General features: G+C 50.2%; 1 protein-coding gene across 1 annotated transcript; it reads right to left on the minus strand.

The window, feature by feature from the left end:
* Window positions 1–19765: 19765 nt before the first annotated feature.
* On the minus strand, window positions 19766–53116 carry Muc5ac (mucin 5AC, oligomeric mucus/gel-forming). Its single transcript, XM_035441603.1, has 50 exons — window positions 53044–53116; window positions 52286–52360; window positions 51404–51463; window positions 50850–51111; window positions 50548–50662; window positions 50110–50200; window positions 49064–49173; window positions 48731–48944; window positions 48508–48633; window positions 48203–48317; window positions 47870–48008; window positions 46688–46798; window positions 46117–46186; window positions 45897–46034; window positions 45653–45817; window positions 44098–44192; window positions 43416–43542; window positions 42890–43145; window positions 42690–42742; window positions 42191–42291; window positions 41717–41868; window positions 41350–41488; window positions 41147–41260; window positions 40859–41038; window positions 39337–39576; window positions 38845–39001; window positions 38081–38209; window positions 37654–37819; window positions 36304–36347; window positions 36020–36205; window positions 33611–35302; window positions 27797–33310; window positions 27374–27573; window positions 26746–26920; window positions 26175–26425; window positions 25857–26040; window positions 25398–25596; window positions 24723–24901; window positions 24279–24369; window positions 24051–24151; window positions 23877–23908; window positions 23263–23425; window positions 22789–22893; window positions 22527–22564; window positions 21723–21845; window positions 21545–21643; window positions 21029–21148; window positions 20786–20843; window positions 20576–20684; window positions 19766–20048 (listed from the first exon to the last, which is right to left on the minus strand). Exons 1-50 carry the CDS (start codon window positions 53114–53116, stop codon window positions 19766–19768), a joined length of 13719 nt encoding a protein of 4572 aa, XP_035297494.1.
* Window positions 53117–67992: the final 14876 nt, after the last annotated feature.

Raw genomic sequence — 67992 nt, forward strand, 5'->3', positions numbered from 1 at the left:
TTTATCATATATAGGAATTCCCCGGTAGAATTTTGGGGGTTACTTATGTATACAATCACATCATTTGCAAATAGTGATTCTTTGACTTCTTCCTTTCCAATTTGTATCCCCTTTATCTCATTTTGTTGTCACATTGCACTAGCTAAAAGTTCAAGTACTATATTAAATAGATATAGAGAGAATAGACCACCCTGTCTTGTTCCTGATTTTAGTGGAATTTTCTCCATTTAATTTGATGTTGGCTTGCTGTATATTGCCTTTATTATGTTTAGATATGTTCCTATATTCCTGATCTCTCAAAACTTTTATCATGAAAAGGTGTTGGATTTTGTCAAAAGCTTTTTCTGCTTCTAACAAGATGATCATGTGGTTTTTTTTTTTTCTTTCAGTTTGTTTTTTATGGTAGATTACATTGACAGATTTTCTTACGTTGAAGCAGCCCTGCATCTCTGGGATAAAGCCTACTTGATCATGGTAGATGATCTTTTTTGATGTGTTCTTAGATTCAGTTTGTGAGTATTTTATTGAGGATTTTTGCATTAAAGTTCATAAAGGAAACTGGCCTCTAATTCTCTTTGTTGCATCTTTGTGTGACTTGGGTATCAGGATAAGTGTGGCCTCATTAAATGAATTTGGCAATGTTTCTTCTGTTTCTATTTTGTGGAGTAATTTGAGGAGTGTTTGAACTAGCTCTTCTTTGAATATCTGCACTAAAACCATGTGGCCCTGAGCTTTTTTTTTTTTTTTTTTTTTTTTTTTTTTTTTTTTTTTTGAGACAGGGTTTCTCTGTGTAGCTTTGGAGCCTGTCCTGGCACTCGCTCTAGAGACCAGACTGGCCTTGAACTCACAGAGATCCGCCTGCCTGTGCCTCCCGAGTGCTGGGATTAAAGGTGTGCACCACCAACCGCCCAGCGGCCCCGAGCTTTTTTTGAGGGTTAGGGTACTTTTAATGACTGCTTCTATTTCCTTAGGGTTATTAAAGATCTTTCTTAGTTTGGTTTCTATTGCAGTGACAAAACACCAGACCATAAATCAGGTTGGGAGGAAAGGGTTTCCTTGGCTTACACTTCAGCATCACTGAAGGAAGTCAGGACAGGAACTCAGGGCAAGATCCCAGAAACAGGAGCTAATGCAGAGACCATGGGGAGGAGCTCCTCACTGGTTTGCTTCCCATGGCTTGTTCAATCCACCTTCTTATAGAATGAACCCAAGAGTAGCAGCCCATGGGCTGGGCCCTCCCACATTGATCACTAAATGAGAAAAATGCCTCACAGCTGGATCTTAAGGAAGTATTTCCTCCACTGAGGTTCCTTCCTCTCTGATGACTCTAGCTTGTGTCAAGTAGACACACAAAACCACCCAGTACAAGGTCTTTTAAGTTGTTTATCTGGTCTCTATTTAAATTTGGTAAGTGTTATCTATTGAGAAAATTGCCCATTTCTTTTAGATTTTCCAATTTTATGGAGGTTTTTAAAATGTGTCCTAATGATTCTTTGGATTTCATTGTCTTTTGTTGTGGCCCCCTTTCAATTCTGTTTTTGTTAATTTGAACATTCTTGCTCTACCTTTTAGTTAGTTCATATAAAGGTTTGTCTATCTTGCTGATTTTCACAAAGAACCAACTCTTTGTTTCATTGATTCTTTTTGTTGTTCTCTTTGTTTCTATTTTATTGATTTTAACCCTCAGTTTGTTTATTTCTTGCCTCTATTCCTCTTGGATGAGCTTCTTCTTTTTGTTTTAGAGCTTTCAGTTATGCTGTTAGGTTAATAGTATGAGATCTTTCTAGTTTCCTTATGAAGGCACTTAGTGCTATGAACTTTCCTCTTAGTACCACTTTCATTGTGTCCCATAAGTTTGGGTATGTTGTGCATTCATTTTTATTGAATTATAGGATGTCTTTAATTTCTTTATTTCTTCCTCGACACACTGTTGATTCTGTGGTGAGTTGTTCAGTTTTCATGAGTTTGTAGGTTTTCTGTTATTTCTGTTGTTGAAATCCAGCTTTAATCCATGGTGGTCTGATAAAGAACAGGGGTTTGTTTCAATTTCCTTGTATCTGTTGAGACTTGCTTTGTGACCAAGTATGTGGTCACAAGTATTTTGGAGAATGTTTCATGAGGTGCTGAGAAGAAGGTATATTCTTTTGTGTTTGGGTGAAAAGTTCTGTAGATATGTTATGTCCATTTGCGTCATAATGTCTGTTAGCTCCATTATTTCTCTGTTTAGTTTTTGTCTGGATGAGCTGTCTATTGGTGAGAATGGGGTATTGAAATCTACTATAATTAATGTGTGAGGCTCAATTTATGATTTAAGCTTTAGCAATGTTTTTTGTTTTTTCAAATGTGAGTGTTCTTGCAGTTGGGGCATAGATGTTAAGAATTGCAATATCCTCCTGGTAGATTTTTCCTTTGATGAGTGTGAAACGTTCTTCTCCACCTCTTTTGATTAATTTTAGTTGGAAGTCTATTTTGTTAGATTTTAGAATGGCTATACCAGCTTGATTCTTAGGTTTATTTGCTTGAAAAACATTTTTCCTACCTTTTACTCTGATGTAATGTCTGTATTTGGTATTGAGGTGTGTTTCTTATATGCACCAGAAGGATGGATCATGTTTTCATAGCTGTTCTGTTGTCCTGTGTCTTTTTATTGGGAAATTGAGTCCATTGGTGTTGAGAGATATTAATGAGCAATGATTGTTAGTTCCTGTTATTTTGGTGGTGGTAGTAATGGTAGTGTGTGTGTGTGTGTGTGTGTGTGTGTGTGTGTGTGTGTGTGTGTGTGGACTCGAGCGAGCATGTACGTGTATTTCCCTTCTTTGGATTTTGTTGGTGTTGGTCCTTGGGTTGGAGTTTTCCTTCTAATTAACCTTCTGTAAGACTAGGCTTATGGTTAGATATTGTTTAAATTTGACTTTGTCATGAAATATCTTCTTTTCTCCATCTATAGTGATTGAAAGTTTTGCTGAATATAGTAGTCTAGGCTGGCATCTGTGGTCTCTAAGAGTCTGCAAGACATCAGTCCAGGCCATTCTGGCTTTTAGAGTCTCCATTGAGAAGTCAGGTGTAATTCCAAATTCTAAGTCTGTCTTTATGTGTTACTTGGCCCTTTTCTTTTGAAGCTTTTAATATTCTTTCTTTGTTCTGTATGCTTAGTGTTTTGATTATTATGTAATATGAAAATAAAAATTTTGAATCTGGGTAAATAAATAAACTTCTGGTGTCCACCCAGCTCCCAGTGCTGACAGGCCTAGGCTCCTCAGAAATGTGGTCAGAGAGAAACTTGTCTTAGGAGTTTTATTGCTGTGAAGAGACACCATGACCATAGCAACTATTATAAATGAAAACATTTAATTTAGGTGACTTGTTTACAGTTTCAGAGATTCAGTCCATTATCGCCATGTGCTTGTATCAGTCCCACGCTACAGAGGCTATCTATTCTGGACTGATGTCTTTGGGGTTGCAATCAGAGCCAGCCAAATGACTCCAGCTCCATCCCTGAGTCAGGGGATGCTGAAGTGTGAAACTCCTAGCTACCAAACGGCTGTCGCGTCCACCGTTGACCAGCAAGAACGACGCAACACCGAGGAATCTTCTTCTCACAGTTTATTCGGGAACCTTGATTTACAGGGAGTGGCCCTGAACCCAGGAAGGCGGGCTTAATATATCCAGCAACTACCAGGTGGCACGCTAGGATATGTTGTCACCAAGCAGATTTAGAAGGTGTAATTCCAAATTCTAAGTCTGTCTTTATGTGTTACTTGGCTCTTTTCTTTTGAAGCTTTTAATATTCTTTCTTTGTTCTGTATGCTTAGTGTTTTGATTATTATGTAGTATGAAAATAAAAATTTTGAATCTGGGTAAATAAATAAACTTTTATTTATTTATTTATTTATTTATTTATTTATTTATTTATTATTAGGCCTCTCTCCTAATAAGGAGTTGTTTACCACTGAGAGCACTCGCCGTTGGGCTGGCGGAAGTCGGAAACCGGCGCCATCTTGTAGGCGCGGTACTCTGCAGCTCCCAACAGTTCCCCCTTTTTGTTTTAATATTATAGGAGTAGCAGTATCTATCTGTTGTCAGATTTCAGTCATCTCTGTCTTAGGTTCAACCCCAGTGTCCCTATCTTACCTGTCAAAGAGTCACTGTGTCACCCTCACAGGCTCATGTCTTAGGTCGAAGGGAACACATGTATGCTTATTCGCTCAGCAAAAGGGTAGGTGCCCGTCATTGAGCATGACTGATTCAGATATGCATCACTCACTCAGCAAGGGCGAGACAGACACCTATTTGTCTGCCAGCATGGATAACCATGCTTGAGGGGATTGTCCTGCTTACACAGCAGCAAACGCCTGTACCAACATGGCAGCTTGGGATTTTTGCGACTTCCTGATCCTGCATAGACACCACAGGCAAACAAAAATGGCTAACAACATCATGGAAAGCATAACCCCCACCCCAGCCCATTCCTTAAGATAACCAAAGGCTTGCTTAAAAGTAGTTAAGAGGTTATTGACAGTGGGCAGGCTCAGGCGAGTAGCATTCACGGCAACAATTTGTTGTGTTAAGGTATCTGTCAGGTTCTCGAACTGTTGACTCCAATTTCCCTGAAGGTAGGCACTCAGCTGCCAACTTAGGTTGCTGTTCTCCGTGAAATTGTTGGCTATCCTGGAGGTGATACATAAAGAAGAAAAGGAATGAATGCATCCTATGGAAGTTAAGGTTACCAAATCATCCACTTGCTCCTGCAACAGGTCCACTCTTTGGTTCACAGTTAGAATGCCAGCTTTTAAGTGGCCATCAATAGATCTTAAGGTAGTTAATGTTGTGGCCGTTTTTTCAACAATGTCATTGACTGTCTCAGCTATTTGGACCTGAGCAGCCATGGCAATGGCAGCAGTCGTAGCCGCTGCTGCAGAAAGGGTTATGACAGTAACCAATGCTGCAGTTATGCCAAAATCCCGTTTGGTTCTGATGATTTCCGTAATGGGAAATGTTCCTGTATCCACTTTAACCGGAATAGGAACATACGTAGGAACCCTCATCACTACTGCTGTATTAGCAGAACCATTCCAACATTGACTAGCAATACAGGAGATGCTAGTCGAATTACACAAGATCACTTCTTTGTTAGCATTAGTAGCATTAGAGAGCAGAAAGAAAAAGGGAGCTTTTAAACATACTGGGCTAGCTGGAACAGTGAAATTATCCAAAGTTTTATGTATTGATAGATTCTTAAGAGAAGGTCCCTTCTCATCCCTAGTACCAGAAACATTAAGAAGTCTTATGGTGAGATTCTGGAGAACCGCAAAAGGTTCAAGGGAAGTAAATGCTCCACGCTCGTTGGAGAGTACCCATTGAAACCATGGCCAGGTATTTTTATTGCCTGTTCTTTGGGAACCTCCCTGAGTTAGGTTATACTGATACCTGTCAAGAGGGGGAGTAAATTCAAAACCAGGAGCTATCTGTTTAAGTTGGTGGTCCGGACTCTGACAGGGTGTCCAATGAGGAGGATACTCTTGATTGGGTGCACAATAAGGCAAGACTTGTCAAGCGGTGGAGTTCTCTTGACTAAAGTGTGAATTTGAGGGTCGGAGCCCCTCCATCAGCATCAGAAGTGTAGTGATATTTACATCCGTGGTCCCATTTGTACCAGTGCCGGAGCCAGAACTAGCGCCTGTACTAACCCGGGTCAGGGCTTCGGTGAGCATAGCGCTCGAGATCTTGTTATGAGTAAGGGGGTCAAGCCAATTGCCAACAGAACCGTTTTTCATCAAAATGCATGGGTTAGAACTATTAATGAGGGAGAAGCCATAATGCTCCCTGAGGCGACACATTAGTGGCTGAATACGGGGCAGTATCAGGGTCTAAATTCACACAAGGCAAGGCCAAATCACAGCTAGTAGAAAAGAAAACAGGCAAAACTTTAGATGTGCTATGAACAGGCAATGGAATTGGCCACGCTTTCGCTATGGCCCACAGGATTTGTTCCCTGGCCTGCATCAGCCACGGTGTTGTCAAGGTCAGCAGCAGGATCAATATCGGAGGCTTCATCTTGTTTGTTGCACCGCCTCGTTAGTCTCTCTGGAATCCACACCGGGTCTTGCTGATCCTGGGGAAAAACACACACAGAACCTCTCGCCCATGCTAACACCGGGTCCTGTCCATGCCATAGACCCATAGGATATCTTTCCATCTTACGTAGCCCTTCTGAGCAGGGGCCTGAGTCTGGTGCCTATCGGCAGCAGAAAGGCCTTGAGAATCCAAATTCAAAAAATTCAGAGTAAAGAGAGCCAAGGATAGTTGTTCCTTTGGTGTTCTACCATGGCCTATTCCCCCTTTTTGTTTTAATAAACATTCTTTCAATGTGCGATGAGCTCTTTCAACTATTCCTTGTCCTTGGGGATTATAAGGTAGGCCATGGTTTAATTGGACCTCCATCTGCTTATAGAAGGAGGTAAAAGAGTGAGCTATGTAAGCAGAGCCATTGTCAGTTTTTAATTGCTGAGGTTTTCCCCAGGCAGCCCATGCTTCAAAGCAATGACCAATGACATTTCGAGCCTTTTCCCCACTCATAGGGGTGGCATGGATGATGCCTGAACAGGTATCCACAGACACGTGGATATATTTGAGAGTTCCAAATCCTGAAAAATGGGTTACATCCATTTGCCAAATTTTCAGGGGCAATAGCCCTCTGGGGTTGACCCCCACGCTAGGGGGGTGCAAAAAGGTTATACACTGTTGACAATTCAATACTATCTGTCTAGCCTCCGCTCGGGATAGCTGAAACTTTTGCTGCAAAGTTTTTGCAGATACATGGAATTATTTGTGAAATTGCTACGCCCGCTCCACAGGGGAAGCAAAAAAATACATATTCCCCTCTAGTACAGTGATCTACGATCTCATTGCATTTTGATAGAGGTCCAGGCAAGTTGGTATGAGCCCTAATATGTTGTATAAAAAATTTCTGATCGCGATGCCAGATCAACTTTTGCAACTCCTGTAAGAGTTTGCAAACTGTACTATTAGGTTTGAAAGGTCCTGCAACATCCAGGGCCTTAACAGCATTCACAACATATGCCGAATCAGAAATTAGATTAAAGGGGAGCGGGCAATTTCTAAACACTTCAAGGACAATTTTACATTCAATAATCTGAGGGGAGCCAGGCTGATATTGAAATTGCACTGGATCCTGATGCTCTATCATATAGGCTCCACAGCCAGTCTTGGATCCATCAGTGAAAATGTTTGGGGCTCCAGCAATAGGAGCAGCTGCAGTCATTTTAGGAAAAATGACCGGATGTTCCTTAAAAAATGACATTAGAGGGTGTTTTGGATAATGATTATCTATTTCTCCTGAAAACCCACAGCGCAGAATGGCCCAATCATCCACAGTTCCACAAAGGATCTTAACTTGTTGAGCAGTGTATGGGATTATGATCTTATTTGGTAGTCTCCCAAAATATTGAAGGCATTGCTGTATCCCATTTTGAGCCAAGTCAGCAACCACTGCATGATAGTATTCAATAGTTTTTCCTGGGGAGGATTTAGAATAAATCCATAGTAACGGACCATCTTGCCACAGCAAAGCTGTAGGCTGGGAGAATGTTGGGAGAACACACAAAAGAATATCCATGTTTTCTATTAGGCGTTTAAGGCTGGCATTTTATAATTCTGTCTCCACTTTCTTTAAAGCTTCTCTGGCTTCAGCGGTTAACTGCCTAGGTGAATCTAACGCTGAATCACCATTGAGAATATTATATAATGGTTTCAACTCATAATTAGGTAATTTTAAGTAACACCTTATCCAATTTATATCTCCCAACAACTTCTGAAAATCATTAAGGGTCTTTAAATTATCTTTTCTAATCTCCATCTTCTGTGGAATAACTGTGTGAGGGAGAATCTTAGCCCCTAGATAGTTAATAACAGTGTCCTTTTGTACCTTTTCTGAGGCTATGACTAAATTACGCATCTCAAGCAATTTTACCAATTTTATATACACCTTATTGAGCGTTTTATCATCCTTGGCAGCCAATAAAATATCATCCATGTAATGAACACATCTAATCTTTGGAAAGTCCACTCTCAAAGGAGCAATAGCTTCTGCAACAAATAACTGACACATAGTAGGACTATTGGCCATCCCCTGTGGCAACACTATGCATTCATACCTTAGATCAGGCTGTTCATGATTACAAGAGGGCAGCGTAAATGCAAAACTCCCTGAATCCTTGGCACACAAAGGTTTGGAAAAGAAACAGTCTTTAATATCTATAGAGATGATAGGCCATGATGCAGGTAAAGAGGTTAAAAGTGGAAGACCACGTTGCACAGGGCCCATAATTTGCATCTGCTGATTAATAGCTCTAAGATCATGAAGCAATCTCCATTTACCAGATTTTTTCTTAATGACAAAAATAGGAGTATTCCATGGAGACACAGAGGATTTAAATGCCCCAGATCCAGCTGCTCCTGTACTAGAGTCCTAGTAGCCTCCAGTTTTTCAGAGGAAAGTGGCCACTGAGGAACCCATACTGGCTCCTCTGTTTTCCAGGTAATAGGAATACCTTCCCCAGTGGCTCCTAGGAAAAACCCAGACCTAGATTCTTTGGTCTCGGTTGTGGAATAATAGGACTAGTTCGACCCTGCAGATGTTTTCCGAGCCCCCGACCTGGTACATATCCCATTTGTCTCATGATATCTTGAGATGTTTCCGAGTATTCATTTGTGAGTTTAAAACCCATATCCTTTAACAAATCTCTTCCCCATAGTGAAATTGGTAAGTCTAACATAAGGCTGCATGGTCCCTGAATGCCCTTCCTGATCTTTCCAAGGCAATTGTCTAGCACTCATATCAGAGGACTTAGCATAGCCCAAACCTTGTAAAATTTGGGAAGAGACCTGTATAGGCCAGCCAGAGGGCCAGTCTTTGGTGGCTATGATGCTCTTATCAGCTCCAGAATCTAGTAAGCCTAGGATTTTCTTACCATCCACTATTAACTCAAGGGTCGGACGTTGATCGAGGTCTAAAGCTAGGAAGGTTACATTCGAACCAGTGGAACCAAAGCCTCCCTCTCCTCTCTCTCTGGTTTGAGCTGGAAACTTGTGTAAACTTGGCAAAAGCAGTAGCTGTGTTATCCTGTCTCCAGGAGAAATGGCTGTAATCCCTCTAGGAGATTCTCCCATGATCTTTACTACACCCATGTAATCAGGATCTATTACTCCAGGATGTACCTGTAGACCTTTCAAGGCCGCAGATGATCTTCCTATAAGCAGGCCTACTGTTCCAGTCTCAAGGGGTCCCTTAAAATCAGTGTCAACGAGCTGGACCCCCATTCTGGGAGTTAATACGAGTCTGGTGGTGGAGCATAAGTCCAGCCTCGCGGAGCCTGTAGTGGCTCTCCTCCGTCTCTCAGATGTCGAAGAGAGGGCCAGGTTCCGGGACTCTGCTCCTGGTTCTGATCCTCCATGGCCCCATATATTTGTGGGCCCTGGGGTCGTGGGCCCCGTTGTCCATTTTTTGGACGAGCTCCTCCATACCCCTGAACAAGAGGCTGTCCATTGATGTCTTTTACTGATCTACAATCCTTAGCCCAATGGTTTCCTTTTCTACATCTAGGGCATAAGCCAGGTTGCTTAGGGCGCGGGGTAGAATAATTGACTGTAGTATTTCCTCCTTCTGGGTCATTGCCTTTTCAAATGCCCTTTCTTGCTGCATTTAAAGCAAGCTCCTGAACTTCCGCCTTTCTTAGTTAATTGCATCACAGCAGCTGCTAGGCCAGCATTTGTCAGTGGGCCCCCTAACTCCCTTCATCCACACTTCAAGGCCTTTACCTTTATATGGAGTTATTGCAGCCCTATACTCCTTTGTACATTGTTCATAAACCAGCTGTTTGATCAATGGCATAGCAGCATCTTGATCCCCAAACACTCATCCTGCAGCTTCTACCATTCTTGCCACAAAGTCTGAAAAGGTTTCCATAGGACCTTGTAATATCTTTGTAAGATTTCCACTGACCTCACCTCTGTTGGGCAGAGACCTCCAAGCCCTAATGGCTATTTGGTTAATCTGATCATACACTTGAGGGGGGTATCCTGTTTGTTGCTGTGCAAAACATCCTTGACTAAGAAGGGTGTCCACATCCCAGGCTGGATTACCAGCCACACGGTTAGCCGCACCTTGATCATTGGCAAATTCAATTTGGAAAGCTCTCCAATCCAAATATTGTCCTGGCGATAAACAAGCTCTTACCAAATTCATCCAGTCGCCAAGTGTCATACAGAAGCGATTGAGTGCTTCTACCTGAGCAACTGTAAAAGCTGCCATCACCCCATAGGTGAGCACCGACTCTGCCAGAGCCTTGACTATTTTAAAGTCGAGTGGCTCATGATGTCTCTGTTGGTTACCATCCATGAAAACTGGATAAGCCAGTGGTCGAGCAATCCGAAACTCAGTGCGAACAGTACACCACACTTCTGGACAGAAGGTGGAGCAACCAGGAACTCTTACTTCCTCTTGTGAACTGTAGGGGTAGGGAGCAGTAGGGCGGTGCCCTTGCTTTACAGCCGCCATTTTAGGGCGCTGTTTTTCTGGTACTTTTAAGGAATGTTTTTCCATGAGCTCAATAATCTCCCCCTCCTCATCCTCCGTGAGGTCCTCATCCTCACATATATCCTGCTCTGATTCTGAATCCTCTCCTGGTTCTTTTAACTCCTTCCTCAACTCTCCCAGAGAAGGATAGACTCACTTCTTATTACCTTTCCATTTTTCCTTTCCAGCCTCACTTTCTGACTGTTCTGATCTTTCTTCTTGAAGCATTTCAAGGGCAGCTGTCCATTCGCTATAGCTTTCTTATTTCCCTCTTTATCCTCTAGACAGCTTCGTATTAGTCGCCATACCGGCCGAACACATGGCTTCAATGTTCCTTGTTCCCAGGCAAATCCAGATCTTTCCCTAACTTATCCCAACTAGCCACCGAGAGATTGCCCGAAACCGAGAACCAGGGTGCAATGGCGTCCCATTCATTCAGGAACCTCTGCAACGTGGCTTTAGTTAACTTTAATTTTTTAGAATGAAGCAGCTCTTGAAGAGCCAGAAAAATTGGATGTGACTGTGACGATCCCATTGTGCTTTTGTTTTAGTTTGTGCGCTCCGGAGGTGTGCAAGTTGGATAACACCACCAAAAAACAAAAGCCCACACTGCAATGTTAAAGAGCAGCCAAATCACCACTATAATAGCAGGGTCCATTCACTTTACTCTCACTCTGCAAGTTAAAGCAGGAGCGAGGCCTTTTACCTTTACTTACAGGCACCACCCCGACTGTGAGAAGTTCTGAGTTCCCCGTACGGGCCACCACTTGTCGCGTCCACCCTTGACCAGCAAGAACGACGCAACACCAAGGAATCTTCTTCTCAGTTTATTCGGGAACCTTGATTTACAGGGAGTGGCCCCAAACCCAGGAAGGCGGGGCTTAATATATCCAGCAACTACCAATCATCTACGCCCAGGTGGCACGCTAGGATAGGTTGTCACCAAGCAGATTTAGAAGGATACGTGGCTTCTCTCCTAATAAGGAGTTGTTTACCACTAAGAGCACTCGCCGTTGGGCTGGCGGAAGGCAGAAACCGGCACCATCTTTTAGGCGCGGTACTCTGCAGCTCCCAACAAACGGCGATAAAGATGAGAATTTTGTCATTTCAGGAGGGCTCACAGTCCATGCTGGAGTCTGGAGTCTCCGGTTTATTCAAGCATCCTCATAAATAGCTTTCCAACAGTGGGGGTGACAGCAGAAGACATCTACTATCATGTACAAAGCTGATATCCAAAAATTCTTTTATCCCTAGCTGCACCCCCAAACAGTCCCTAGGCACATAAGCATAACCCTCAGAACAGGTTCAGGCACACCCACAGCCTAGGTCTGTTGTTATGCAAACTAGGAGACATTCTCCATTGAGGCCAAGCTAGTAATTTAGCCGGCATCTGAAAGTCGATGAGAGATTCAGGCTCCTGGAAATACAGCTGAGGCTTGGACCCCAAAACTTTATAATCCATATTTTTGGGGCCCGGACAATCATGGTGGGGAGCATGGCAGCATGCTGGTGACGTGGTGGCATACAGGTCCTGGAGAGGTAGCTGAGAGTCCTACATCTTGCAAGCAGCAGGAAAGTGACCGAGACACTGGTCGGTATCCTGAGCATAGGAAACCTCAGAGCCTGCCCCGACAGTGACACACTTCCTCCAACAAGGCCATACTCACTCCAACACAACCACACCTCCTAAGAGTGTCACTCCCTATGAGAGTATGGAAGCCATTTACATTCAAACTCTTCTGCTTTTGCTTTTACAGCAGACAGCAGCCAACAGAGAGATGTCTCATTGGTCACAGTGCCGAGGACCAGAGACTGAGTGCTCAGCCCTGAACAGGACTTCTAATATCACCACCCACGACTAAGGCTCAGGGAAGGTTGTGGAAGAGGAGAAGGGAAAATATTAGCACCAAAGGAACGGAAGGAGTGCTGCGAAACGCCATCTTCTGACACAATATGGCTACCATACCCATGAACTCACAGTGGCTATGGTTATTGGCACTAGACCATGGCAGCCAAAATTCTGGCATAGATGGGGAAGGGGCTCTCTCGGCCTTACCCCTTAGCGAAGAGCTATGGGCAGTTGATGGCACCTGAGGAAGGGAGACTCCTTCTTCTTTAAGGGTGTGGCCACTGGTTAGCTTTCCAAGATCCAGTGGATGCCCCACACCCATGCAGGCATGAACAGCATTAACTGGATTTAGTAGGTAGTCATTAAAAAAAAAGAGATGAGACTGTGGACATGATAAAGGGAGTAGAGGGGAAATCAGCAGTAGATATGATTATATTTCATTGTTTATATGTATGAAATTCTTAAAAATACAAAATGAATAAATGGAATGAAAGAAAAACTCTTTACTGCAGAAGAACGCCAATAAGAAAAGGGGAAGGGATCAGAAAATCCTGGCGGGTGCTACTCAGGCAGAGCTAGAAAGGACATCTATGTCCCCACATATCCCCACATGGCACTTACAAATCCCAGGGGAGCAACTTCTCCGTAAGGAAACTCTGAGCCAAATGTCCCTGTGACAGTCCAGCTGGGGTAGGGGCATCCTTGAGTATAAGGGGAGAGAGGGGCAGGCTGAACTCATGTGCCCTAATGTGGAGAGCCAGATCTTGGGATGCTATGCAAAAACCTGCACCCCTCAAAAGATCAAGGTCAAGAAACACAGAAGCAGAGCTGGAGAGGTGGCTCGGTGGTTAGGATCACCTGCTGTTCCTGCTGAGGCCCTGAGTTTAGTTTCACCCATGTAGAGAAGCTCACAGCCACCTATAATCCTAGCTGTGGGGAATCCAATGCCTCTGGCCTTGAACAAAATGAAAGAAGAAACCAAGTAGCACTGAACACACATGCACGCACACACGAATGCACACATGCACGCAGTTACTTCTGTGACTCTGGTCATGAGTCAATAGCTGTGACAAATGTAGCCACAATGGCTGGGGGTTGGGGTGGGGCTTTGTAGTGGCCCAAGCATGGATGAGCAGGTTGGAGTGTGGGGTACAGAAGACAAGATGAGAGGGTCAATATGGAAGTGAACAGCTGTAACAACAAATGGAGCCACAGTAGAAGTCAAACAGGTCTCAATGGTGGCATTGTGACCAAGTGAACTCCTCTGGTGTGACCACCTTCCCCCCCCCACCCCCCGCCCTATTTCCAGGGAAACACACCCATGTCCACAAGGTGAAGGGGCACACTTCTTAAACTCTGGTGGTTCAGAAAGAAGGAATATGTACATACAGAGTGCGTATGTAAGCAAAAGGTGACGCACGTAACAGAGCACACATGGGTGAACCCAGGGAGGGAGCCTGTGGGAGCTCTTGGTTCTATTTTTGCAACTTACCTGGAAACTCAAAATCTTATCAAGATTAAAAAGTCCCTCAGAATGCCCTGTGCTTGCTGTGATTTGAAGTATAGGTGGGTAGAAGGGCAGAGAAGAGCAGCCACAAACCTCACCTGGCCATGGATGTCTAGGTGAAGTATAGACAAGGGCCAGGGAGAAAGCAGGGTTTCAGATGAGTAGGGGGTTTATGTCTCCTGGCTGAAATCCAGGAGTGGGTGGCACAGGAGGCTGAGACAGCTAATAGATGGGGCAGGTATTTCAGGTATCCCAGCCATGGCCTAGGGCCCCTTCCCATTTCCAGCATACCTACCTAGGGCCAAGGCCTTGTGGTAGCCCTCAGCAATTGTGCAACCTAGCCCTGGCACAGATGGGCAGATTGGGACATGTGTGGGGTTGGTATAGAGGAAAAGGTGAGAAGCAGCCCCCTGCTACCACGTTTGCTCAGGATTAGACAGATTGAGGGAGAGCAAACAAGAGCAGGGCCTCAGTGTTCTGTCCCTGAACAGAGATGCCAAGTGGACAAACAGGCCCTTCCCTCCCCTCCAGGAACCCCAGTGTTGACTTGCTACCCGCGAGGTTTGCTGAGAGACCAGTGACCTCCTCCCCCCATGGCCCTGTGCTGAGAGAGATGTCTGGTACAAGAGCCAGCTGTATACTCACACCCAGGCTGCACTGGCCTCTCCCCAACAAGCTCACACCACCCAGTCTCAGGGCCCCTGTGGTGGCTGAGCTATGAAAGCCCCAACCCAGCCAAAGGACACACCCCATGCAGATCTGGGCACTGGGAAATAGAAGGTCTAGCCTGCCCTGGTCTCTTGTCAGAAAACTCTCCACATTCAGATGCTTCCTGTGCCTGGGCCCTCTCATGCCATCCTACAGCATGGACAGGGACAGCGTTTAGAAAAGAACAAGGCAGAAGTGCATTAGCTGTAAGTCCATGCTCCAGGAGGAAAAAAGGGTCAGAACTGGGCCTGAGGCCAGTATGTGCTGAGTTGTCACCAGCATTGCCGTGAGAAAGCCCAAAGGATACCATGGATACCTAAAGGGATGACTTAGTCACAGGGTCTCTGGCCCATTCAGCTCAGACTCCTGTGTCTGGAGAGGGGCTGCCAGCTGAGGCCCAGAGATGGTCAGCTCAGAGCTACTGCCATGTCCCTCTTTAAGAAGAGGAGTAAATGTGTTACTGTCTAAGGAGTAGAGGGAGTTCCTGCCTGCAAGGCCAAGACACTGCCTGAGTGTCTATATCCACATCAGTCTGGGACCTGCAGGTATGCCTGGACACACCCCCACATGCAAACAAGGGAGCAATGGCACTGAGCTCTCTAAAAGCAGAGTTTGCAAATCAGCCCAATCATCACTGCAGAGACATTTGGATACAATCTCAGGACAGCATCCCGGGTCTCAGAGAGCTGCCAGGGACTTCCTAAGCTAACGCAAGCTCTGGTCCCAGCATGGCTACTTTAGCAGGGTACCAGGAACAAGGGCCCAGAGCACATTCTGAGTACATGATTTCTCTACTGGGGCTTCTTCTTTCCAGGTCCCCCAGGGCTCGCAGCAAGAAAGGGAGTCTCAGGGGTGCCCATCTTTTGTGGAACCTTGAGGCTCAGGAGCTGCCTGCTGAAGATGGGCACAGCCTCAGGCTGTGGGAGCTTCTAGGGCAGTGGGCCAGTAGGAGACCAATCTACTTGCAGAGGAAACCCCAGACCCGGCTTCATGCTGAGCAAAGATGTGTGGGAGGAAGCTTCCCCTATCCTGGTGAAACTGGCTGGAGTGCAGGAAGAAATCTGATTCCAGAAATGATAGAAACATCTGACCCCCTTGGGCTGTGTTTCAGTATGTGAGGTAAGGTGTCGCTCTTCCCTGGGAAATGTCAGAGGTGTGGTCTCTTCAGGGGCTACCCCACTCTGAAGCACAGCTGAGGTGCTCTCTGGACCCCTCTGAGGGCTCTTCTAGGTGGGAAGATGAGAATGAAGCCAGAGTGTAGGTTCAGTGAGGCTGTCCCTTAGACTTCTGTCCCCGTCAGTGTCTCCTGCTCAAACTAGGATCACTGGAGTTTGCACCTCTAAGGGTGGAACCCTTTGTACTCTTACATGGGGAAATGGGCTGAGGCACTACAGAAAGATATGTCAGATGGACCTGAACTGGGCACAGACCTGGGGACCTGCTAATAGTAAAGTGGGCTTGGTCACTGCTTGCTGACAGCTGACCTGGAGTGTCACAGAACCCCCAAGCTGTTTGCCTTGAAGGAAGATGGATTTATAGTTGGCTGTGTCAGCTGTGATCTGTCTTGGGGACATTTGCACGCCTATACTCTACCTGACATTCCCATCAGGTCCCAGAAATCCGTCACTCAGCAATGGGGCCCCAGGGGCAGACCTAAGTATGGCCTGTAGGGTGGGTTGGGGATCTGAACAGTCTCTTTGAGGTGGGGGTAGGGAAACTATGGCAGCCAGTGTGGTGGCTGAGCATGTGTGTACATGTCTGCTCTAGGGTCCACTCTGGTCATCTTATCTTGGGACTGTGGACAGAAGCACTCTTTGCTTGCCTGTAGAAGCACTTGGGGGCGGGTCTCTCCTCACTTCTGGACATTGGCACAACCTCAAGTGCCAAGACATCATTATCTCAACCTTTGGAAGACCACAGGTCAACTGGAATTAGGCAAATGGGACCTGAGGAGGCCTCTTACCACTGACCCTTGGTGGGCCACCCTCCCCTCCCAGCTTTGTGCTGCTCCCTCTTGCCCACAGACTGCTAGAGGTTTCCCTTTACACTCTGCATTCCCGGGACAGTCACAGGGAACTGCACCTTGGCTCTGGCCTCAGATAAAGCAGGCTTCCCACTGTGGGTGAAAGCAAGGCACTGGGGTGCTGGGTGAGGGGTCAGAAGCCTTCCCTGCCCTGTTTTTCCTGTTCTCAACTTTGGAAGCTCCCAAAACATGGAGGGTGGAACTCAACTTTGTGCTTCCTACAAAGCTCCTAAAGTTAGTCTTTCTCAAGACTTTGTGCCTTCTGGAGCAGCCAGGGCCAGCCTGGGTCTATAGGGTCTCATTCAGATATCTCAGTAATAAAGTTTTCTTGCCCCATTCCATGTAAAGTCCAGGGTGTGGGGTCAAAGGGCTACCCCTGTGGTCAGGGTGGAGACTACATGCAAGGTATGCATGGGCCCCTGCGCCACTCTTCAGCTCTTTCCAGAAACAATGCATTGCACAATTTGGCTGAATCTGTGGTAGGCAGGGTGTGCAGGTAGGGAAGGCAACCACTCCCACCCGGGGGCATGAGATCTGATTGCTTCCTGCCAGCACACCTGCCATGGTTCTAGGCAGAAATGACGCACAGGGGGACCTCAGTCTACGGGTATTCCAAGAGCCAGGGGATTAGTCACCACCACACTGCCCCACTCTGAGAGGAAGAGGCGGCTCTCTGGGATACCTGATCCTCTCCAGGGGCAATGACACTGATTAGGAACTGGCAGCCACTAAGAGGTCAGTGGGGTGAGCCAGGAAGCAGAGCAGACCTGTAGAGCCAGCCAGCCTCAGGGTTCACAGGTTACACTTCCTGCCTGCACAAAAGGTCACAGGGTCTCAGCCAGGGGGTGACCCTCTCAGCACTGGTTTTAGATAGGACTCAAGCTTTGAGGCAGCCCAAGCCACTGGAAGTAAATAGCCCAAGAAAGCAGGACAGCTATAGGACTCACCTAGAAGTCTGGAATTCCTAATATCATGCAGGCAGGACTTGTCTCTCTGAAACCCAACGCCAGGAGATATCGTGAGACCTGCCATTAGGACAAAACCCTTTGAGACCTAGGGACCTGATAAGAACTGGATATATCTCTGGTGAGCCCTAATTTCCTAAGCATGAAGACTACATTCAGGCTGAATGGACCTGAAGGTGACTCAGGGACCAGCCCAAGCTGTGACTGGCTGGGCAGGCAGACAGGTGAAAGGACAAGGACTTTAGTTCTGCAGCTGAACTCAAAGCTTGCCTGTGCAGTGGGAATGCTTGGGAATAACTGAAGGGCTGTCCTTACACTCTTTCTTGGACCCTGCAGCCCTGAGACCCCGGAGAAATTTCTGTCCCCCCTAGGGCTCCAGTTCTGCCTTGGCCTGTCCTCAAGGGACAGTCCACCCAAGAACAAAAGCCCAGATTCAGAACACTACAAAGGGGCAGAGCTAGGCTCACACCGCCTTATGGCAACATTGAGGAACACAACTGAACTCCCGAAAGCAGGTTTCCCAACAGGTCATGAAAAGTTGTAGGCCCCTGGGCCCCAAACCAGACCCAGCTGAGCCTGGTTCTTATATCTGAGGCAGCATAGAACAGAAGCAATGGACATTGAACTCTTGGAGGCTGGGCTTGGATACACGAGTCTGGATTCCCATGTACACTGTACTGGCCACCAGCATGCTGCCTTGCTGGGTGAGACAAAGACCCGGGCATGAGAACTGTGTTCTTCCCCTCATGCCACATCAGAGACTTTTAGACAGTCTGACTACACCCCGCTCCACCCCACACCTGTCCAGTGACCACAGGTCTAAGGACCTTAGCCGGAGTCCAAGGATGCCTCCAGGCATCCAACAAGATCTAGCTGTTTATCTCCTGTCCTGTAAAGGTATAGCTCCAGCCTCCTAGCAAATGTCTGGGTCCAAAAGGCTGACATCTCCACCCTAGGGATACTCATCCTCCTGCCTGCCATGTGCCCACTGTTGATGAGGCTGGAACTCCTGAGCACTAGAGTGTGGTAAGTGTATGGTCCTGGGCTGCCACGGGCTACTCAGCTGACACTTCAGCTCTCTCTCTCTCTCTCTCTCTCTCTCTCTCTCTCTCTCTCTCTCTCTCTGAACAGTAGGATATCTAGACTTGCTTGGCTCAGCCTGGTCACCATCATGTCCCTTCATTCATTCATACATTCATGCACTCATTCATTCACTTATTCATTCATTGGCTCACTCACACATTCATCTGTTCTTCCATTTACTCACTAATTCATTCACTCGTTTGTTCAATCAATCGTTTGCTTACCTATCCACTCAATCACCTGTGTACTCATTCCCTCCCTCCATCATTCAAGCACTTCATTATCCGTGCACTCACTCATCCACTCATTCATGAATCTCCTCAGTCACTAGTTCATTCATTCACACACTCATTCATCCGCTCACCAATTCACTTACTCATTCACTCAGTCACTCCCTCATTTATTCCTCATTCAATCGCTTTCTCATTCACTAATTCACTCACTCATTCATTTTCCCCCTCATTTTCCTCTCCCAGAATGCTTCCGACTCTGAGCATCAGCCAGGCTCTAGTTCACCTCTATGCAGTACTGTCACCTTTGGGACATATCCTCCCAGCAAATAGAGGCAGAGAGCTCCCCAGTGGCCCTCACCAGACTGCCACGCCCCTAGTGAACAGCCTGAAGTATAAGCCCCCTGAAGTCCAGGCCTGCCCTTATTCGGTTCCTATATGTATGGAGATGTTTTAAAAACAATACACACATACACAGAATCCACAAATGCTCTGAGTGTATTTATAAAACAAATTGGCCATTTCCTGAAAGGGGCACAGGTGCAGGGCTGAGGTGAGGCCAAGCAGATGACATCCGCATGTAAGTGACTCCTTCGTTGATACTGAAGTTCTTTCCAAAGGAGTCTGTGGCTCTCAGGCTCCTACACAGTGGAAAGGACCTCTCTCTCCTCCAAGGACAGCTGGGGTTGATGTCCCTCTTGAAGAGGAAGTGGTGGGTAGGTAGGTCTGGAATTCAAGCCACTTGAACAAGCAGCACACGTCCTGCTGACCTCAGGAGGAACTTTGGGATAGCAGTGCTGCTCAGTTTACTGGAAAGGCCCAGGCACCTCCTTGCTGGCCCCGAATGCCAACTTCTGGCCATGTTCTTTACTTTCCTTAGACTTGAACTCAGATTCTGAGGACTCTGAGTAGCTTGTGTTACCTAGAGCATGGCACCGCTGGCCCAGGCAGCCACACTTTTCAACCTGGGTGTAGCTGTAGGTGCGACTTGAGCCATCATCACAGTGTAGAGTCACATTCCTCTGTGAGGTTTGCAGCTCCTGGCAGCACTCACACTTATGCTCCACTGTGTTGGCCTCCAGGGAGTACCTGTGGGTAGATCTGCTCAGTACCCAGCCCAGCCAGGAGCTGCCTACGCCTGCCACAGGCTCTGCGTCCAGTGGGCACAGTGCCAAGCTCCTGAGGTCTTTGTCACCCTGTGTTCAAAACCCTACTGCTCTCACTTGCCAATTGCCCTGGGGCAAATGTTTCTGCCACAGCTGCCCTTGGCCACCAGGTGTCCTAAGTCTGCAACCAGATGCACAGCAGGTCATTGCTGTGGGACTGGGGTTTGTACCTCTGAGATGATACTTCCCCAAACAGAAATCCTGCTTCCAAAGTAGTCACTATAGCCCAAGAGCCTTGGGACCCTGCTGATGCCACCTTGGCATGCTCAAGTTATGGTAACAGTCTCCTCCAGTACCCTTGCACCCTCTTTCTTACCCTCCTGGTTCTGCCCCTCCTGCTCTGCTTTTGGACCTGAGTGTATCACGAACCCTACATCACCCGAGCCCACCCCACCCCACTGCCGATTGCATCTCTGAACACTGTTGCCTGAGGCTCCCTGGGGCTCGTACATGGATGTGCTGTCCCCGCAGTTGCCCTGGCAGTAGGAGAGGCTCACTGGTCCCTCGGAGCTGCAGTTCTGCTGATGGATGATCTGCTGTCTTTGATGAACCGTGCATTCTGGGAGGAAAGGAAGTGAGGCAGAGGGTCGGTGTCTGCTCAGTCATTTCCTGGGTGCCCCAGGCTGGGATCAATCCCTTCCTTGTCAAGCCCCCACTTACTCTGCTGGGTGATGAGACAGTCATGGCAGCAACCATCTTCTCTCAGCTGAACCTGGCCCTGTGCCAACAATGGGCCATTGTGAATGTCAGGGGCAATGAGGCATCCAGAAATGGAGGAATGAGACACGAGGCCAAATGCCTCATAGTGGGAAGGGGATAAGCCTGATGGCTGTGCAACACTGGCCTCCCCCTCATCTCCAAGTGAGCTGCCTCCTTAGCTGGAGTGGGAAAGCCCAAACTTACCTGTGGACAGTTGATCTTGGGGCACTCCCTCTTCGTTGTCACAACTATGAATACATCTTGGAGCTTCTCACACTTATGAGTCACACAGGGGTCCCCAGGTTCTGGCCAGGACTCACCAGGCTGAAAGGAGGCACAGCTTGCTTAGTGAGTGCCCAATCTCTGTCTCCCCACAGACTATCATCTTCCAGGGAGACAGTGGCATAGGCAAGGCCTATGTTGGCCAGAAATGGCTTCTCAAGTGCCCCTGAAGTTCCAGGACCCTGCATATTCAACCTGGAGTCCCCAGGACCCTGCCTGATCACCCCTGAGCCTCCAGCATTTAGGCCACTCAGAGTCCAGGATCCCAGGACCCTGTTTGTTCAGTTCAAATGCTGTCTTCTTCATGCTTTCTATACCTGGGCCTGGGGTTTTGAGTGGTTCCTTGAGGAGTATGGTGGCTTTGCAGAGCCTGTGGTCTGCTGTTCCTATCATCTAGTCCCCTTTCTGAGGTCACCTAGCACAGTCTCAGGTACTTACAGGGTAGTAGTAGACAGAGCTGTTGCTGTTTTTAAAGGTGCAGCCCTTCTGCACACACCGGCCACAACACTGTCCTGGTTCATCCTGGTACTCAAAGCCCTGCAGGAAGAATGGTATGCTGCCTGAGTTCAGGCCATCAGCACAGTGCGATGAGAGCAGGCATGGGGCCAGTGCTCACCGTAGGGCATAGGGTGTTGCAGAGCTCCGTCTCACAGCTGATCACAAAAACATCTGAATGGGGATTGCTGGGCGCCTGACACAAGCATGTTTCACATAGGCTGGAGGAGACCACATCACCAGGCTGGGAAGAGACAGGGCTGGGCATTAGTGGACTCAAGCTGGGAAGACACCTGCCCTATACTCTGATTGACCAGTTGCCCTGGCTGCCCACCAAGCTAACCCATCACTAAGGAGATGATCCTTAGTGTTACCTTATGGTAAAGAGACCATAGTTAAGGTGCTGTCCCAGGGCAGAGCTGTAGATACTATGTCTCTATGTCAAGCTCTGCTCTGCACACATGGTCCCAGGAGGAAGGGAGTAGAAGCTATCCCTTCCCAAGCTCTGCACATTGCTTGAGTATAGGGACCCTCCTGTGTCCTGATATGGCAATGTCCTAGCAGGACCCAAGATACTACACACTTGGGAATTAGTGTGGGGAAAGCTCAGCTGGGAGAAATGAGGTACTGGCATACCCAGTATGATTTCAGGGAGCAGAGAGCTGCTAGAATCCTGATGGGCCCAGACACCAGGTACTGGCAGCTTCACGGATACTGGCGCCAACCTTAACTGCACTGCCCTGAGCTACATCCACAGAGTCTCCTGTTGTTGGTCTGGGCAGGAGCTCTGTGCCAGGGTCTACAGTGACTTAAGAACTCCTCAGCTTCTCAGATCACCACCTGAGCTCCAAAGGGATGGTGGAGATCCCCAAATGGGAAGCTCAGTCCTTGTAGGCCATAAGGCCTGAGCACCAGTGGTTCCTACCTGATAGAGGGTCCCGTTGAATTCACAGCCCTTCCGACCTGTCCAAGAGACATACTGGCTATAGCCTTGGCCTTGCAAGGGCACAGCCTGACTCTTACATCAGTATGTTCTGCTGTTAGACGCTGGAGCACCTCAGACTTCCTTCCCACCAAGGGCTCCATGCCAAGCAACAGCCCATCTCCAGCCATCAGTAGCTTCTGATTTGTCCCCTGAGAAGTTCTAGGCCCCAGTGTGGCTTGGTGCAAGGATCAGGGATACTTACCGATGCAGTTTTGGCTTGGACAGCAAGCTCCCTCCTTGTATGTGACCATCAGGCTAGAATTGTTTGGGCAGTGCAGAGGAGGAGGGCAGTGGCTGGAGTTGCAAACTGTGGGTAGAGAAAGCTGTCAGGGACTGGGCTTGCCCTGTATCTGCTTCTTTTCTGCTCCAAGGATCTACCCCACCACATGACATCATGACAGTTCCCAGGACTGCAGGAGCAGGCTCTGGTCAGGCTGGTCAGGGGAAGCTCTACCACACACACACACCTAAAGATCACCTGCTAGGACATTGCCATATCAGGACACAGGAGGGTCCCTATACTCAAGCAATGTGCAGAGCATGGGAAGGGATAGCTTCTACTCCCTTCCTCCTGGGACCATGTGTGCAGAGCAGAGCTGGCTGCTGGCCCAATATACCTATGGCTCCTCAGGAGATAGTCCTACCTACGGGTATGAGGACAGTAGCAAAGGCTCACCACAGCTGAACCGGGGACAACACTGGCCAGCCTCCAGGGCTTCAGGCACCGGCACAAAGCCAGGCTCCAGGCAGGTGGTCTGGGGACAGCTCTTCCTTTGGCAGGTCAGCGTGCCCTCCTTGCAGATGCAGTCCTGGCAGTTGAAGCTGATGGTGTGGCCCGGCTGTAGGGAAATGATACATGAACTTGACCTGTGAGTGAGCTGTTCAGCCCAAGGACAGCTGCAGCCACATGTGCTGAGAGCCACTTGTGCAGCAAGCCTGGGTTAGAGGGCTTCAGGAGGGAAGGCCTGATGCACTGAAGTCCAGGTGCAGACATGGGAGAAGGGCTTTCCCTCCACCCCATCACATGTCTCTTGAGGAAAGAAAGAGTGCCAGGAAGAACAGGCCTAACCAGCCCTCATGAGATGCCCAGCAGCTCCAGAACAAAGGCAGGGCATCTCCAGAGAGCAAGACCTTCTCAGATCCTGTTAGGACACCGGCACTCTTCCTGCCTTCATCTGGCCTTTGGCATACTAAAAACAAAACAAAACAAAAAAACCCACCCCACCAAACCCTGCACTGTTTTTGTCTCAGTGCTTTGGCCCCCCAGGAACCACCACCATTCATACCTACCTCTACAGGTTCTCCATGAGGACCCAGGCACCCTGTAGAGAGAGGTCCTGTCACTTGGGGATGGCCACAGGGATGGGGCAGGAATAAGACCCATATTGGGCACCATAGTGGGATCTGGGGTCAAGCCGCAATCTGCCCCTTCAAACCCCCAACCCCATGCCAGTGGGGACATACATTGGCAGGAAGGCACGCAGATTGAATCATTAGTACTGAAAAGTGTGGTGTCATCTGGACAGAAGCAGCCCTCTGTGAAGGGGCCAGCTTCTTGAAGGGTTCTGTGAGAAACAGAGAATTGGTGGGTCCTTCACCCTCAAGTAAGAAAGAACCCAGCCTAGGAAAGCCAAGTGCTAGGACTGGATACCCAGGGTTTTTCAGCCCTGTGAGCAGAGTGCTGACACTTACAAGCTGGTGCTGATGTCATCATTCCCATAGCAGTAGTGAGGGTTGGTTGGGCCACATGGCTGGTATACTTTGTTATCAGGGCAGGTGAATGCTGTGTGGAAAGAGAGGCACCCGTGAGAAACCATTTCAAGGCCCCACTTCTGGGATCCTCCAAACCCCAGCCACTGCTGAGTGCTGACACCTACTCAGAAGCCTTCACTAGCTATCTACAACCTGGCCCCCTCCCCCAGGCCCTTAGCTCTATTGCTGGTCCAAGACAGCTGACAGCCCAGGCCCTAAATCTACAGATACCTCAATTTGGATAATCCCTCTTTCCCAAAGCCTGGAGTTTTTCCCTCCAGGGAAGACTAGCCTTGAGGTTTTGTGCCCTTTCCCAGACTATCTGCCTAGCACCTCTAAATTCTCATAACAGAGGACAGGAAGGTGGCCTGGCTGGGCACTCACGACAGGAGTTGTTGGTCTGGCTTCTCCAGGGGATGCACCGGCCTTTGGCCGCACAGAGTGATGCATAGAGCTCTAGGCCTGAGCACACCACCTCCAAGCCCAACCCATGGCAGTAGTCAAATAAGCATCCTTTATAGAATGGTAGTGGAGGGACAATGTCGTGGCAGGACTGGAAGACTCTGTGGGAGGAAAAATACAGACGCGGTGGTGTCTGTTCTACTCAGGTTACCACTCACAGTGGGGGCTTTCAGATCTGTGAGATCCCCTTGGAGGTGAGGTCATGGACAATGACTGTGAGCCTGTCATCTAAGCCAAGGGCATCATCTGCATATGTGTGCATACCAGGAAAGGTATCAGCCAGAGCACCACTTCCTGCAAATGTCTCTCCCCTCAGCCTCCCTTACTCTGCAACCCTTCGTCCTGCACAGGTGCAGACAGTGACTGATGCTCATATCAGTGAGAGGAACTGGCAGAGGACTCCAGAGATGAGCCAACCTGGCCACCACCAGCCCTGCAGTAACATTCCAGCAGCGACCACTCTCTGACAAGATCCCTAGAGACAGTGCCCAGATCCTAGAACAAGACTGATCCCATTTTTCTTAGGAGTCTTTTGAGGACCTGGTATCTTCTGGCAGATGGAACCAGCAAGGCTACCCCCACCTTCTGGAATCTTACTTGCTTAGGATGAGCTGACAGATTGGTGACGGTGGGCATGGGGTCGGTGAAGGACTGGGTACCACTGAAATTGATGTTGGAGGAGGCCCTTGGCATGAAGGCTGGTTGGGCACCTTCCAGTGGGGGGCCATATCAGAACAAGAGGTCATTGCCCCTCCAGGCAGGCGGCAGTCATCCTTCTTGTCATTGGTGCAAGTGCCTGCAGGTGAAACAAGGGTCAGACAGCTGAGCAGAAAGCTGTGCCCAGTGCACTCATGCTGAGGGTCAGAATTGGCACGTTGTCTCACATCCTCTCCTGTGAACCTGGCTTCCCTAGAAGCCAGCTTGGTTCCCAGTGTACAGAGAGAAACCATCATGGAACAGGCAGATGTGAACCACATGTGTGCACAATCAGAAACCCCTCTAGGCCCATGGAGAGGCTGCTCCTAATACCCAAAGAATATCCAGAGTAGAGCTTACCACATTGGCCCTCTGTGTTGTTGGCAAAGAGGTTGAAGGGCACCTCGACAGAGAAGATGAGGCCTGAGAACATGACCTGGACGCCAATCTCCTGGATGGTGACATACATCTTGATACCCACACGGGACACAACAATGCCATTCTGCTGGAATCCAGGACTGACTACCTTGTCGTTGAAGATGATCTGAATACAGATGGTAGTAGGAAGTTTAGAGTTAGGGTCCGCAACTCAGACCAAGCCTGCCACAACCCCTACACACACACACACACACACACACACACACACACACACACACACACACACACAGGCATATTCACCTGGTTGGTCATGATCCCGCCAACTGGCCTGCGGGTCAGCACCACACGGTCCTGGTGGTACTCCACAATGATGGACTGTGGGCAGGAAACACTGTCTCCCAGGTCACAGAAGTAGTTGTCAATGAGCACACGGAAGTGTCCAAACACAGGCACGATCTGTTGCACCAGCACGTATGTGCAGTTATCAAGAAAAGTGTAGTAGGTGCCGTCAAACGTGATGTAGTGGGGATCACCCCAGCCGCTGCAGACACCTATGGGTACAGGGAGCTTACCTTAGAGACTGGCTCTCATCAGGTGGTCCAACCCCTCCCCCGCTGTTTCCAAATAAGGAACTCTTGAGACACATATGGACAGTCCCTTCAGACTCTGGCTGGCAGGTCCTGCATAAGCTGCTGGGATTCTGAGGCACAGCAGACCCTGCTCTTCTCCCACTAGGCTCTATGACTCCAGGGCTGTTCTTTCCACATAGCATCCCCATCTCTGACTTGATGAGGGAAAGTCTTTCCTGGTGTCCACCTCATTCTATCCTCCTCTGCCATGCCTCCCCCTGATGAACCATATCCCCACTCACACTGGCATTGGTAGTGCTGGCAGCAACTGTCCTGGTCATCCACCTTCAGGGGTGGGTAGCCGTTGGCACAAGATGGTGCCTTCACCTCTGGGCACTGGCGTGGGCTCAGGGAAATGACATTGTTGCCCTCACAGGTGGCTTGGGAGCAATTAGGCATGGGCCAGGTCTCCCCTTTCTGCAGAAACAAAGTCAGCTGTGGGTCTGAGTCCTAGGCCATAGTATCACCTATCACCTCAGTTCCCAGGCTTCTGTACCCCCATTCCAGCCCCTGTCCTCACCTCTTCCCTGCCAAAGTGTGGAAGTGGCTACAAGGGTTCACAATGTGCAAATGTCCCACTGCTGAATGTCACCCCCTTCCGTGTGCCACTATATCCATGGGTTTACATCACCTCTGCCACCTTCACTCTCATTGGGGGAAATTTCATCCCTGACACCCAACTACCCAACTATCAATGCAGTGCTGGAGGACCAGACATACAAAGCCATAAAAAAGCCCAGCCCCAAACTCATCCTGTATCAACCAGGGGCTGGCGATCTTCATGAGAACTTAAGCTGAGGTATAATTGCAAATACATCAAGGTCTCCACAGTGGCCATGAGTCTCCAGCAAGTATGGCAGATAGACTTACCATTCTTGGAGGAAACACATTGCACCTATCCCACGCAGTGACAGGTGTGATGGTAGACGCAGAGGTGGAAGCAGCAGGGGTAGGCGGTGGCATGGTGGAGGGGCAGTCCTGACTAACCCCTCTAACCACCTGGCAGTCCTGGCTGCACAATGCATAGTAACAGTGGCCATCAAGATCTGTCTGGTTGTAGATGATCGATCCTGCAAGATCAAGAGGTATGCAGAGTTTGGGAGGCCCTGGGAGAAAAATCTGCTCCTGATATAGTGGGTTGCCAACTTCAAGACTTCCCATGCAAAGAAAGAGAGATGAGACTAGAAATGTTTGAAGGCAATTGTGGCACCATCAACCAAACCCAAGGACTTTCATGGAAGAAAATCAGGGAAGAGAGGGCCTTAGGAAACTGCAAAAAGATATCTCACTTACCAATAGAGTATAGACGGCCTGAGACGTTGCACAAACAAGGGAGGGCAGAGTGTACCCTAGGGCTGGACAATGAGGTTGACGGCACAGATGGGGTGGACACAACTGGAAATGAAGGCTTGTGAGATGATGTCACAGGAGGAGTCCCATAGGTCACAGGGCAGCCTTCAGGAAGACGACAGCACAGCACTCGAACCTCGTAGTTGAGGCACATCCCAGACATGTCCTGCTGGTCCCGGTTCCTGCACACCAGGCCAATAGTGGGGTCACACTGCACCACCTGACCCAGGTCCTCCACCCTCACCTCAGGGTGGTTCTCAGCCCTGCACTCCAGCTGTGTGATCTCCTCTGGCTGATGACAGATCTTCTCTCCCGTCCTCAGGATGTTGCTGTAGGTTTCCAGGTCCCCTCCATGTGGCCCGGGCACCGGGAAGTCAGTGTCAAACCACTTGGTCCAGTTGCACTGTAGCTGGCAGTGGGTGGCCACTGTGGAGGAAGTCGTCCCAGAATGAGGCCCGGGGCCTGTGGTGCTGAGAGGAGCAGAGGTGGCTGTGGTTCCAGGCACAGAGAAAGCGCTGGTTTTTTCCATGAATGTTGTGCTGACTGTCTGCCCATAAGTGGTTCTCATGCCCCTGGGGGACATGGTGCTGGCTGTCTGCGAAGACTGGGTTCTGGAGGGGCGCCTGATGGTCGTGGTGCTGACTACCTGCACAGATGGGGTTCTAGAAGGGCGCCTGGTGGTCGTGATGCTGGTTGTCTGTGTAGTCCGGGGTCTAGAGGGGCGCCTGGTGGTCGTGATGCTGGTTGTCTGCGTAGTCCGGGGTCTAGAGGGGCGCCTGGTGGTCGTGATGCTGGTTGTCTGCGTAGTCCGGGGTCTAGAGGGGCGCCTGGTGGTCGTGATGCTGGTTGTCTGCGTAGTCCGGGGTCTAGAGGGGCGCCTGGTGGTCGTGATGCTGGTTGTCTTCGTAGTCCGGGGTCTAGAGGGGCGCCTGGTGGACCTGGTGCTGACTGTCTGCCCAGTGGTTGTGACAGATTTTCCTATAGGTGTTACTCTGCTTTGGGGTTTGGAAGGGGTGCTGGATGGTTGCCAAGAGGTTTGTCTGGATTTAGATATGGATAGTGTGCTGGCTGTCTGCACAGAGACTGAGCTGGTTTGCGGTGTGGAGGTGGTACTGGTTGTCTCCACAGTGGTTGTCCTGGTTGGGGACATGGATGTACTGACTGCTGTATGCACAGATGTCATGCCAGGAGATGAGCTGGTGACAGTGTCACCTGGGGTGCTGGACAGCGAGGCCCGTGTGGTGATTTGGCAGTCTTCAGGAAGACGACAGCAGAGCACTCGCACCTCGTAGTTGAGGCACATCCCAGACATGTCCTGCTGGTCCCGGTTCCTGCACACCAGGCCAATAGTGGGGTCACACTGCACCACCTGACCCAGGTCCTCCACCCTCACCTCAGGGTGGTTCTCAGCCCTACACTCCAGCTGTGTGATCTCCTCTGGCTGGTGACAGATCTTCTCTCCCGTCCTCAGGATGTTGCTGTAGGTTTCCAGGTCCCCTCCATGTGGCCCGGGCACCGGGAAGTCAGTGTCAAACCACTTGGTCCAGTTGCACTGTAGCTGGCAGTGGGTGGCCACTGTGGAGGAAGTCGTCCCAGAATGAGGCCCTGGGCCTGTGGTGCTGAGAGGAGTAGAAGTGGCTCTGGTTCCAGGCACAGATGTGACACTGGTTTTTCCCATGAAAGTCGTGCTGGCTGTCTGCACAGATGTGGTTCTGGATTTTTCTGTAGATGCTGAGCTGGTCTGGGTTTGGAGGGTGGTGCTCAGTTTTTCGATAGATGGAGAGCTGGGTTGGGGTTTGTAGGTGGTGCTGGCTGTCTGCCCAGAGGTGGTCCTGGTGTCTCTGGTGGACATGGTGCTGGCCGTCTGCACAGACGTGCTCCTGGTGTCCCTGGTGTCCCTGGTAGACATGGTGCTGGCTGTCTGCACAGATGTGGTCCTGGTGGACATGGTGCTGGCTGGCTGCACAGATGTGGTCCTGGTGGACATGGTGCTGGCTGTCTGCAGAGAGGTGGTCCTGGTGTCCCTGGTGTCCTTGGTGGACATGGTGCTGGCTGTCTGCACAGAGGTGGTCCTGGTGTCCCTGGTGTCCTTGGTGGACATGGTGCTGGCTGTCTGCAGAGAGGTAGTCCTGGTGTCCCTGGTATCCTTGGTGGACATGGTGCTGGCTGTCTGCCCAGAGACTGAGCTGGTTTTTGGTGTGGAGGTGGTGCTGATGGTCTCCACAATGGTTGTCCTGGTTGGGGACATGGATGTACTGACTGCTGTATGCACAGATGTCATGCCAGGAGATGAGCTGGTGACAGTGTCACCTGGGGTGCTGGACAGCGAGGCCCGTGTGGTGATTTGGCAGTCTTCAGGAAGACGACAGCAGAGCACTCGCACCTCGTAGTTGAGGCACATGCCAGACATGTCCTGCTGGTCCCGGTTCCTGCACACCAGGCCCACCGTGGGGTCACACTGCACCACCTGACCCAGGTCCTCCACCCTCACCTCAGGGTGGTTCTCAGCCCTGCACTCCAGCTGTGTGATCTCCTCTGGCTGGTGACAGATCTTCTCTCCCGTCCTCAGGATGTTGCTGTAGGTTTCCAGGTCCCCTCCATGTGGCCCGGGCACCGGGAAGTCAGTGTCAAACCACTTGGTCCAGTTGCACTGTAGCTGGCAGTGGGTGGCCACTGTGGAGGAAGTCGTCCCAGAATGAGGCCCTGGGCCTGTGGTGCTGAGAGGAGTAGAGGTGGCTCTGGTTCCAGGCACAGATGTGGCACTGATTTTTCCCATGAAAGTCGTGCTGGCTGTCTGCACAGATGTGGTTCTGGATTTTTCTGTAGATGCTGAGCTGGTCTGGGTTTGGAGGGTGGTGCTCAGTTTTTCGATAGATGGAGAGCTGGGTTGGGGTTTGTAGGTGGTGCTGGCTGTCTGCCCAGAGGTGGTCCTAGTGTCTCTGGTGGACATGGTGCTGGCCGTCTGCACAGATGTGCTCCTGGTGTCCCTGGTGTCCCTGGTAGACATGGTGCTGGCTGTCTGCACAGATGTGGTCCTGGTGGACATAGTGCTGGCTGGCTGCACAGATGTGGTCCTGGTGGACATGGTGCTGGCTGTCTGCCCAGAGGTGGTTCTGGATTTTTCTGTAGATGCTGAGCTAGTCTGGGTTTTGAGGGTGGTGCTCAGTTTTCCGGTAGAGGGAGAGCTGGTTTGGGGTTTGTAGGTGGTACTGGCTGTTTTCTCAGAGATGGTGCTGGTGCCCCTGGTGGACATGGTTCTGGCTGGCTGCCCAGAGGTTTGTTTGGAATTATGCATGGATGTGGTGCTGCCTGTTTGCTCAGAGGTGGTCCTGGTGTCCCTGGTGTCCCCAGTGGACATGGTGCTGGCTGTCTGCACAGAGGTGGTCCTGGTGTCCCTGGTGTCCTTGGTGGACATGGTGCTGGCTGTCTGCACAGAGGAGGTCCTGGTGTCCCTGGTGTCCTTGGTGGACATGGTGCTGGCTGTCTGCCCAGAGATTGAGTCAGTTTTTGGAGTGGAGGTGGTGCTGATGGTCTCCACAATGGTTGTCCTGGTTGGGGACATGGATGTACTGACTGCTGTATGCACAGATGTCATGCCAGGAGATGAGCTGGTGACAGAGTCACCTGGGGTGCTGGACAGCGAGGCCCGTGTGGGGATTTGGCAGTCTTCAGGAAGACGACAGCAGAGCACTCGCACCTCGTAGTTGAGGCACATGCCAGACATGTCCTGCTGGTCCTGGTTCCTGCACACCAGGCCCACCGTGGGGTCACACTGCACCACCTGACCCAGGTCCTCCACCCTCACCTCAGGGTGGTTCTCAGCCCTACACTCCAGCTGTGTGATCTCCTCTGGCTGGTGACAGATCTTCTCTCCCGTCCTCAGGATGTTGCTGTAGGTTTCCAGGTCCCCTCCATGTGGCCCGGGCACTGGGAAGTCAGTGTCAAACCACTTGGTCCAGTTGCACTGTAGCTGGCAGTGGGTGGCCACTGTGGAGGAAGTCGTCCCAGAATGAGGCCCTGGGCCTGTGGTGCTGAGAGGAGCAGAGGTGACTCTGGTTCCAGGCACAGATGTGACACTGGTTTTTCCCATGAAAGTCGTGCTGGCTGTCTGCACAGATGTGGTTCTGGATTTTTCTGTAGATGCTGAGCTGGTCTGGGTTTGGAGGGTGGTGCTCAGTTTTTCGATAGATGGAGAGCTGGGTTGGGGTTTGTAGGTGGTGCTGGCTGTCTGCCCAGAGGTGGTCCTGGTGTCCCTGGTGTCTCTGGTGGACATGGTGCTGGCTGTCTGCACAGATGTGGTCCTGGTGGACATGGTGCTGGCTGGCTGCCCAGAGGTGGTTCTGGATTTTTCTGTAGAGGTTGAGCTGGTCTGGGTTTTGAGGGTGGTGCTCAGTTTTCTGGTAGAGGGAGAGCTGGTTTGGGTTATGTAGGTGGTATTGGCTGTCTTCTCAGTGATGGTGCTGGTGTCCTTGGTGGACATGGTGCTGGCTGTCTGCAGAGAGGTGGTCCTGGTGTCCCTGGTGTCCTTGGTGGACATGGTGCTGGCTGTCTGCCCAGAGACTGAGCTGGTTTGCGGTGTGGAGGTGGTGCTGACGGTCTCCACAATAGTTGTCCTTGTTGGGGACATGGATGTGCTGACTGCTGTATGCACAGATGTCATGCCAGGAGATGAGCTGGTGACAGTGTCACCTGGGGTGCTGGACAGCGAGGCCCGTGTGGTGATTTGGCAGTCTTCAGGAAGACGACAGCAGAGCACTCGCACCTCGTAGTTGAGGCACATGCCAGACATGTCCTGCTGGTCCCGGTTCCTGCACACCAGGCCCACCGTGGGGTCACACTGCACCACCTGACCCAGGTCCTCCACCCTCACCTCAGGGTGGTTCTCAGCCCTACACTCCAGCTGTGTGATCTCCTCTGGCTGGTGACAGATCTTCTCTCCCGTCCTCAGGATGTTGCTGTAGGTTTCCAGGTCCCCTCCATGTGGCCCAGGCACCGGGAAGTCAGTGTCAAACCACTTGGTCCAGTTGCACTGTAGCTGGCAGTGGGTGGCCACTGTGGAGGAAGTCGTCCCAGAATGAGGCCCGGGGCCTGTGGTGCTGAGAGGAGTAGAGGTGGCTCTGGTTCCAGGCACAGATGTGGCACTGATTTTTCCCATGAAAGTCGTGCTGGCTGTCTGCACAGATGTGGTTCTGGATTTTTCTGTAGATGCTGAGCTGGTCTGGGTTTGGAGGGTGGTGCTCAGTTTTTCGATAGATGGAGAGCTGGTTTGCGGTTTGTAGGTGGTGCTGGCTGTCTGCCCAGAGGTGGTCCTGGTGTCTCTGGTGGACATGGTGCTGGCTGGCTGCCCAGAGGTGGTTCTGGATTTTTCTGTAGAGGTTGAGCTAGTCTGGGTTTTGAGGGTGGTGCTCAGTTTTCCGGTAGAGGGAGAGCTTGTTTGGGGTTTGTAGGTGGTACTGGCTGTTTTCTCAGAGATGGTGCTGGTGCCCCTGGTGGACATGGTTCTGGCTGGCTGCTCAGAGGTGGTCCTGGTGTCCCTGGTGTCCCCAGTGGACATGGTGCTGGCTGTCTGCACAGAGGTGGTCCTGGTGTCCTTGGTGGACATGGTGCTGGCTGTCTGCACAGAGGAGGTCCTGGTGTCCCTGGTGTCCTTGGTGGACATGGTGCTGGCTGTCTGCCCAGAGACTGAGTCGGGTTTTGGTGTGGAGGTGGTGCTGACAGTCTCCACAATGGTTGTCCTGGTTGGGGACATGGATGGACTGACTGCTGTATGCACAGATGTCATGCCAGGAGATGAGCTGGTGACAGTGTCACCTGGGGTGCTGGACAGCGAGGCCCGTGTGGTGATTTGGCAGTCTTCAGGAAGACGACAGCAGAGCACTCGCACCTCGTAGTTGAGGCACATCCCAGACATGTCCTGCTGGTCCCGGTTCCTGCACACCAGGCCAATAGTGGGGTCACACTGCACCACCTGACCCAGGTCCTCCACCCTCACCTCAGGGTGGTTCTCAGCCCTACACTCCAGCTGTGTGATCTCCTCTGGCCGGTGACAGATCTTCTCTCCCATCCTTAGGATGTTGCTGTAGGTTTCCAGGTCTCCTCCATGTGGCCCGGGCACCGGGAAGTCAGTGTCAAACCACTTGGTCCAGTTGCACTGTAGCTGGCAGTGGGAAGACACTGGTGTGGTGATTGTGTGTGAACTGCCTGTTGCCCAGGTCTTTGGGTGTATGGTTGCTGAAAGAGTACTGGTTTCTTTGGTGGGAGATGAGTGCGAGCTTGTGGTCCAAGGGGTCTTTGTTTCTGTGCTTACTTCATGTGAGGTAGAATGTGTGGTAGCCGATGTCATGGAGCACACGTCCACTACTGTGCAGCACTCTATCTGGATCTCATAGTTATAACAAATGGGTGGGAGCTGGTTCTTGTTCAAACAGAGCAACCCTTCCTCTGGGTTGCAGGTCACATTCTGCCCCAGCTCCTCCAGAGGTGTGTTGGGAAAGAACTGAGCCCTACACCGAACATTTTGTGGCTTCTCACAGAACTTGTATCCTTTGGATCTCAGGTTTTCAAAAGTGTCAAAATCTCCACTGTTTCTGTCAGGCCCAGGGTAGCTGCCATCTATCCAATCAGTCCAACTGCAAAGTTCCCGTTTGCATTCATGGGTAGTCTCAAAAGAGGCTATGGTGGACCCTGAGGTTGGGATGGACCATGTGGCTGAAGTTGGCTCTGGAATTGGGCTAGTAGTGGACAGAGTTGTTTTCACTGTGGTAGAACCAATGGGGGCAGACGTAGATGGACTTGGAGCTGATGAGAAAGGATGTGAGGGAGAGGGGAAAGGACTCAGAGCATGGGTAGAGGGACCTGGGATAACTGTGCTGTCTGTGTGGTCAGTTGAGGTGACAGGGGCTACGGAGGTTGTGGGCCCCTTTGTAGTTGTCCTAGAGGTTATCAATTGTGTGCTCTGGCTTGGACCACTAGAGGTTGGACAGCTGATGGGGGTACAGCACTCAATTCTGATCTGGTAGTTTTCACAGAGCTCTGACACCTGATCCTTGTTGTGACATGTCAGCCCAACAGTTGTACTGCACTCCACACGCTGCCCTAGTGCATGAAGTGGTACCTCAGGGGCATCCTCTGCACGGCACTCCACTGCCCTTGGTACTCGGCAGATCTGGTAGCCATGGGCACGGAGGTTCTCCAGAGTGTCAAAGTCACCACTGTCAATACCACGTCCAGGACGGCTGACATCCATCCAGGGAGACCAGACGCACTCCTCCTGGCACCCTGGCATGGTTAAGGTGGAGGTCATAGTAGATGTGGTCAAAGTGGAGGCTGTGGCAGGCGTCTTCACAGACAACATGCTGCTTGTTGTCGATGTAGCTGTGCTTGGGGGCCCTGTGTACACTATACTCGGAGAGCTGGTCTGTGTGCTGGAGGGTGGCATTGAAGTCATGACTGTGGACAAAAGTAACAGGAGTGAGCATGAGGGCCTTGGGGCTGTCTACCTGGTCCCTGGTCACAACCTTTCTCCTTGTACATCACCTTGGGTCTCACCACCATGGTCATACTCACTTTGAAAACTGAACATCAGAGCCGTATCACTCAGAACCTACCTCTTGGTGGACAGAAGAAGAGTGTATTGCATCCATGAACAGACAAACTAATCTCCTCTAAAGGGAACCTGCTCTCCTGGCCATCCCCTGAGCTACATGCTTATACCCCTCAAAACTAGCTGGGGGGGCTCTGACAAACCCCCAACAGGGCGAGACCTTAGGGATGTAGAGAGCCAGGCAAGGCGGCAGCTATGAATTCCAGGAAAAATTCTCATGTTTATCCAAGTACTGGCCTGGGGTCACTTGTGCTTAGAGCCTCCAAGCTAAGGCCCACACTTCCCTGAGATCCAGTCCAGAAGCTACAGAAAATGGTACCATGGACACCAGGCCTGCCAGAGTGGGTCAGGAAGATTGGTCCCTTCCTGCTGTGAGATAAAAGCAGGGTACCCACGCTCCCAGTGCCCAACTCCTGGGCCCCTTCTCGAGCCTCAGGGCCTGCCACCAACACCCAGAACTAGCCATTCCCTAACGTTCTGCAAGAGAAGCAGTGCCAATCAGCAGGAAAAGAGACACCCCCACTAAGCCTATCATTTTCTGCCACCAGTCACATCTGCCTTACCCACTGGCGTGGAGAAGGAGAAAGTGGTCGGGGGCATGGGAGTGGTGGGGCTGCAGGTGTCGACGTTCCTTTCGATGGTCCCGTTGGCCCTGCAGTATGCAGAGATGCAGCCTCCCGTGCCGTCGGTTGTGTGGTAGATGATTTCCCCAGAATGGAAGTGTTGCCCATTGTAGGTACAGACACAGGCTGTGGGGAATAGATGTTTAGCCTGTCAGGGGGTGCTGTGACATCAGCAGTGACTCTCCCACCCTGTCTCCAGCTCAGAGACAGCTGCAGGTACTCACCAGAAGCATCATAGCTACAGCTCACACCATTTTCCGTGCAAATGCTGTCAAGAGAGGGAAGAAGTAGGACTGAGTGCGTGGGAACTGGAACCGCCTGCATCCAGTGTGCTTAGTGTTGGTGATGAGGCTGGAACCGCCTGCATCCAGTGTGCTTAGTGTTGGTGATGAGGCTGGAACTGCCTGCATCCAGTGTGCTTAGTGTTGGTGATGAGGCTGGAACCGCCTGCATCCAGTGTGCTTAGTGTTGGTGATGAGGCTGGAACCGCCTGCATCCAGTGTGCTTAGTGTTGGTGATGAGGCTGGAACCGCCTGCATCCAGTGTGCTTAGTGTTGGTGATGAGGCTGGAACCGCCTGCATCCAGTGTGCTTAGTGTTGGTGATGAGGCTGGAACCGCCTGCATCCAGTGTGCTTAGTGTTGGTGATGAGGCTGGAACCGCCTGCATCCAGTGTGCTTAGTGTTGGTGATGAGGCTGGAACCGCCTGCATCCAGTGTGCTTAGTGTTGGTGATGAGGCTGGAACCGCCTGCATCCAGTGTGCTTAGTGTTGGTGATGAGGCTGGAACCGCCTGCATCCAGTGTGCTTAGTGTTGGTGATGAGGCTGGAACCGCCTGCATCCAGTGTGCTTAGTGTTGGTGATGAGGCTGGAACCGCCTGCATCCAGTGTGCTTAGTGTTGGTGATGAGGCTGGAACCGCCTGCATCCAGTGTGCTTAGTGTTGGTGATGAGGCTGGAACCGCCTGCATCCAGTGTGCTTAGTGTTGGTGATGAGGCTGGAACCGCCTGCATCCAGTGTGCTTAGTGTTGGTGATGAGGCAGCCTAGTTACAGTCCTGAGCTGGAGTCTGTGATCCTGCCCAGGTCCTAACCTTCAGTCTTCTAGGATCTACTCCATTAAGGTCACACTCTCTCAAACATCACTCCTGTCAATAGCCAATAGGGATAAGGTAGACTTTGATGGGCATTGTCCCCTCATCCCTGGGAGGACATCTTGGCTGAGGACACCATCACATTCACACACAGCTGGATTTTAGGTCAAGGGTGTCCTCCCTTTTCACATGAGCCTTAAGCCAAAGGCATCCTTCTTCCCAGCTCAGCCACAAGCCAAGGCTGTCCTTCCTCACAACTGAGCCTAAGACAAGAGTGTTCTCCCTCCTAGTTGAAGCTCAGGCCACAGGGTTTCTGGCAGGTGTGAATGCAAGGGGCCCCACAGGGCTGGCGATGTCACTTTTTCCCCCTTAGAGCATGCAACCTTGGGTTGAGGGTACTTCTAGACCCCAGGCTGTGGATAAGGTTGGCTTAGATTCCTCATGGTGTTCCAGATTCTACGTCACTCTGGGTGAATGTCTTACCAGGAATGGCAGTTCTTGTCTGAAGGTACTTTCGCACCTAGTCGGTACAACTTTCCATTGATACGGCAGGGAGGCAGTGGTGGAGGCAAAGGGATACAATTGGATACACACTGCATCTTACGCTCATCAAAGATGGGGGCTGTTGGTGGGCACTTGGGGTAGCAGCCTGTGGACCAAGAAGACTTGAGTGCCAGACAGTCTCCCACCAAGCCCTCTCACACCAGGGCCCAGGTCTGTTCCAGTGTGCAGCCTCATCCACATTAGTGTTTAAGGTTGAAGCTCTTAAGACTCCTAGTGGAGTCAGGAAGAATTATCCCAACCAAGGGTCCCATAAGAAGGCCGTAGGCCTCGAATCCCAGGTTAGACCCCAGTCCAGATCCTAGGAACCCAACATATCCTGCCCCTCCAAGCTCAGCCTTCAACCTACCTTCAAGGCCATGCAGATCATGTAGGCAGTGTCCACTAGGGTTCTGGCAGGTGCGCATGCAGGGGGCCCCACATGGCTGGTAGTGCCACTCACACTGACCCTCTGGGTTGTAGTAGTCACAGAATAGCGCTAAAAAGGAGGGAGATTTACTGGGGTAAACCTGCACCTAAGTTCTGCTAAACTATTTCCCACCCCACCCTGAGAGAAGGTGATTCAGATACAGGCTTCAGACTAATAGGGATGCCAGAAAGACAAACATCAAACGGTGCTCTCCAGCTACAGCAGCTGCTCCCCAGCCACACTGCTCCCTCAGGGCTTCAATGGACTGTGTATAAGAAGGTATACTGATGCCTCCATTGCAGAACATGTTCTGAGGCCAAGCTTCCTCCTACAGATGCTCACCCTCAGTTCATTTTCCTTAGGAAACTATTGGCCCTTTGCTGTACCCAGATGGACACACAGAGCTGGCCTCTCCAGCCTGGAACCACTGTCCCTCCCAGAGCACTCATAGCTCATCCCCTGCAGTTCCCAGCCCTTGGAGCGGCTCATGTTAGAGTCATCTGTTGAGTGGCTATAGTGTTTGTGCACTTGGATGTGCAGGACACACATAGATGTACACACACACACACACACACACACATTAGAGGTGTGTGTGTGTGTGTGTGTGTGTGCTGGCCAGAACCAAGCCAGAAGAAGCAGAAGAGGCTATCACCCACCTCATCCCCAGTTCCACCCTTCAGCAACACAGACAGAGCCCCACTCACGGCAGATGTCTGGTGTTCTCCAGGACACACACACTCCCACTTCATGGCAGGCCTGGGCATAGGCGGCCACAGCGGTGCAGAAACACTCGCAGTCACCTCCTGAGTCACAGGCACATGCGTCACTCACACAGGCTTCATAGTACTTGGCAGGCTCCACCTGAAAGAGACAAAGGCTTCAGGCTCTGAGGACTCCCATCTCCCTCAGCTCTTAGTATGTATGCTGGCCTAATAATTTGGGCCACTTTCTACTAATGTTCATGGTGACAAATGTATGACCATGAATGTCCAGCCAGGACATCATGGTGTCCATAGTCTGGCTCTGATCATGGAGGAACCTGAAGCTTCCTCAGTCCATGTTCAGAGTTAACAGCCCCAAACCATAACCCATTCCGGTATATGCGCGTGTGTTCCTGACCCCCAGACCCCCCCACACCCTCGATGGATGGTTTCTCCATCCTAAAATCCAGAGACCACCCAGCCCCACTGCCGTACATGGGCATGGCAGGCGGTGAAGGTTTCACTGTTGATGATGCTGCATTGCTTTTGGGCCCAGGACTTGCGGTAAGGGTTGGCAGTGCAGGGATCCTTGGGCACCAGGGCATCCGGGCAGGATGGGGAGAACTTCCAGCTATTTCCAAACTCCAGCACATCACCCACCACAGACTGGCTGCGCGTGGTGAAGTCATTGATGGCATTGTCGTCAAAATTCCCACACAGGCCACAGACCTTGCCCTATAGAAGCACAGAGATTAGAAATATGGGCAAGAGCCCCCTTTCAGAACCCTGATATCCACTTTGCTCTATTACCACCCAACATCCTGAAGGATGAGCCCAGGAAGAGCAGCAAGTATGAGTTTATAAGGCTTGTTGGTTGTCTAGTGGTGATGCATGGCACTTGTGCCCATCTTTGTCTGTCCTCAGGCCATAACCCCTTCTCATGAGTCCCCCAGCTTGGCAGCCCAGGAAACCTCATTCTCCATTCTTCCTGTGAGGCTGCTTTGTCCTTCTTCCCTCCACTCTGACTTAGTGTCAGCTCTCAGTCACTTTGTAGTGTGAGCATGGAGCCGTGTCACTCAGCTTGGGGTCTGTCTTGAATCGCAGTCCAAAACACTGCAGAGAGCTGGACAGTGGCCCATATTTGTCCCTTTCTAACCCTGGGGTTTGTGAGTGGGGCCTTCTTAGAAGTAGACCCTTTGAACATGTGGTCAAGTGAGATGAGGTCTCACTAAGGCAGGGTGAGTCCTGTGTCTCCTGTCTACTGTCCTTATTAAAGAGAAAAATATAGGCAGCTACACACAGTCAACCATGCAACAACAGAGATGGAGACTGGGATAATGAAGCCACAATCCAAGGATACCTGGAGCCCCAGAGGCTAAAGAGGCAAGAAAGACCCTCCTGAGCCTCCAGAGGGACTGCATTCCTACTGACACATCACTTGGGCTCCTAGAGTCCAGACACAAAAGAGAACTGGCCACCCAGTTTATGCTACAAAAACAGAAAGACCCACACAGCAAGAGCTCTCCCCACTGCTCTTCTAAAGGTCCTTTCCATCCAACCCACCTCTCTCTCAAAAACTTATCATTTGTGTGTGTGTGTGTGTGTGTGTGTGTGTGTGTGTGTGTGTGTGTGTGTGTGTGTGTGTGTGATGCATTGCCACAGAGCTCTTGTGGAGGTCATAGAACAGCTCGTGGAAGCCAGCTCTTCTACCATGTGGGTCCTGGGGATTGGACCTCGAGCCTGAGGTCATCAGACTTGTCAACAAGCAACTTCCCCACTGAGCCATCTATCTCCTGGGACTGCCTTTCTCTGTCTTCCTTTGCCTCTGTCTGTATGTCTCAACCTCTCTCACTCTCTGTCCATCTCTGACTATCTCTGTCTCTCTCCCCCTCTCTCTAGCTCTGAGTGTGTTTCTGTCACTCTCTGTCCATGTCCCCAGGCCTATGTATCCTCCAGCCCCATGTATGCCCCAGCCTCTGAGAGGGGTAACAGCAATGATTCCCTAGCTCAGCCTCACCTTGAACTCAGGGCTGAGTCTGAGAAAGATGCTGGTCTTCCTGTCCCACAGAAGCACCAGTCCAACGTCCGTTTCCACCACCAGGTAGATGCCCATCTGGTGGACATAGTAGGGGGGCTCCTGCCCCACGTCCTTCTGGACCACCTCCACCTTCCCGTCACTCAGCTTCAGCTCATAGTTCTGTATGACAAGGGGTCCTCAGGGCCTATCCAGGACCATGCTCCCTCCTGTGTGCCCCTGCACCACTGTGGAACCCCCAGGGTGTTCTGCCAGCTCCATTCCACTCACCCTCAGGAAGATCTTGATGTCCTTGGAGCAGGTGGTTCCCGTAGTACCACAGGGGATGTTCTCGGTAACAACACGAAAGGCATCCTGGGAGCTGCCGTTCCCACCACAGTGGTCCTGGAGGAACAGAAGGCGGTTAAGGGACAGGGAAGGGTGGTGAGTACCTGTGGTTGTGGGTGGCCGCAGAGGCTGTCAGCCAGGCATACCTGCAGCAGCGTGTATTCGCAGTTCCCACTGAAGCTGTAGCGCTGCCCATCGAAAGTGAGGTAGTGGCCATCCCCATACACAGCACAGGTGGCCAGACAGGGCTTGTCTGTGCACCTCCACATCCTGTTCTCACAGGTGCTGCATACAAGGTGGAGGTCAGCTGAGGGCTCCCGCAGGAATGGGAACCTTCCCAGAGACTCTGTGGGGACCCCTCATGGGAAACCGAAGCACAGAGCCAGAGGCCTTGAGAGCCTGTGCCGTGCATGTCCATCAGAGGCCATGCCAGGGCTTAGCCCATTCCTGATAAGGACCTCTGTGCCTGGTGATGCTTGGATACCGACCTCTCCTGCTGTGACCCTCACATACCAGTTGTTGCAGCCCACTCGGATGGTCTCTCCAGGCCTGTAAGTGGCCTCGTTGTGCACACAGGGACAGTCCTCGGCAACAACACAGCCTCCATTACCATCTGCCACCAACCCATCAGGGCAGACACAGCCAGGCACGCATTCAGAGATGTACTGTAGGACATATGGACAAGGTGAGTGGGTCTACATGTGGACAGATGTCTAGGGGTGACATGTCCTCTTTGTCTGTAGCACTGCAGGTGCCATGGGAGCAGGAAAACCAACAGCAGGGTGCCCAGGGGTGCTCTGGGAACACAGTCTAGCTAGGCTGCCCTGAAGGCCTTCAGCACTGGAGAGCCCTGCTGCTCTGCTCCAAGAGCCTCCATGAGGGTGCCTGATGGTCTCCACAGATACTGTAGCAGGAGATGTCAAGTAAGTAAGGGGACCATCAAGAAGCTCCTAGGGAGAGTTATTATGGAGTGACCAGGTCACTTACACAGGTCATGTCCAGGGTGTGACAGCTCTTCTGACATCCAGCTCCAGTGTCCCCCAGTGTAGCATTGTGACAGTCAAAATAGATCATGGGTGCATCACACACTGGAGAAGGAAAGGGACCAGTGAGGTGATGCTATCCACCCCTGCCAAGCTTTCTCTGAGGGAGGCCAGTGCTGTGACACCTCAGCCTTTTGTTTCCAGGCAGCCAAACATGTGGCTGCCCTATAGTGGGAGGGCTGGATACATACTGTGTTATGCATGCTGGAGTGTGTGTGTGTGTGTGTGTGGTGTGTGGTATGTGTGCACTGAGTGCTTTTATGATTATGTGTGCGCAGTGTCCACATCCTCATCTCCCCTGTTCCTGAGCCCAAGGCCCAGACTATACCAGACACAGTGAAACTGATCAGTAACCCCAGCTTTGTTCCCTTGGGATGGGCACCAACCCTGACTTGTCTTTGGAAGTATTCTCCCAGAGTTGATGGGCTCCCTCACAGGCTCACCTGGAGTCGGGGCAGGACCTCCGATGCAGGTCAGTGTTCCCTGGGTGCAGGTGCTGTGAGTAGAGAAATGTTAGAACATCATCTACTCGGGGCCCCATGAGTCCCTGCCACATCCTCCTTGTCTGCATGACCATAGGTGCATGGAGCAGGGTGACTAGGGGTCCTCTGGGAACACAGTCTGCCAGGCCTATGAGTCTTACCAAATGGCCCCACTGTCATGAACAGACTCGCCGTTGGGGACTATGGATCCCCTGTGGTAGCAGGGACAGCTGGTGGCCTGCACACATTTGCCCGAATCATCCAAGAAGGTGCCTGCAGGGCAGGTGCAACCATCTACAGGGACGAAGTTGACATGGCAGGTGACATCTTCCTCATTCAGAGCACGGCAGGTGGGCTGGCAGGTGCTGATGTGGTATTGGTAGGTCATCGACTTGGGGCAGGTAGTTGTAGCCTTTGCTGTGAGGGAGCAGAGGGAGGGGGCACTTAGGATACTGGTGGACACACAGCCTAGTAATCAATAACAGAGGGCCTAGCGGTTCAAGGCCTTTCTAGCTTCCCCAGACAATCTCCTGATTAGGGCTCTTGATCACAATGGCTCGGGTCTCCTTTAGTTTCAGAGACAGACATAGTGATAGAACCCTTGGAGCATCCAATCCGCTGTTAGGCAATAGGTAGGGACCCTGGCCTGTAGAGAAAGAGAGCCCAGCTGGCCTACAGAATACTCACTGCAGACGCCATCTCTCCAATCACTGAGCAGCACGCCTTTGGCGGCACAAGCATGCACATAGGAAGACAGGGCGGCACACATGCAGTCCTCACTCTTCTCACAGTTGCACGTGTCAAACATGCAGTTCTGGGGGTGGGAGCATCAGAGCATTAGGGACCCACCCTCACATCCAGGAGCCTGGCATCTGACTGAGTCCCCCCTACACACACACACACCCCAACATAGTCCCTCCCACCCTCCTTACCTTCCTCGGGACTGCCCCATTCCCATTCCTCTGTGGTTCTATTTTAGTGTGGATATCACACATGTACCCAACCTTCCCTCTAGGACGTGGATTCTGGGACGACCCTGGCCCTTTATCTCTGTGGCCCACCAGTCCAGCCCTGGAACACTTCAACTTCTTTACTGTCCTATTACTCACATTTCTCAAAAGCTTCCTGCTTATCCCTGTTTCTGGTGTAGACCAGAGGCTTGATTTAAACCCAACGAACAAGTGATGAGTGAGTAAGTGAAGGAATATGGATGTCAGGAACGGAACCAGAGAGACATACTGGGAGAATATCCCTGCCACCTGCTGCCTGTCAATTGCCTCCCTCCAGGGTCTTCTGGTCCTCCCAAGAGGGAACACACAATGCAGTGTTGGAGTCCTAGCTAACCAAAGAAGCACTGAGTGGGCATTACCGAGAAGTAGGTGCTGGGGTTCACGGTGGTGTGGCACTGGGAAAATGGGCCACTGGCATCAGTCAGCTGAGAACACCAGTGCTGGGCATACTTCTCTGTGGATAGAAGAGAACCCATCAGCTACTTATTCACCCAAGGTCCTGGGTTTCCTCAGCTTGGGGTTTGTAATTTCTTGCATCTCTGTACAGACAGGCATCATGGGCACTTAACCACAGGTGTCATTGCAAGATACATGAGGTATGGAAAAGCTATAGTCATTGTGTCTCTCCTTTCCTATGTTCCCAGAGCTCTCACCTTCTAGGAATATGAATGGCCATCACCACAGACAATAGTCAAGACTTCTGGGCCAAAATACAGAAGGAAAGGGGGCAGTACCAGCTGACACTGAACCCTACCTCCTCAACCCTACTTAGTGGGCTGGACAATGTCACAACTACATTAGAGTCTTGTGTCTTTTCTTTTACCCTGAAGCAAGGCCCCTAATATCCAATGCCCTGTGTACATAATGAAGCAGATGAGGCCCCTAACCTAACCATCTGTGACTCTGTCCCGGAGACCCCTCATGCCCTCCCTGCCAGCTGGTGCCATGGATGTCAGTCACCACTCTTCCATGGAGTACCCACACTTGTTTCCCTTGTAATGCTACATGGTATAAACTGCAGCAATATATTATCTAAAAATATATTTTCTGCTTGCCTTCAAGAAGACTGAGCTTTTGCCAGATGCTACAGCCAAGTTAATATAAGCCTTGCAATCATTTAAGACAGTGTACTCAACCTGCTGTCCTACTGTGTGCTCAGCCTGTTTGAGCTCACCCTGACTGGAAGAGAATAGAATAACTGACCTTAATATGCCTTGGATTTCCTCTGTAGTGTTACAACCTAACCTAAATATATAGTTTTAATCTTAAACTGTGTACTTCTCCATGCCCCTGACCCAGAGTAATGGAAGTGTGTTATGATTATCATTTGCTGAAAGCAACCAATTGGTTGAAATCAACATCACGAAAAACAAATACTCCAGAAGTGTTGGCAGCCACATGTTGGTAGCATACAAGTGCTATCCTGGGTCAACTGGAGTCAGTAAAGCAACTTTTTCCTTTGTAAAACTCTGCTAAAAATTTCTATGGAAAAGAATCCCTCATTGCTTCCCCATGCCATATTTTCCATGCTGCTCAATAAGCACGGGGCGGGGGCCGGGGGAGACCCTTTGTTACAAACAGGCAACAAAGACACATCGAATACAATAGACAGGCCACTGACTACAAACTATAGACAGATGGAAAACACCAGGAGAGAAATGGAGAGTTCAAATTTGGACTTAATATGACATCTACGCATGTTGGTGCCCTCTCTGGGATTTCTTTAATGTGTGACTGACACAATACACTACACACTAGTTTGCCTGTTCACCACTTCAGGGTAGACAGCTGGACACCAGGCCAGGTCAGAGTATGCTGAGAAAATGCTTCTTGGGAAAGTAACCAGCTCAGAATGGAAGCAAGTAAACCAACCCCTAAGCATTCAACAGAACAAAGACCAACAGCTACACTCACCATTCTCCACGCTGAGCGAGCAGGGGTCCTCAAAGATATTCCTGACATTAGGACAAGCCGCCTGGGTCTTGAAGGTGTTGAAGAAGGCAGCTGCTGTGCCCTCCACAACCCCACTGATGGTCTGGAAGTCATCGGCCTGGATACTGTTGAAATTCCCACAGAGCCCTGGGGACAGGGGAGCAAGTTGAGGCCCATGCCGGCTCTAGAATGGAATGGGCTCAGGCCCAGAGTCAGTGCTTCTTACCGCAGGTCAGACCCCGGAGCACAGGTGCCAGTCGCACAAACACTTGCATGATGGGCACCAGCTGGATCTCAAGCTGCAGCCCCAGATTGGTCTGGGCAATGATGAAGAAGGTTGATGGCCGGAAGAGGGTAACATTGGCTGTGGGCAGAAGATGAGAGTTTCAGGGTGGGGGTGTCCCATGCGTGGAGATATACCATTTAGATTCACAAGCAGCCCTCACCTGTAGACACTGGCAGTTGGGTATAAATCTGGTTCACAAAGACCTCTCCAGTGGCTTTCACCGTGACGACCTAGAAGCAATTCCAGAGTCAACTGGGGTCAGTAAGGGACTGAAACAGTGTATCTCCAACTGTCTCCTGGTAGCCCACACAGGTTGTGAAGTGTGCTTGCTAGGTCTGGGACACCCTGGGCTACAAAGTTGTAGTTCCCGTGTGGTAAACTTATGTCCCAAGATCTGTCCCCATACTTACCTTGATTTTCTGAGCTTTCAAAAGAACCACAGTTTAAGTAATATAAAAACAGAAGCTAATGTATAAAAAAAAAAAAAAGCTGCAATGGGATTGTACTGGATAGAGATGTTTGAGTCCTCTTTCCTGGGGCCAGCTGGCACAAACACCTGCAATGTCCCACGTAAGGGTAGTCCCCAGAAGGATCCACACATAGTGGATGCACTCACTGTCCAGGGTGTGAATCCGGGTGACTGGCCATATGAACATAGTCTTTCCATCCCCACCCCCACCCCAGGACCTGCCTCTGCCAGAGCTCCCCTCAGCCCTCCCTGTGACACTCACCGTCTGACCCCCACCCAGGCTCAGTGTCACACTCTTCAGACAAGTCTCGCTGTCTGTCAGTCCACACTTTCGAAGCTCGGCCAGCACAGTGAAGATATTGCTGTCACAGGGCTGCAGGGGGCGACACAGGTCCTTGCATATTGCCCAAGCCCCTGCCCACCTTCTCTTCCCTCTCCTCCAATCCATGCCGCCTCCCCTCGCAGGAAATTCCTGGTCCAGCACTGTCATAGACTCTAAGAAGCAGCCATTTAATTTTAGGAGGAAGGGCTCCCAGGAGCCCATGCCAGGCGTCTCCCTATCCCCTAACAAAGGGGCTTAATGCACCTACTGTGTGCAATAGTTCTAAAAGTGAAATTGTGAGGGAGATGTGTGTGGTGGGGGGAGAAGAGGTGGATGATCAAAATACATTGTGTACATATACAAAATTTTCAAAAACTGAAAGTATTTTTAAAAGAAAAACAGTTTTGTTTTTTTAAAAAAAAATATTAGTGGTTTCCATGTGGGGAGGGAGATGCTCAGGTGTAGTCTAGGTGGCTAGCATGGTGAACGACTGACACCAGTGTAGTAGATACAGGATATTTCACATTTGCCAAATCCAGGGACACGCTCATGAATGACCCTGGTGGACGCCGCTGTGGAGGGTAATGGCTGACTGGTCTTCATTACCAGTTGTAACCAATGTATCACACTAAAGCAAGATGCTAGTACAGGGGGACTGCTGGGGATGGTAAGACTTGGAAATCAGCTGGACTTTCTATTTAATTTATTTGTGGGCATAAAACTGATCTAAAAATACAATAAGACAGGGACTGGAGAGACGGACCAATGATTAAGTGTGCACTGCTCTTGAGAAGGGCCCCAACTTCAGTGCCCAGCACCCACATCAGGTTGCTCTCAACCACCTGTAACTCCAACTCCAAGGAATCGGATGCCTCTTTGGGCCTCCATGGGTCCAGTGCACATGTACACACAGAAAGACACATTCATACACATAAACAGAAATATATAAATACAATAATAGGTCTCCACAGAAAGACGGGGTCAGAAGGGCCAAAGTAATGAGCATGGGTCGGTCATTCATCACTAGAGGTCTCCCTGGTGCAGTACTGATAGGAGGCCTAAGCTAGTGATACCTGGGGAGCCCCACCCCAATCAAAGACCTCAGGAGAGCATAGGCCTCACCTTGCTCAGCACGTAGCTGCAGTCCCCGTGCACTGTGTATTGCCTTTCATCAAATGTGGAGAAGTGGGAACCTCCCAACACTGAGCAGGTGCCAGGGCAAGGGACCTCTTGGCAGCTCCACCGACCTCCAGAGCATGTGCTGTGGGTGGCAAGAAGGACACATTGTGTACTGGTCCCAGGAACAACAGTCCTGATGTTTTTGCCACCTAAACTAAAGGTTCCTGCCCATAGGGCATTGATCACAACAGCCTGGGACCTCATCAGTCCACACATCCTAGAGAAGTGACCCTGGCATATGTCAGGCTCTTAGATGGGGATCCCAAGACTTACCACTTGGTGCAGTCAGTTGAGTAGTTGGTACCCGGTGCATAAGATGTCCCATTATATAGACAGGCACACTGGGACACAGGGACACAGCCAGTCTGGCTGATGTCATCAAATACCATCCCTGTAGAAAGCAAATCCATGTGATAGGTGTCATCCTGTAGTCCCAGTAAACCTTGGCAGCACAGAGACACTTTGGGCCAGGGTCACAGGGAACTTTCACCAAGGCCGAGCAATGGCGGCATGACCACCCACGCAGCTGTGTGCTTTGGACGTCTTGTGTTTGGGTTGGTGGGGTAGAGACTCTACCTTACCTTTAGGACAGAAGCAGCCAGCAACACAGTGGTCCTCACAGGCCTGGGAGCGCTGGGGGTTGGAGCAGGTGTCCACGCAGGGTGAGCCGCATTCCTGGTGTTGCATGTTGAGGGGGCAGGTCTGAGCTGCAGGGAGTCCAGAAGGAAAGGTCGTATCAAGCCAGGATCCACTTACCTGCTAGATGATGTTACGATGGTAGGGAAGGGCACTGTGGGCACTCACAGCAGAGGTTGGGACCCCGCCAGTCCTGGGGCTGTCCTCCAGCGTGGGCACACTGCCGGGAGTACTCAGCCAGGGTATGGCAGATGCAGCTGGACAGGTCAGGGCTCTCACAGAGACAGAGGTCCTGCCGGCAAGCCTCCAGGTAGCTGCTGATGTCCACCAGGGCCGAGCAGTCTGAGAACAGCTGGCTTTTCAGGATCTCTTCACAGATGCCCTGAACAAGGGTGGGGCCCATGCTCAGTTCAGACCCCAGGCTTCCCAGAACTACCTGGGTTATCCCAGAGCCGAAAGCCCTCCTCCCCACCCTGCCTGCCCATTCCTCTCAAGACTCACATATCTGATGGAGCAGTTCTTCTGGGGCACAGGGAGGGGGTCATGGCACTGCTCTGTGGGGCCATCCAACTTCTGGAGGTTCCCAAATTCAAGGGGTGTCAGTCTGACATCTGCAGGAAGCCCAGAGCAGCTCTGTCTACAGGTCCCAGGCCCCCAGCCTATCATCCTAACAGCCAAGTCCAAAGAGCTCCCTACTGAGAATGCCCATGTGGTCCTGTGATCCTGACTTCCCCAGTCTCACTCTGGGATGTGGGATGCTTATATCTAGAACCCACAAGAGGAGCCCAGAAAGAACTTGGAGTTCCTAGGGCAACAGAAGGAGTGGGTAGAGCCATCAGTCCTGGCCAGGCTGTGATGCAGCCCAGAGGACTATAGAGTGAACCTAACATTCCACCAACCCTCAGACTCTGGCTGACCCTACACACAGCCTGGCCTGACAGGGGCATCCATAAGCATAGGCAGGCTCTGTCACCCACAGCTTATATGGGACTTTGGGGGACTGACAGAGGAGGGATGCTAGAGTATCTGGCTGATGCAACCACATTTGTGATGCCACTGGTTGGAGGTAAAGAAACATGATCCTCCCAGGGTGAAGAAAGAAGGAATGATTCCACACGAGAGTTTATGTCCCCAGAATACGGGTACCAAGAACCAGAGGCTTGACAGGTAACTTGTTTCCTACCTGCACCTGTGGGGTGTATCAGTGTGTCAAGAGTGTACATGCTCATAAGTGTGGGTGTGTGCAAGTGTGCCTGTGTGCACTTATGTATGAGCTGTAATTTGGAGAGGGAAGCCTGTGTGTATATGTGTGCCTGTGTGAGCTGCAGGTATCTTGTGTTTATGTGTAGAGGGGAGGGGAAAGGTAGGTACGGAGGGAGGGAGTGGGAGAGGGAGAGGGAGAGGAGTAGGAAGAGAGAGAGAGAGAGAGAGAGAGAGAGAGAGAGAGAGAGAGAGAGAGCATTTGTTTGTATGCACCTAGAGATAAATGGTTTGAGGTACTGGGAGACTAAACCTGCTGGGACCCTGTGGCATTGCCTGGGACTTACTGTGGGAGAGGAACTCGCTGGACTCGGGGCTGCCATTGAAGTCTCCACAGAGACCACAAGTCTTGTTGGTGTATTTGGTGTCCAACTCCAGCTGAAATTGGAGGAGACATCAGACACCTGACCCTACTATAGACAACCCAGGATGTGAAGTATAAACTCCCAGAAAAAGGGGTGAGGGCTCCCAAGGAGACACAAGCCAAAAGACCCTCCCCATAAGTCAAAGGAAACCATGTCTCAGCAGGGCTGAAGCAAGCATCCCACATACACAGGACCTGTGTATCCCTGGGTGCCCACCTTCCCCAACTGTATAGCCTATGCCCCTCTCCTAACCCACTGCTGGATCTCACTAGGAGACTCCACCCATTGTCCCCATTTCACCAGAAGGCTCTGCCCAGCCATGCCCATTCCCCACCACCAAGAGACTCTACTCCCTCTCACCAGGAGACTGTCATCGTCATTCCACATGAAGACCAGGCCCAGCCTGGCCACCACCTTCAGGTAGCTACTGCTGAGCTCAATGAGGACCCCAGACTGGCTGAAGGGCAGCTGAACCCTGTAAGAGAGAGCACGGATATGGTACTGGGGGACAAGAAGACAAAAGAAATCCCAGGAGAAAAGATCCCTGCAGCCACGTGTGTGACAGAGACATGGGACCTGGAAAGCTAGTATTAAGGACGAGCTGTAGGGGCAGCTAGAGCATGGGGTTGGGAGTCACCCACCCAATACTGTCCCAGACTCACGGGTGGTTATTGACTAATACGGAGCTCTTGGTCAACTCAACAACCAGGCCATCAAGCTTCATGGTGACCCTGCTCAGAGTGGTGGAATTAGACTCCCGGCTACGACGTAGCTGGATATTGAAGTCCTCATAGGCAGCTCCACAGTGTGCGGAGAACACATAGTTGCAGAGGCCAGGGAAGCGGAAGACTTGGCCATCAAAGGTCTTGTAATGGAAGTCTCCCCATGTGCTGCACACTCGCCCGGTGTGTGCTGGGCCGAGAGCTGTGGACCAAAGCAATGGCGGGCTTTGGAGGCACTGTTCTGGTTCCTGACGTGCCCTCCATCTCTGCCTTTCACACTGGGTATCTGTTTTCCATGTGCCAGTGGGATCTAAGATCCCATCTGATGTAGGAAGTCCTGGGACCAGCTCACAGCAGCTTTGAATGTTCCCCTTCCCCTGCTTACTGTCACCCAGGAATCAGGGAGCCCTTCCTAAACTAGCACTTCAGGTCTAAGGGCGAGTACCCCAGCTAGGTGGAGACAACTTTCCAGATAGGCTTTGGGGTTCACTCACCTCGTACCACAGGGATAGTCTTCAGAGGTGGGATGATGGTCACCCCATGGAGTGGGGCAGCTGTGGAGACAAGGGCTTGGGTCATGGGATGCACAGCCTTGAGTGAGGTAGTAGGGTCACTGTGGCCCAGAGGAGAGGGCCCAGAGCCAGAAGAAACAGACTCCAAGGTCTCCAGTTCAGTTTGGGTTCTACTGACTATCGAGGCCCAGGTAGGGCATGGCCCAGCCTGATGTCTACATACGGCATTCTCTTCTCTCACTGTCCCGTGGAGACCCCTAGGGCCATCAGTCCTTAGTGACCACAGAGACCAGAAACTTCTGTTTGCACAAGGGCGCTTGTGTCCTGATCCTCACAAATGCCTAAATCTAGGACAGCAACTCAACCTCTCAAGCCCCCCTCCCTTTTTAACCAGTTTGGGGAAATGTAAACTGCAAGGTTCTGGCTGGCCCCAAACTCCCCACAAGACCCCTTGCTTTGACATGTGTGGCCAATCCCCCAGCTCCTAGGTCAAGACCCAGAAAGTGAATATGATGTTGAGACAGATATATTAAACCAAGAGAGATGGAGGTAGGCTCTACATGGGTGGAATAATGAGCCCATGCTGCAGAGGACATAGCCCACTCAGTCTGACAGACTTTCTCTATCTCCCTCAGAGCCTGAGAATGGATGCCTGTGATGCCCCTATGAGCTGGATCAGTTAGGGACAGGAGGTAGCTGACCACAGTCGTGTATAACACAGTATACTCCAACTCCAAGTTCGCACTCCTCAATATGCCAGCTGAGGAGCCATCAAGGTAAGAAGTCCTTGGAGACCCAAGGCCACATTAAAGTAGAGTGGGGGAGATATGGCAAGCACAGTGGGGACAAAAGGCTAGGACTCACCATCATGCCCTTGGAGGAAAGAGAAGTCAGAGTGACGCACATGGTCAGATTTCAGAGTGTCCTGGTGGGCCTGGCCTGCAGAAGAGGAGATGGGCCTGAGCTGAGGACTGGACAGGTGCCTCAAGCAGCCCAGGCTGCTGGCCACCAGTGTGCAGATGGAGGGAGGGACATAATTTATCATTCATTAACAGCCTGAAGCACAGAGTCCCCATGATGGCAGGTGAATGGCCCACCCCCATACCTACACAAGAGGGTTCGAGCAAAGCTGTGACTGGCCTTCACCCAAAGTCTAGTTTCCTGGTGCCTGCATCTGTTACTAGGCCATGCTGGGAGAAGTCACATGCCCAGAACACCCTGCTATGCCTACAACACTGGCAGCCCCTGATTTCTTGTGAGGTTATGACAGTCAGAGAGGGTTGTGAGCTGATATAACTGGCACAAATGGGGCACCTTAGAGAGCTGAGAGCCTGCCATGACCAGTTTGGGGGGCTCTGAGACACAGCCTTCTGCTCCCCCACATTGGATGCCCAACCTCAATGCCCTGCACATGGAGTTATTTCTCAGCCTCTGAAGTCAAAAGCCATTTGAAGTTGTCAGGATGCAGGCAAGGGCTGCATGGCAGGACCCTCTCACAGACATCTTCAGCTTGCCAGGACCCAGATAAGGCTCTGGACTTCACTGCCCACCTGAGTCCAAGGCATGAGGGAATGAAAACGTCTCTCCAAATGGCCTGGGCAAGCTGGACACTTGAATCTTACCTGTGTGTTGACAGAAAGTCAGGGCCAGGGCTAGAACCCAGAACGGGACCAGCTTCCTCCGGCCGACACCCATGCTATGCAGCATGGGGAAACGTCCCCACCGGCAGGCTCTGAGGAGGGACTCAAGTGGCCAGCTGCCTTTTGTAGTCTGAGAACTGGCTCCAGCCCCAGTGGCTTTCCTTGGGTGGGCGGGGCAGGCCTATCATTCCCCTCACCCAGGTAAACAGTGGGTACTCAGTCACTTTAGGCCAGTCAATGGCAGCAGTCAGAGGTGGGTGTGTCTGCAGGTGGAGCCTGGTTTCCCTGAGGCTCCCCCAGGTATTACCTGTGTAGCTCTCCACTAGCAGCCCCCACCCAGACTTTCCCAGGACACCTTCTAATCCATGAGTTCCTGGTACCTCAATAGACCCATCTTCCAGACTGACCAAATGCTGCCTTTGAGACTACTTGTCCTGGAGAGTCATCCTCTCTTTCCTTGGAGAAGAGCTCTGTGGACAGCAACTACCAAGCAAGCAACAGAAATACCAGGACAACCCCCAGCTTCATACTCCCCAAAACTTGGGTTATACTTCAGGCTCCCAGGCCCAAGTAGACAGTTGCAGCAGAGGCCCAGTTCCACCCACTGGATGCCTCTGGATGCCAGAAGCCAAGGTATTTAGTGCTCACTGGGATGGAGAGATGCTACTGACCTGCCTAGAGGAGCCTGTACTCACTGTCCTGATGTCCAGATGAGAAAACATCATACATGGGTCCTTGCCCACACCAAGGGTGTATGACTTTGGGCCACCAGGAATTGAACTGGACACCCCCCGCCCCTGTGGCCATACTCCCTCAGCCAATGTCAGCAGCTCTGTTGCCCACAAAGTAGACAGAGTGAAAGACACTACCAGGGGAGGAATGACAGTAGAAGGAGAAAGGCTGCCTCTCTCCCTGCTAGAGAGAGGTCAAAGGTCAAAGAAAGACATACCTTTGAACTTTCTGGTTGCTCTGGCTTCCCTTGAGGCCTGTTCTCTGTGCTGCCCTTTCTGCAGGCCATTCCTTGGTCATGGTGTGTGTGTGTGTGTATGTGTGTGTGTGTGTGTGTGTCTGTTGGGGGGAGGGGGGAGAACACTTCACATGTCACACATCCATAATCCAGAGGAATTATGGATGAGTAAGTGAATCAATGAGCAAATAAGTCAGTGAATGAGTAAATGTGTGAGTGAGTGAATGAATGAATGAATGAATGAATGGATTCATGTGAAAAAGTGAATAAGTGAATGAGTGAATCAACCAGGGCAAAAGTAGATGAATGAATGAATGAATGAATGAATGCATACAAAAGTGAGTAGGCAATTGAGTAAATGAGTGAGTGTAGAATGAATGGCTAGGTGAGTGAATGAGTGAGTTGAAGGATGAATTAATGAGTGGACACACAGGAAAAGGTGGTGGTAATGGGGTATATGAGTTAAGCAGGCTGGGGCTTAGATACACGACAACCCCCCTGCCACAACTGCCAGCTGTTACAGAGATGGGACTGGCCTTAGCACTGAACACTGAGCCTGGAGAAGGATCAGTGGTGAGGAGTGTAGCCTTGCTGTGGCGTGGGCTAAGTGGACAAAGCTAGCCATGGCTGGATGTGTAGACTTTGAGATTTGGAACCAGTTCCACTGAGGAGGCCATAAGGTGACCAGTCCCAGGCAGGGAGGAGTGCATGACCATGGCCATGCCTTCCTCACATCCTTAGCAAGGCAGGAGGCTCCCTGGCTAACAGGGTCCATGGCCCTAGTACAAAGAAATGTGCCCGAATCACTACTTGACCCCTCAGCCATCTGAGTTACCAACCTGGTGGATATCACACCCTGTGTCTGAGGCTGGGTTGGTCACTTAACTGGCTCACAGACAAGACCATCTCCAGGCCATGGCACACAGGATTCCAAGTGCTGCTCTGGGGACCAGGCCCATGTGACTACCTAGTCCTGTCATGACCGTGTGGATGCTGAACTTCCTTTAGTACCCCGCTCTGGGCACTTCAACCACAGGACAACAGCTAATGGGCTTGTTGGTTGTTCCCATGTAAATCCAGCATACCTGGACCCTTGTCAGGGCCCAGTACTCTCCTTGAGGCTTTATTGTCTCAACACCAACAATTCACAAATCCACCCTGTAGGACTCCAGGGACTTCTGACCCCCCACTCCCACCTTCAGCCTCACTCTGACACCTATGGGCCTCAGTCAGTCTGGCTGACTTCTTGTCCCTTCTTCCACCCTAAGATAGAGCCTGCTCAGCTTCTGAGCCAGGATGGATATGTGAGCAATGGCTCAACCTAGAAGCAGGGGTGACAAGGCCTGACTTGAAGGATAGATCACAGGTGGGGAGACTGTTCTCAGCTGCTGGAGCCTCACTGTCCTAAAGGACATGCAGTAAGGACACTGTGCACAGAGAGGCAAAGGGGGCATGGGACCAGGGCGGTGGTCCAGAAGCCTTCCCTTGCTTGGCCCCTGAGGCCACTCAGCTCTAGGGTTGAGCATGGGCTGTGCTGGAGCCCTGCCTTCAGGAGCTGATAAGTGAATGGCTCACTGCAGTCCAGCAAGGAAGGGCTGGGACGATTCACTGGCTGTTGCCATGGAGTTAGGGAAATGTTAGGGACCAGAACAGGGCATCACTGTCACACTGTTGTCTGACAACCAGCCCCACCTCTGGTCCCCCAGTGTGGGACAGGAAGCCAGAATCTGATATCCCCTTGATCCTGGCAAGCTAGCTTAGTGACTCAGTGGAGATTAAGCCCCATCCAGCTGGATGGCTTTGGGATCAGTCCACAGTAAGGCAAGAAATAGCCAGTTTGAACAACCTGGAGAATTGAAGTGGTGGCTGAAAATGTCAAGACTCCATGACCCTCACACAAAAACCCCTCATCTGCAAGTCTAGCCTGCCTTGGAGGATGCCTGAGTTCTCCATGGGACAGTATGCTCATTCCAGCTCCCTTCCTACCTGCAGCAGGAACTGCCCAGGGGTTTCTTAGGCAAAGCCTCAGGCCTGCACCCACTTAGCATTAGACACTCTCTACTGGCATTCTGCCTCTCCCAGCCCAGCCATAGCCTGACTCATGGCCAGCCTGCCACTGGTCCATATGAGCTGGGTAGGGTCTCAGATCTCAGCAACTGGAGCTCCAGGACTGGCATTTCCCCACTGTCCACACTTTTCCCTTCCAGTTTCTAGGCATAGTCCTGAGGCCCTCAGATCAGCCTGACTCTACCCAGAGAAGTCCATGTCCCCTGCAGCAATGTGCAGACGTGAGGTCCCTCAGGCTTCTTACTCCTTACCAGAGGTGAGTGGCTAAGGACTCTCCCTGGGAAGCCAAGGGTGTACTTTGTCACAGGGTTTATTTCCTGGGCAGAAGATAACATCCTGCATATGGTACCTGACTGTTATGTGGCCCTGTATCAGCCCGTTATCCTCTCTGTGCCTCAGAGTCCTCATCTGCAGGGGCTGCTGCCCAGTGATTTACCAGTCCAATGACGACCTGAGTCTCTGTCAGCATGGAGCCTCTGCACTTGCTCCTGGTCTCTGGGAAAGGGCTCAATGGCAGTCCACCACTGTCCTCCCAAGGAGGGGACACTCCCCACTTCTCAGAGACTTGCAGCTAATCAAGGGGCTCAAAAGTGTTCCCACTTCCTCATCCACAAAACAGAGTGGCACTTCCTAGCCTGTCATATTGGACCCATGCACAATCACGCTACATAAAAACTCAACGGGTTTTATGATCCTGATGGCTTCTCATCCAGTTCTATCCCACAGTTACATGGTGCATGGGTGTCCTGAGAGCCTGGGGCTGAGCTGAGCCTACTGCCATGTACAGCTTTGATTGCAAAGCTGGCATTTTGGGGGAAACTACATGTTCTTGTTTGTTTGGGCTTCGTGGGGGCTTCGTGCAAAAGATTGATAGTCCATTCTTCAGAAGCGGCAGGAAGGAAGTGGCACCAACTGGGAAGGGGACAGCCCTTGCGTGATTGGGCAGCGCTGCCACTTTCAAGAATTGCCTCAAGTGTTGACAGAAAGGGCAGGCTACACAGTGGGTCTTTACCAAGCCAGGAACTTCCTTGATAAAGGAGAACGGCATCTTAAATTTCTCCAGGTTTATTTGGTGGGGGCCAAGGGAGAGACATGGTGAAGCAATGACCACAGGAGTGCTGTTTCGCCCTGCCCGGAAGGAACTGAGAGCTGGCCTAGCCTGCCTGGGGCCAGGGACTGCACCCCAGCATCAGAGGTAAAAGGAATAGCGTCAATTTGATTTTGCGGCGGGGCAGCCGATTGGAGCATTCCTGCGCTTGTTTGTTTCTCTGAATCATTAGGCAAACAGAATTCCTCCCAAGATCTGGCTGGGCAGCTGAAGGAAGTCCTAACCCCTCTGGTTCTGGTACTGGCCAAAGGGCCAGTTCTTTGGCAGTGTCCACAGCAAGGGCCTCATAGATGGCTGCTGAAAGTGGCCAATACAGCTTCCCACATGGCTGGTGCTCCCCAACACCAACTTCCACTTACCTAGTCTGGGAATGGCTTTCTCCTACTGTCCCTGGAAATTGAACTTTTCTTGCCCTACAGGCCTTTGTTTCTCCTTCTTTTGGCCTCTGGGTATCTGTTACCTCCTGGGCCTAGACAGCTTCAATGTAGCCCCTAAAGAATGTGAACCTGAAGGTAACTTTGAGGAAAGATAAGACCCTGAGGCAGAATACCAGATCCTCCTCTGGGGCCATAACTCAGCCAGTCATCCCAATCCTGAGAGCCACGAGGTCTATGACAGTCGAGTGGACTATCCCTTGATCACCCTTCCATGGTGCTGTTGCCCCACTCTGGCCTGAGGGGCCTGGCCAGGTTGTTCACCCTCTCTGAATCACCTCTTACTGAGCCTCAGGGGAGAGAAGGGAATATTCCCTTACTGGCTTCTCAGAGCCAGGCCCCAACCAGACCGCTAGGACATGGATAGACATGAAAAGAACATGAGACCATGCTGCATTCTACACAACAGGGTCAGTAGGACATTTTCCCCAATAATTCATCACATCCAGGGGCTAGGGAGAGTTCTCAGGCAGTAGAGTGCACACCAGGCAAGCATGAGGGCCTGGTGTTTGGATCCTCTGCACCTTCATAAATAAAGCCTGGAAACATAAAATACCAGCACTGGGGGATCAGGGACCAGAGGATCTCTGGAGCTTGCTGGCTGGCAGGCCTAATAGAATCAATGACTTAAAGTCAGTAAGAGACCCTGTCTCAAAAACTAAGCTTCAGAATGATTGAAGAAGACACTTAACAACCTGTGGCCTCCACCCACAGTCTGTGTGTGCACATGCACGCATGCAGCACAGACACACACACACAAAATTGGGTCCGCTGAAATTTATAGTCATAGAAAAAGGTCTGCTCTGGATATACACCAAGAACAACAGGAGGGGTCTCCAAGAGATGCTTGTATATCCAGGTTCATGACAATGCTACTCACAAGAGCCAAAATCCACTGGTACATGCACAAGGCATCCCTGTGTCCACACTCCAGAAAATTGCTCAACAAACACCTGTAATCCCAGAACCCTGAGCCTGGGGCAAAAGGATAGCAAGTTTGAAGCTAGCCAGGACAACATAGAAAGACACCCTGTCTCAGAAGTCAGGGGCAGGGAATTCCAGCATGTGAAAGAAACTTTAGTGAGATAAACCAGACATAAAAAGAAAAATTCAGGGCCAGGTGTGGTACCTCACACCTTTAATCCCAGTACTTGGGCAACAGAGGCAGGAGGATCTCTGGGAGTTTGAGAGCAGCCTGATCTATATGGCATGTTCCAGGACAGCCAGAGCTATATAGTGAGACTTTCCTTGAATTAAAAAAAAAAGATAAATTCTGCAAGACTCTGCTCACAGAAAGTCTCTAGAGTTGTTAGATCCACAAAGAAGAAGAAGAAGAAGAAGAAGAAGAAGAAGAAGAAGAAGAAGAAGAAGAAGAAGAAGAAGAAGAAGAAGAAGAAGAAGAAGAAGAAAAATGAGGTGTCTGGGGCTGGGAAGGGTATGGAGTCAGAGTTTAATGCTGACAGAGTTTCAGTCTAGGGAGGTGGTATATTCTGGAAGTAGATGCTGGGGACATTTACTTTCCCAGCTTCTACTTCTCCATGCATACCTGTGAATGTGCTTCATGACATGAAACTGTGTACTTTTAAGTGCATACGACTACAATGGTCAGTTTTAATTGTTGACTTCACCTGGGAAGAGAGTCTCAGTGAGAAAATGTCTACATTGGTTTGGGCTATGGACACATCTGAGAGAAGACCCAGCCTAAAAGTGATTGGCACCATTCCCTGGGTTTGGATACCAGACTGTGTAAGAGTAGAGAACACAAGCCGATCGGGAGGCGTGCATGTGTTCATTCTCTCCTCACCCTTGACAGTGGGTGTGATAGAAGTCACTGATTCAGGTTCTGGCTGCCTTGGTTTCTCTGCAACGATGGGATGTAACCTTTCTCCCCAAAGTTATAAGCTCCCTTTCTCCTAAATTGCTTTTTGTCAAGGTGTCTGTCACAGCAACCGAAATGAACTTAGGACAATGACTAAGGCAGCAGATCTTATGTGGTGTATATTTCACTGTGGTTTTTAAAATGGGAGGGAACATCAAAGCAATTATTGCTTCTCTGGGTTGAGATCTGTGTGCCCACTCTCCCAAGCCTTGTGGACCCTGACAGTGACTGGACTCTTTTGGCTGCTTGCCTGCGCCCCACTCCTTCTCACCCAGAGGAGCTGCTACAGGGTCAGTTTTCCCAGATCATATCAACTACAACTGTTGCCCCTGGAATATCTGACAGCAGGCTGAGATCACCACAAAATCCTAGCTCCAAGAGCAGCCAGATCATGGAACTCACATTTTGGGGTAAGGGGAACCACCCTAACACCCAGCTCTGAGAGCACCGAGGCTTACTCCCACACCTTGGTCTCTGAGGACTGAATAGGTAAACAATCCATGGTGCCTTGGGTACACAGCTCTGAATCACTGCCCAGGCCAGGTCAGGGTTCCAGCAGGCCCAAGGTGGAGCACTACTAGCCCAAAGGTGCTGGACTCTGCCCTCCCCCACCCTAAATGGGTCCCCATCCGCCAGTCAACCCTTCAGTCAGAGCCCACACAGCACAACCCTGACCTGCCTTTTTTAACTAGGCCTGGTGTACTTACTCATCCTAGATAGACAAGAGTGGCTGAGTCCACCCAGAAGCACCAGGAATGTAGAAAAAACAGGCCCAGCAGCTAGCAGTAGCCCTAGGAGATGGCACCATGCAAAAGAACAGTGCACACTCACCCACACAGTCCTCAGAATTATAAAACTATGAAGGGGAAGGTAAGGAAAAAAACACCGAAAAGATAGCAAGGCTCAGCCCTGGGATCAGACCATGGCCAGATGCCCCGATAACTCACACCAGCAGGGCTGAACCATGGCTACCTACATGCATCTAGATCAGCCTCCAGCAGCTGTGTCTCCTTCCCAGCCCATTCCAGAGACACAGATACATGGTTTGAATGGCAACTATTCCCTGAGAACTCAGAATACAAAGATCTGTCCAGTTTATTTATGACCACTAGAAGCCTAGCTAAGATGTATTTGTTCAAGCCTTTTGTCAAGTTTTTGTTTTGTTTTGTTTTGTTTTTAACTAGTGTATGAATAGCTATTAAGATGGTTCAGCAAGGAAAGTGTTTGCCAGGCAAACGTAAGGACCTGTGTTTGATCCCCAGCACCCACGTGAAAAGTATGGTGGAGCTTGCCCTCAGTACTAGCACTAGAGAGTAGAGTCAGGAGGATCCCTGGAACTTGCAAGCCAGCCAGTCTGACTGAACTGGCAAACCCAAAGTTCAGTCAAAATCTCTGTCTAAAAAGTAAGGTAGAAAATTACTGAGGAATGACATCTGACATTGACCTCTGACCCCCACACACAGGCATACACACACATATACACACTCACACTCACATAGACCTTCACACACATGTGTACACACAATAAAAATTGAAATAAAATTGAGATGTGTCTCTTTTCCATATAGATTTGTGGGTATTCTTTAACTATGCAGTATATAAATTCCCTTTGGAAATATACTGTGACCCCTTTAATTGTCTTTTGATGAAATTTCAAATTCAGCTGGTATCCAATTAATCAGTTCTCTCTTACCCCAGTGATTTTGCATTCTGTTCAGGTAGCCTTGCCTTAAGACTCGGTCTATTTTAAGTCACAGAGAGTCACCCTCATGTTTTCTCCTAGGATGTTACTGCCCTGGTTTCACCTGTAAGACAGTGAACCACTTGAGTGAGGGCTTTATGTAATAGAAAGTCTGAAGCAAGGTTTGTTTTTATCTTCTCCAACTTCCAGTTTGCCACCTTGCAACAGTGGATCCAACAGTGTGTTGAATAATCCCCTGGGTGACAGTGTGTATCCAGGTTCCCTTCCTCATTGCGCCTGTGTTCACACCAAGACCACTCTATCTTGACCAGCAAAGGTTTTGAAAACAGTGTTCTCTAACTTTGCTCCTCGAGACATCTCTGGCTGTCCTAGGAACTACAGGCCCATACAGACCAGAATGAGCATGTCACTGTCAAGAAGGAAATCTGATCAGTCACTGGGAAAATAACATCTCAACCACCCTGAGTCATCTGTTCTCCCCTTATGTTGGTCTCTAAATTTCTTCTGCTTTCTCTAGTTTTCAGTGTAGAGGTCTCGTGTATGCTTTGTTAAGTTTCTTCCTAGGCATTGCAGGTTTTATGAGTTGGCTGAGGACTGCTCGTTCCTAGATAGTCTGCTGATAGTCTACAGACATGAGGATCTAGTGAGCATATAGTGTTCTTCCCCAGTTGTATTAGTCTCAGTAACGGCCCCCTTGACTTTTATATTAGTTTCTTGTTGTGACAAATGATTCAATGAAAGCAACTAAAGGAAGGAAGGGTTTTAGTTCATCCATCCTGGCAGACAAGTCATGGTGGCCCGAGCATAAGGCATCTCCTGGTCACACTGTAATGGCAGCTAGGAATCAGAGGTGAATGTTGGTGCCCAGCTTGATCTTTCTTATTCAGTTGGGGAGCCCTGTCCATGGAATGATGCTGATCACACTTAGGTTAAATCTTTCCACCTAAATTATCAAAATCCTCGTAGACTTGGTGATTCTAGACCCTATCAGGTCGACAGTATTAACTATCATAGATGTCTGTCTTCACTCCCTGATCTCATGAACACTCCCTTCCTTGATGAAAGTCACAGGTGCATCTGCGATAGGATCTTGGGATAGGGAGAGTATCCTGGGCTTCCTGGGGGCCCTTAAGTGATCCCGGTAGCCCTCAAAGAGCAATAGATGAAGAGGTGAAGGGCTTTGGAGACAATAGCCAAGGAATGCAGGTGGCCCTGGAAGGTGGAACATGAAGAAATGGGCTCTCCCAAGAGCCTCTGAGAGAAATGGTATCCTGCTGACTCACTGTAAACCTCTAGCCTCCAGGACTGTAGTGGTTCGTCCATGTTGCTTTAGGTCCATGGGCCTGTAAATCTTGTGAAGTTCCCAGTGTTGAAGATTCATTGACTGGAGAGAACTTTGTCAATGGAGATTATAAATGGAAAGTGGCAGGTAGAGAGCCAAATTACCTTGAGCTGTCTTTAGTCCCAAGATAGTCATTTATCATTTGTAGATCTAATCAAATGTCTTTTCAGCTGTCAGGTAAAACCTTTGGGATGTATTGACTTAGCAGATGGCTAGCTTCTACCAATTCAAAAGCTAAAAATGTCATCAGATAATATCTGAGACCTAAAACAGGAATTTTATGGTGGTGACAGGTATCCCCGCCCCTTCCCAGGAGAAAACAGAAAGCTTTGGCCTTGTACCATTGAGCAAGCATTAACAAGTTAGTGTGTGTGTGTGTGTGTGTGTGTGAGTGTGTGTGTGTGTGTGTGTGTGTGTGTGTGTGTAATGTATATGTGTGTTTGTGCATGTGTGTGCATATACATGTTCAAGTGTTTGTGAGATATGTATGTATGTATGTATGTATGTATGTATGTATGTATGTATATAGAGAATAACCTTGAATCTATTTCCTTAGGAGTTGTCCACTTGTGTGAGATAGTGTCTCTCATTGGCCTAAACTCAGCCAACTAGATCAGGCTAGCTGACCTATGAGTCCCAGGGATCTTGCTGTCTTTGTCTCCAGTGCTGTGATGACAAATACATGTCACCACACCAGGCTTCCCCCAATCCCCAGGGGCTTCGTCTTAGCAACTGAGCCATCTCTTCATTCCCACAGCAGGGTTTGTATAGATTTTTTTTTCATTTCCCTGAGGTGTTTCTCTGTGTAAATTTACCATGAATAACTGTTGAACTCCCAAATGCATTCCTCTCTGGACATGGGTTACACAGCCACATGGCCATGGATATCAAGTGTTTGGAGGTTCCCTTGCTGTCTTCTGTGCTGATTCTGATTTGACTCTCCTGTCATCAGATTTAGTACTTGCAAGTTTGTTTGAGATCCCTGGACATGGAGAGCACATGCCTGTTGCATGCCTTTTTCTGCAGAGACCTAAAGAAACATTCATTCATTCCAGATAAGGAAGGTATCCCAGACCAAAAAAGAGCCTGTCCAAGTCCGGTTGCTGAATATACAGTAGTTATGATTTTCATATCTATTACCAAGTATCTGGCAAGAAGCATCTCAAGGGAGGGTGATTTTAGTCTGGCTTGTGGCTTAAGAGAGTACAGTCCAGGGAAGGCATGGAGATGGTAGCAACTCAAAGCAGTGGCAATGGGAGCTTGCTCACACCTGCCTGGGGCAGGAAGCAGAGCTAGAGTGTAAATCTCATGGCCCACCACCAGTGACCCATTCCTCCTACTAAAACCCACCTCTGAAATGTCACACAGCCTCCCAAAATGACACCACCAGCTGGTGGCCAAGTTCAAACACAAGAGCTTGCCTGAAGCATTCCATGTTCAAACCACAACAGTAAACCAGTGAGTTTATTGGAGTTATTGGCAGGAGCCTGAGTGACTCTCAGGCAGCTATGTCACTATAAAGCCCCAACCCCAACCAACCTTCTACCTCTTGTATACTCCAGCCAACCTTCTGTTGTAATTTAAGAAAAGCAGTGCACGAGAGAAAGATGCCATGCAACAGTGTTCAAGCAGAGGGATACTTTTTATCAGGGAAAGGGATCATAAAAGGGGGTAATGGGGGGAGACCAGTCTCCAGGGACAGAAGCAGCAGGAGATAAGAAAGAGGGGCTGGGGGAGGAAGGAATGGAGAAGAACAGACAGAGAGAGAGAGGGAGAGAAAGAGAGAAAGAGGATGGGAGGTGGACAGGGTCCTTTTAAGAGGGAACATAGTGAGTATGCACAGGTGGTGCTCTTAGTGGCTGCAGCTGAGGGTGAATCCTGTCAGAACCCCAAGGACAGGTCAGTACAGATGCCTGAATACTAACACCTTCTGCCTCTTGTATACTCCAGCCAACCTTCTGCCTGTTGTATACTCCAATACTACTCAAGAAGAGCACATACACCTTCAAGGACAAGACCCCTTGAAGGCCCAGCTGAGGCAGAAGGGAACAGCAACCAGAACCCCAATATCCCATGATTCTCTCTCAGCATAAGAATGTTAACAGCCTCATTGCCCCAGACCGTGCTATCAGCTGTATTCTGCTTAGTTCCTTGCCATGACTGCAGGCAAAGGTCTTCTGTAGGTCACCATAGCAGCCTTGCTTCCAGACAATGATGGTCACATAACCTGGAGGAAGCAGCTGCTCAACAATGGTCCCTGGGCATTTGAGAGGAGGGTGTGTGCCCAGGGTGGGGTGCCTCCGGATGCAGGCTAGGTCCTGTTGGCTGATAGCATTAAGCTATGCTACATCCTTGTTGGTCTTCGGTCTCATTGTTCTAACAGTTGTTTAGAGAGGGTTCTCAGCATCTCTAACTGCAACTGTAAATTTGTGTTTCTTCTTTTGTTCCTATCAGCTTTGGGGCATAGGCTCTTCAGCTTTTAGTCCCCTCCACCAAGAAGGTCCTGACCCTTCTGTTTCTCAGAGCTGCCCTTCCTGGAATGGCATTCTGGGCTGGGGAACATCTCTTCCCATACTGGGAGGAGTGGTTTCTGATGAAGAATCTGCTGTCAGTTGAGTTGGTGCGCCCTGCAGGTAACTGTTTTCAAAATATTCTCTTTGGTTTTCAGAAGTTTGGCGCCAAGGCCTCCACACAGGCTCTTAGGATTGGTCCTGCATGAGGTTCACCTGGCTTATTGAACGTTCATGTGCTCAGCCATACTCGGGAGGTTTTATTTTTTTAAGAGTTATTTTTATTTGTAATTATGTGTGTGGTTGTGTGTCTGTGCATTCGAGGCCAGGTACTATGAAGGCCAGAGAGGGAGTGAGATTCCCCCGGATTGAAGTTACAGGCCATTGTGAGCTTCAGCACCAGTGCTGGGAACCCAACTCAGGTCCTCTGCAAGAGCAGCAAGTGCTCTCAACTGTTGAGCCATCTCTCCAACTCTACTCAGGAGTTTTCACCCTCTTTGGTACTTCTTTTTCCTGCTATTCCCTCTGCCTCTTCTTCCATGATTCCCACAGCTTTGTGAATCAGCTTTGGTTATTATAACTAAATACAAATACCTAAGATAGTCATCTTAGGATGATAATGGACAAATAATAGAGTTGGTTTGGGGTTTGGGGGCTTATGTTTTGGAGGTTCTAGTCCATGCCCATTGGGCTCATGCTTGGGACCTGTGACAGGCCACACATCACATGAGTGTGTAGTGAAGCAAATCCTCCAGCCTTGTGGGTGAGAAACAAAAGACAGAAAAAAGAAAGGGCTAGTATCTCAACAGCCCCCTTCAAAGGCATGCTCCCAGTGACCCAAGATCTCTTACCAAACCCCATTCCATAAAGATTCTTTCACCTCCCCCATATCCCACACTGGGAACCAAGCCTTCAACACGTGGGCCCTTCAGGTCAACTGTCTAAGATGGTCGACATTGACTGTCAACTTGACACGATCTGGAACCTAGAAGACAAAGCCTTGGACATGTAAGGGAGTTTCTGGATTGGATTGACTGAGGCATAAATACCCACTCTAAAGATGGGAATCACCATCCCGTGGGCTGAATAGAAAGAAAAAAAGCAAGCTGGGTGCCAGCATTCATCTGTCTCTCCTTCCTGTGGATGTACCATGACCAGCTGCCCTGTGCTTCTGCTTCATGCCTTCCCAGCCACAATGGACTGTACTCCCAAACTGTGAGTCAGAGCAAACCATTCCCTAAGCTGCTTTTGTTGGGAATTTGGTCACATGCAGAGTAATTAACACACCATTGAGACATCAATATGAGAGCTCTGATACAATCTTTCGGATTGCTAGGGCTGTGTGTGTGTGTGTGTGTGTGTGTGTGTGTGTGTGTGTGTGTGTGTGTGTGTGCCTTCCCAGCCTCTGTTAGTCTATCTCCTCTCTAGCCTGCATCATCTTTCTTCTGTCGCTTAAGTCCACTATAGTAGCTACTTTTCCCATTGCTGTGACCAGATACAAGAAACAAAGTGAGGAACGAAAGGCTCATTTTGGCTCATGGTTTGCAAATATACAGTCCATCATGATGGGGAGGGTAAGTGGTGGGCCACTCTGCAGCCAGTCGTTGTATATCCCAGTGGACCAAAATCCGAGAGACTTAGGTAGAGCAAGGGCTGAGTTACAACCCTCAGGGCCCATCCCTCAGCGATCTGCTTCCTCCAGCAAAGCCCCGGCTCCTAAAGGTTCCACAACCTCCCCAAACAATCCCCTCAGTAGAAGACCAAGGATTGAAACACATGAGCCTGCAAAGTACATTTCACATCCAGATGCACGCACACACGCGCATGCTGAGCTTTTGTCTTTTTTTTTTTTTTTTAATCCTTTCCATTATTGGAGTTTTCAGTCCTAAAACATCTCCATTTGGTTCTCCTTAATATATTTAATTTTAATTTTATTTTATGTGTGTAGGTGTTTTGCCTGCATGTATGTCTATGTACCACTTGCATGTCTGATGCCTGGAGAGCAGTGTGCCAGAAGAAGGCATTGGATCCCCTGGGACTGGTGCTGCACGTGGTTGTGAGCTGCCATGTAGGTGCTGGGAATCCAACTGGAGTCCTTTGGAGGAGCAGCCAATGCTCTTAACCTCTGAGCCATCTCTCCAGCCCTTGGTATTTTTCATATTTTCGTTTGCATTCTCTGTTCTCTGTTGAGCCTCTGTGTGTGTGTTGTAAGCTTGCCTCTGTGTTGCCCCCATGGAAGCCGTTTTTACGGTGGCTATGTTACTGTCTTGGCTGAGTAATCAGCCTGTGCTGCCTCAGGATTGACCTCGGCAGATCACCGTTGACTTCAGCCTGAGATCCTCCTGGTTCTTGTACTGAATTTTTATCAAGGCCTGTGCTTTACAGGTTCTTTTAGGAGACTCTGGGTCTTAAAACTCTTTCAGTTGGTTTCATCTAACACTGATTGACCAGGAGGAAGCAGATGTTCACAGTCCCTGAAGGTGTCTGAATGCCCAAGGGGTCTCTGCTCATTGCTCACATGGGTCTGATTCTTGCTGACTAGGGTCGGGCAAGGTACTTAGCTACAACTCTTCACAAGGCCTCCACTGACACTGTAGAGGCTTGATCACCAGTGAGGTGAAGCCAAGAGGGAGAGATGGTGTTTCATTGCTGATAGTGGGGAGGAGGGAGCAGGGGATCCATGTAGCCGCATGGCCTTCACTAAAATCTCACTGGCTTAAAGGGAAGTGCCTAGCTGAGACAAAACCCAGCTGGGGTTCCTTAACTCCACCGCCTCTACTGTCCTTTGTGCACTGTTTGTTTGGCTGGACTAAGGCAGTTCTCTCTCTCTCTCTCTCTCTCTCTCTCTCTCTCTCTCTCTCTGTGTGTGTGTGTGTGTGTGTGTGTGTGTGTGTGTGTGTGTGTGTGTGTGTGTTCTTATTT

Source organism: Cricetulus griseus, chromosome 3, assembly GCF_003668045.3.
Source record: "Cricetulus griseus strain 17A/GY chromosome 3, alternate assembly CriGri-PICRH-1.0, whole genome shotgun sequence".
In the NCBI taxonomy this organism is placed as follows: Eukaryota; Metazoa; Chordata; class Mammalia; order Rodentia; family Cricetidae; genus Cricetulus; species Cricetulus griseus.

Excerpts from the sequence above, each read along its gene's own strand:
- Muc5ac (XM_035441603.1), bottom strand. The coding sequence starts at position 53,116 with ATGGGTGTCGGCCGGAGGAAGCTGGTCCCGTTCTGGGTTCTAGCCCTG. Across the intron at positions 37,820-38,080 it reads TGATCTGCATGGCCTTGAAG|GCTGCTACCCCAAGTGCCCA; the intron begins GTAGGTTGAAGG and ends CTTGGTCCACAG. Across the intron at positions 24,902-25,397 it reads TGTCAGCTCATCCTAAGCAA|AGTCTTCCAGTCCTGCCACG; the intron begins GTAAGATTCCAG and ends TTCCTCCCACAG.